A 51,461-nucleotide genomic window follows, 5' to 3' on the forward strand; every position below is an offset into this window, starting at 1 on the left:
CCCTCTAAGAAGGCTCTATTATTCTTCAATTATCTAAAAATCAATTTTATTGTACAAAAACTTTCATATTTAACAAATTCACAGGGGCCACAATGCGGGTCTAAACTTCTAACTGTGTATTGCTACCTAAAATGTATCCTTTCAGTTATCTATCATACATGTACGCTGAGGCAGCGTTACAGTATTCTCATATGTACGGCCGAATAATTTTACTGTAACAACCTTATAATAGAATAAAAGGTGTCATTCTGAAAATGTTGACCCATTTGCTAGAAGTCATATTAGTTCAAATGTTGTAGACTAATCTTTTTTTAGTCTTTGTTGCATTATGAGAAAGTCATAATTTTGAATATCTAACAAAATATCCAGTACCCAATCTAAAGTATTATAAATAATATTTACGCCCGTTCTCTCCTATGAAAAATAAACTATTTTTACGGTATTTTGACAAACCAAACATTGTTGTCTCCCCCTTGGTCAGCTTCCGCCCATACTTTCTACAACCATGGCACTGTTTCGGCAAGTTTTAAGAAGTACCAACTTACTAAGGCAGTGTAGCAGAGTTGCTGCTGTCCCACAACAACACAGAGGATATGCAGACATGGCATTCACCTTTGCATGCCCGTCTGATGTAAGAATTCAACGAAATTGAACACTAAATTTTTAACCTTGAACCGGCTAAAGACAGTAAAGTAAATCATAAATGTCAGTAAATCTGGTTTAATCAATTTTACATACTATTGTCACCTATAAGTACATGTGAGGAAATTGGTAGTCAGAAAATAGCTTTATTTTAAACGCTAGACCATTCGAAATACAAAAAGCGAGTCGACCATACAGTGTTTGACCATTGAGAAACACATTATTTATAAATCCCTTTTGCCAAATTTTGAGTAATCCCTATTTATTCCATTCCGGATAAGTTCTAAAAATACATAACTTTTTCATCCAGTTGAAGCTATCTGGGACCCTGCTTAAACAATTCACCATGCACAATACTTTTTAATGAGGTCTGTTTAAACTACCGTAAATATTTCAAACAAAATATTTTTTTACTTCAATTTTTATTTCGAAAAAAGTGGATTATGCTCTATTAAAGTTTCTTGATGATTGATTTCTAAAGTTTTTATCCCCTCAGCTCTCTACTGAAAAACCTCTGTTTTCGGCCGCTGGACCCAAACAGCAAGTTGTATAAATGACTGTTTTTCCTGGAGTGGACTAAATAGCGATAAGGTGTATTCTGACGTTCTTTTCAAAACTGCCACTTAATCAAACCAAACTGTGGTATGATTGCCAAATTGAGACAACTCTCCACAAGAGACCATATATTAACAACTATAGGTTACTGTACTGCCTTCAACTATGAACAAAGCCCATACCGCATACATGTAGTCGGCTATAAATTAAATAAAGTCTTCCAAATGACTATTGAAAAAAAAATTAAAGTAGAAAACTAATGGCCGAATTTTTTTACAAAATAATCATGATAATGATGAAATACAAATATGTAATACAACAACTAATGACAACCACTGCAGTTTATCCCAAACTCTGTCTTACCAACAAAATGTAAGACAAAAAATCTTTTGGACAGACAAACCACAATAAAGTGCACAGGTAAATTAAATAAAATTTGATAAAAAAAGAGTTTTCATGATCCTAGCTAAAAAATGTAATTATAAGTATTGAGTGCTTCTTTTTGTAACTTCATAGGGTTGTAAAAACATTGTCTGAGTAGATATAGGAAGATGTGGTGTGAGTGCCAATGAGACAACTCTCCATCCAAGTAACAATTTAAAAAGTAAACCATTATAGGTTAAAGTACGGCCTTCAACACGGAGCCTTGGCTCATACCGAACAACAAGCTGTAAAGGGCCCCAAAATTACTAGTGTAAAACCATTCAAACGGGAAAACCAACGGTCTAATCTATATAAACAAAACGAGAAACACGTATATATTACATAAACAAACGACAACTACTGTACATCAGATTCCTGACTTAGGACAGTTGCAAACATTTGCAGCGGGATTAAACGTTTTAATGGATCAAAACCTTCTCCCTTTTTCTGAAACAATAGCATAACATCACAACATCGAAAAACACACGATAAAATATCAATTGGCAGACTTAACTCAATCAAAAAACGTATGATTACACAATGAACAAATAAATTTGATCTGCGATATCTGAATACAACATTACAAATGAGTGCACATTTTTAGAATGACAAAATGTACTTGGGTCAACGCTTTTACACCTTAATCAAGTTACAAACAGAAGCATTCAATTTTTAAATACATTTAATTGTAAGGAATCAAAATTAACAAACATTCAACCTCATTCATGTCATTTGAACACAGTTTAATTTCCCATTCATATGGTTGAGATGATATCCATATATTGCACATGTCAATAAAAAAAAAAACTTAACTACTGTACACATGGATTCATTATTATTCGTTGGATACCAATTTTTGTAAAAGCAGACTTTTGGAGAACCACAAAATTAAGTATCCTGGAAAATAATAGTTTTCTGCTATCCATGAAAATTGGTACCCACAAAAATAAATGAATCCACAGGAATGTTACATTTGTGTAAACTTATGCTGCTGTACATGTGTACAAAGAATCCATATCCCAAACACTTCTTTTTATATAAATCACAATCTGCACACAAAAAAATATTAAATTATATCAGCCTATTTACTTCATTGAAGTGGAATGATAAAATTTACTATATATTAAAAACCACTCACCACCTTAACTAGTTCCGAATTATCAGTTTATGTCATTTATATATAAAATTGGATTAAAATAAAAATTTAAAAACCCAACAAATCCAAAGTATTGATTACATTTATGTGTTTCAGGTGTTCTATGCCAATGCCAATATACAACAAGTAGATGTTCCAGCTACTAATCAAAGTTTTGGAATTCTTGCAAACCATGTACCAACAATAGCAGTGCTACAACCAGGAGTTGTTATTGTCACAGAGGAAAATGGAGAGAAAAAGAAATTCTTTGGTTTGTAAATCTTTAAAATGGCATATATCATCTAACATATAAATTTCACATTTCCAAGTACATTTGTAGTTTGAATATCTTGTATTTGGTTATGTAAGTGAATTCTTACTTTTTGGACAGAGTCCTTGTCACCAATTACAATGTGTGTTAACATTCCTTCTGAATATGAAGGACAGAACTATAGATTCAGTAAGACAAGATTGTCAAAAACTCACATAAATCCAGGTGAGAAGCTTATTGTCTTTAGAGCCTTTAGTTTTTATAACAATTACCTGGTGCACAAGTTTTAATAGATTTTAGAAAAAAATATTACTATTGTTAAGTGTCTTGTTATATTACATGTTTTTTATGTTATATTATCCATGATTAGTTGTTTAAACCTGTTTTTGTTTGTTATATTTACAGTGAGTAGTGGTTCAGTGACTGTAAACCTGTTTTTGTTTGTTATATTTACAGTGAGTAGTGGTTCAGTGACTGTAAACCTGTTTTTGTTTGTTATATTTACAGTGAGTAGTGGTTCAGTGACTGTAAACCTGTTTTTGTTTGTTATATTTACAGTGAGTAGTGGATCAGTGACTGTAAACCTGTTTTTGTTTGTTATATTTACAGTGAGTAGTGGTTCAGTGACTGTAAACATGTTTTTGTTTGTTATATTTACAGTGAGTAGTGGTTCAGTGACTGTAAACCTGTTTTTGTTTGTTATATTTACAGTGAGTAGTGGTTCAGTGACTGTAAACCTGTTTTTGTTTGTTATATTTACAGTGAGTAGTGGTTCAGTGACATTTAGTTGTTTAAACATGTTTTTGTTTGTTATATTTACAGTGAGTAGTGGTTCAGTGACGATTAGTTGTTTAAACATGTTTTTGTTTGTTATATTTACAGTGAGTAGTGGTTCAGTTTTTGTTTGTTATATTTACAGTGAGTAGTGGTTCAGTGACTGTAAACAAAGACTCATCAGTACAGGTTCTAGCTGAGGAAGCTCACCCTATAGACAGATTTGATAGAGATGTGAGTATTCTGTGTTAGATAAGTCTTTTCTTGATTCATTTTCATCTTTGAAATCCCCAAAACCAAAATTAATATTGATTGGTTCGTTTTCTTTTAAAAAAAGATCTAAAATGATAAATGAACTTGTTTTCTCATCTTGTGATGTATATTTTGACCTTTGTCTTTTGTTTGAGATTGTAGGTTGGTACATATATACCTTTTGATATAAATATAATATTTGATGTGGTATGATTGCCAACTAGACAATGTTCCACCAGCGACAACATAACATAGATTTTACGTTTGTCACTGGAAGTAGAAAGGGCTTTTGGAGAACCTCAAAAGATAGATTAATGGGTGAGGTATGAACCATACAAATAGAATTCACATGAACCATACAAATAGAATTCACAAATATTTCAAGAGTTGCTGTAAAACCTATTTGGAGAAGAAAACTAAGGTTCTGAAGAAAACTGTTCATATACCATATACTATTCTAAACACATATACTGAAGGATGCCTTTGGGTGCAGGAATTTCTCGCTGCATTGAAGACCTATTGGTGACCTTCTGCTGTTGTCTGTTCTATGGTCGCATGGTTGTCTCTTCGACACATTTCCCATTTCCACTCTTAATTTTATGTACAGTTTCTTGACTATTTGTTTCTGAAATAATTGTAAAGCACTTAAATGTTTTCAAATGTTGTAATTGAACCTTGTCTATTTTGTAGGCTGTAAGAGATGGATTAAATAAAGCTCAGGCCGATTTAGCAGCAGCATCAACAGAGATGGGTAAAGCTGAAGCACAAGTAGCTATAGACTGTTATGCAGCTGTACAGAAAGCCATGGAATAAGACATTTTAATTCATACTTTATACTGGAGGAGTGCTGTTTATAGATTATTAAATTAATATGACCAAAACTTTTGTCTTGTTTCTCAAAATCTTTATTTTTCAAGGATTGTGAAACAAAACTTTTGTGGTGTAGGTATTTAAGTCACTAGTTTATTACATATTTGATAAATATCTGAATCCTGTCGATATAATTATACCCAAGCATCAACAGAACAAAAATGACTCAGCATTTGCAATACTTGGGTGAAAAAATATCTCCAGTTTATATAATCCAGTTTTAATCGCGCGTCTGGCGTACTAAATTATAATCCTGGTACCTTTGATAACTATTAATACCCACAAGACTTCAGACCAACAAACAAATGCATGTATTAAATGACAAGATAAATTTCTATCCTTTTATTTTCTTTAGATTTTTAGGTTTTATTACAACAATAGGATAACAAATACAACATAGCGACATCATATACATATATCCTGCACCAGACATAATAGCACTAGCAAACATAAACATAGAAACACTTTTGTTCATCTCCTATTACTCCTGAGACGGGGAAAAAATATAATGACATTTTCAAAAGTATTTTGGTTCTTAATTTTTTATTGTTTCACTGTGATTTTGCGTGCAATTGAACTATTGCTGTCATTAGAACAAAGAGGTTACATATTGTCCAGATACATGTACATTTTGTGCTTTCAAGATCCTCATGAATCTTTGCCTGAATTGTAAGAATAAATCAAAATGTGCTTTAATATAATTTTAAGTGCCATAAATAGAAAAATATATAATTTTTTTTTGGCCTTTCCAAATTGAAATAATTAATTAAACTTCAAAATTTTAGGAATGTTAAAAAAAAGGGCACAAATCACCCTTTAAATATTGTTGGGCAAAATCAAGAAATACACAACAAATTTATTTGACATGGACATGTATCACAAGTAAGATTTTAACTGAATGAAAAACATTTGAAGTTCTTCCTGATCAGCAATTTTCTTTATAAACATCATAGGAGATAAAACTTTTTTTTCTGAACTGACATAAGCATTCCTCTTTCCTTCTATACACAGGAGAACAAATACACAAGATTTAATTGTGTTTAATTTAATGCAGTAGGCACCAATTCTACAAAAATAAGCTCCATCTTTGATTTTAAAAACTTATAATAATCAAAAGTGTTAGGCTCAGATCAACAATCTAACTGTAAGCGGTCCAGTCCATCTTCAAATCTCAGTCCTACCGTAACATCATAAAAGTAGTTTTTGTTATCTTGCTTTATTCTGCCTGAATAGACTGAATACACCAAATCAAAGCCTAAAGTGTATATGATGCTCATGTGAAGGTTAATTCATAATTTGAGAAAGACTTGATTTGTAGTTCCTGGGAATACAATTTTCTATTTATCAAAGTTGTACAAATCGAACATGTATTATGTTGTTTGTTTATAGTTGACACATGTTTGGTTAATTATAAGAAGGTTGGTTCAATTGGGATATTGAGTTCATGCACGAGTTAAATCTGGTGGTTTAAAGTAATTCTAGCCATTTAGTCCAGTCAAACTAAGATTTAACCTCAAACTAATTGCAACAGAAAATGTTTTGGCTCTTATCTATAGCATTATGCCCTTTATATACACAGGAAAAAGTCCCATAAAATCTAACTTTAGGAAAACTCAAAATCAGAATTTTTAATTTCCTATGGAAATTAACATTGGAAGGGGAGATAACTCTTGCAAAAAGAGTCTTTTTTGGTTGTTTTTCTTAAAATTTATGTAAAGTATGATACTTTGATGGGGATATAAGTTTGTATTTGACTAAATCATATAAGCTTCTGCTCATGAAATGTACAAAACCAAAGTGTTATGGGTAATTTTATTTTTTTCATGCATTTTTCATGAAAGAAATTGCAAATTTGAAGCTTTGTAACCATTTTGAAAAAAATATTGTGAAAATTTGGTATTGTTTATATCTGTATATGATATTTTTTCAGCAACTTACTTATCTAAAGAAACTTTAAACCATAAAAAGAAGAATACATGCTGTATTATTTTTATTAAATTTGAGATTCTTTACCTTGACATGTTAAAGAATTCAATAAATGGTCAACTAATGAATTACGAAATCTAGATTATAGCTTGATAAAATATATAAAAATACCTTAAAAGTTGTTTAATATACTCTAAAGACCGCTAAAAAATCAAGAATCAATACATTCTGATGGATAGAAGCGGTAAAGTTTTAATTTAGTATCAATTTTTATTGATATTTCTGCCTTTTTTGCAAGAGATATCTCCCTTTTCAATGCAAATCTCCATAGGAATTTTAAATGGTGATTTTTTTAGTCTTCCTCAAGTTAGATTTTATGGGACTTTTTCTGTGTATATTTGGGGTATAATGCTAAAGATTAAAACTTAAAAATCTTCTGTTGCAATTACTTTCGGGTTAGGGTCAAATTTATGCTAGATTGACTGGACTAATTGCAAAGTGTACAGTAGCATTTTGCCAAATAAATAATAATTAATATTCGTTGAGTTTACAAATTAGAATTTAACAAGTATTTAGAAAACAGTGAAAGAGATCAATATGAATTTTGTATATGATGCACTATATCACAGTATAACATTCCTACATGAAGTTTGATGATGTAATTCATGATACTGGTATATGTAGTTACAGAAAAAAGAGCAACCAAATTTTGATGGGATATTTTTGGAGCAGAGGTATCATTAACTGCCATATTGGAATCTTACTTTACCAAACTTAAGATTGGACTTTGATTTGAAGAACGAACATCAACTAGAGACTGGATATCGATACGAGTCCAACATATTCAAAGAATAATAATAGAAATTGACCCTGTGAAAGAATGACCAATAAAAATGATTTACAAAATCAACATATACTTCTAGCAATAAAACAACTTTCATTTGTACTGACCATTACATAGAAAATATTTTTTATTATAAAATGAATACAAACTGGTTGTGTGTATGTGGTAACCGTTTTACCCTCATGGAGGGTAAACTGTCACAGCCATAGTAGTTCTCTGTAAGTTTTATATATATATATCATTATCTAACTTTAAAATATACAAAATATTAACAAATCATAATAAAATATAACTGTATTTTCAACAAATCAAAACATAAATTTAGTTTCAAACATACCTCCGATTAATGTGATACAAACATACAGTTGATAAGAAATGTGTCCATGAAAAAATTACAAATTACTATACAAGGTATTTTGTGGAACATTCTTATTATTTAACAAGAGTTGACATAATACTAGTTATCTCCTCTGCTTTCTTTATAAATTACTGTAGCAGTTAAGGTGGTACCTAACACTACAGGGAGATAACTCTGTAAAATCACCTAAACATTTTAATGACATCGTGTTGTTAAGGGGAATATTAAGCTTCTCAATGATCAATATAGTGTTTGTCTAACTGCTATATAACCAGTGTAATTTTTCTGATAAAACGCTTGGTTCAAATTTTTTGAATTTTTTATATTTTTGTTAAAGGGTCAAAGTTAATACTTTGTCAAAATTTTATGAAAATTAAACGAGCCAAACTAATTTTGGTGAAAGTGTTGGGTACCACCTTAATCAAGGTACAGATACAAAATTTGAATAATTTGGGATGAGACATATAGCAATATTTAAGTCTTGCTCCCTTCAACTATTAATATTGTCACAGGAGAAGAAATCAAACTATGAAAATGATGATGGTCCTTAAATTCATTCATAAATATTAGATTACAATGTATTGACCACCAATACATCAGATTCATCACTAAGAAGAAAAGAAATAAGTTGAAATTGCATTGTGATATAGTTACGTCTACTTTTCAAAGTATAAATAATTTTTCTGATACCTTAACATGTTACCTGAGAAAGTATGAAAACAGCATCATACAAAATGACTTAATGTTTGATGATTATTCTTTGGCTCTTTATTGTTTAATTATTTTGAATCTTTATGAATCTGTCCAGTTCACTAACCTTTGTTATTTAATGCCCTTAGTCCTGAACACGATCACTTTATGCAGTTTTGAAATGAAATAAATTACCAAATAGTTCTTTTTTCATGCTTAAATAGAAATTAATTTTATTCTCACATGACTGGAAGATCATAAAGAATAATGAAAATAACATTCTGTTGAAGAAAAAGACTTGACATTAAGTCAAATTACGATAAAATGGCTTTATTTACCCCTTCAAATGAATGCAAGCTGGTGAGAATAAAACAAATAGTATTTTTGAATTTAGATTTTGAAGTAAATGTATTTGATATATCTGCACATACTGCCCTTAAGCCTTTTTGCCATAAATATATATTCATATCTGCACATATATACCAAGAAAATACGTGTTATATTTGACTAGATATTTAACCTTGTAAACAAAGCGGGATGTAAGTCATTAACACAGAAGGCAATGAGTTTCTGTTGATGTTTGTAGTTAACATTTTTGGCTGTGATATATGTGTACTTTAAAATTTGAGAATGACTCATATTATTTAAAATTGCGATATCACATAAATTTTGTTTATTTCCAACCATTCAAATCGGTAATTTGATACAGTAGCTTTAAAAAAACTGCCAATTAACATTAATATAACTATGATTTTGATAGGTTGCTGAAAAGAATAACAATTTGATCATAAGAAAAATATGTGTAAAGTTTATTAGTTAAAATAGAAGCTGCATCCATAATAAATGTTTAATATGTGTAAAGCATCACTTCTAGGCGCTAAATAGCATTAAAAAAACAGAACTTATCATGGAATGATTAAACACACATATTACAAGACATACAATCGTATTTATACTCATTATTGCTTAAAATGTAACTGAATTGAAGCTTGGCTCCATATTTAACCCTTTACATATTAAAATTGATTAACTTTATAAATTAATCAAAACCTTGTATAAAATCTTGAAACAAAAATTTCATAACAAAGTTCATCTCATTGCTAAATAAATATTTACAAATTTCATTCAATAAAAACTTTTTGGCATTTATTACAATAAATATAGACTGTACAAAATATCACAATAATGATTTTGTCTCTTTATATCAATCTCCTGAAAATATCACAAAGATATAACACACTGGCCTCCTCATAGAAAACATAAGATTTCCATGTTATACCAGCTTAAAGATATATACAAACAGTAACTCTCCAAGTTACATAACTGGTCTTTTACACCAAGTTACCACTTTAATGTATAAAAAGACAGATTTTTTTATGACAGGCTCCAATTATTTCTGATTGTATCCATTTTGTGGTGAAATTAATCTTTAAATCTGTAATTACTATTCGTCATGATAATTTTAATTACTTTAAGTTGAGAATTTTTTGAAGGTTTTTCCTATGTTGAAAAATGTCTCAGAATGAGTATTGTGTTAAAGTTCACATTCTATATTTGATAGTCATATGTATTGTGCTGATCTGACTTTCTATATTTGATAGCATCATATGTATTCAGCATTTCCTGCATTTGCAATAATTAATCTTGCATTTTTCTCAACTTATCATTAATCGCAAAAATATTTACCACAGAAATATGTCTGAATGTTAAATTGAACACTTCTTTCTGAATTGTCAGGACGTAAATCAGTAGCTCATTCATAGCAATTAATTTGTAGTTTTAACATCTATTTATCAAAGACATTGGTGATTTCTTTGGTTAGTTCTATCCTGTATTTCTGAAAACTTTCTCAGCCATTGTTTTCTTTTTACCATTTCTTCTTGGTTTATGTAAATGTTTCGATTAGAAATCTTTTTCCCAAACACTATCCAAGTTTTCTTGTCTCCCAACTCTCCTTGGGTCGTGTATTTCTGCATTTACACCAAGTATTGATTTTGCCTCTTGCAATATCTGAAAAAATAATTTTAATTGCATGTCAAAAAGAGATATCATTTTACTGTGCTTTACCAGTTGATCAGTTAGTTTGAGAAGAAATCTAACTCGTAAATTGTTTTAGCAATTGCTATTGTAATACCACAAAGGTGACAGGATAAGCACTATAAAAAAAATAATTGAAAAATGTTTCAAATATCAGTATTGTGAATATTAAGATTACAACACACAAAACATCTAATAATGTCCTGAATATTAAAGAAAACATGTAGAAAAAAATGTTAATCAAAATATAAATTTGAGATGTCTAATTGTCTATCACCAACAGACTTCTGTTATCGTAATAAAATGGAAAACAACACATATATGTAGATACAGTGTACACAAAATTGCCATGAAAAAGTATGTTAAGTACAGTTATTGTAATACTAATGTGTTCAGATATTTATATCAAAATGTTGACACCATGGAAAAGAGTAGTAAACAACACTTATCTTTATATACCATATAAAATAGAAAATTGAAATGGGGAATGTGTCAAAGAGACAACAACCTGACCAAAAAGGCAGAAAACAGAGGAAGGCCACCAATCTTCAACACAGCAAGAAAATCCTGCACCCAGAGGCAGACTTCAGCTGGTCCTTAACAAAATGTGTACCAGTACTAGTTCAGTATTTTTTAAAGAGAAAAATCGTTTGAAATTCCGTATTACAAAAAATAGATTTAGAATTGTTTTATGACTTTGTGATTGTTTTTCTTCCATGTCGAATTTGTCGATTGCAGACCACGTGATATTAGTTATGTCACACGTGTCAGCTTGTGGTATTCACATCCAAACATATCGCCCAAAGGGCAATTAATTGTTTAACACCTATTAAATATCTCTCAATTGCCTCTATTGTCTGACTTGAAGGGATTACAATTAAAGGTGATATAATTTTTATGATCATAAGCGATAATTAGATGAAAGTTCAAAATTGAGGACATGAATTTTTCGATATTGAAACAAGTAAAATAGCATCTTAAAAATAGTTATAGCACTGCTGAAATTATTATAGCATCACAGGGAGAAAATATAGCGATGCGGTACTGCGACGCTAAAACAGCCTGGGGAGATTACTACACTAATATGAACTAAAAAGCATACAAGACTAACAAGCCAAGAGGCTCCTGACTTTGGACAGGGCACAAAAATGTGGCGGGGTACATACCTGATCCATATCAAACTCATCAAACAATTCCTGTATAAATCTTCTGGCAGTCAATCTAAATGAACACGTTCCTAGAATGTATATAACCTCAGAGAAGAAACATAAGTCTTGAAAAGCTTTTGGCACTTTCTGCTTTAACCTGAAATTCAAAATTACATGATTTAAAAAATACAATGTCATATGATAATTTGACAGTTTCTAAAGGTAAACAAAGTGATAGAAGGATTTAGAATATTCAATCTTATATGTCACTGCTCATGCCTCCCAAATCAGAAGACAATAAACAATATACTACGTAAACTAAACATCCTGTTTATCTTTGTTGAATATGATGCACACAATTACCACATGATAGAGGATGATATCATAAAGCTTATAGATCAAAGGTCAATTTGCAAACTTTGTATGAAGAAAGAATGCTGTATAAAATTAACCATTTGTATCCATCTTTTCAACAACAATCAAACCATTTAAAGGTGATTTCACTACCAAGTCACTCCTGGCAAATTGTTAAGAATCATAATCTTTGCGTTCAATCAGATTATTATTATACTTACGTTAACAGACCTTGTTCTGATGACTTGACGTTGATAAAACTACTCAGACTGACAACAAACTTCTTAACTTCTTTACGTAACATTGTTCTGCCAATAACACTTTCAAAGTCTATCTTCTTTGTAGCTAAAATTATACATTTAGTCTGTCAGGCGTCAAGCATAAAAGTGAATTTAGCTGGTGGAACAACTATAAAATGTTAGGTTACATTCAAAGCAAAAATATTTCCAAGGAACACATTGCCAAGCTAAAACTATCCCATTTTAGTTCAGTGAAATCAGAAATCTGTTTTAAACCAGGCCTTCAAAACAAAATTTGAGCCAGCCGGACTCACCCCCTATGGATTTTACTAACCATCTATGGATCTGTAGGGGGTCAGTAGAGAACCATATAACTTATAATATGGACTTAGGGACAAGAGAATGCAAACTTGAAAAAATATGCCTCCTTTTTATGTTAAGGTAAAAATTCAGATTTATAAATTAAATAAAACAATCAAGTAAAATGTTTTAAAATGAAAAAAACTGTCCAAATATCTAATTAGTATGGTCAAATGACCAGTTTTGTACTAATATCTCCTAAAAATGGTCAAATGACCAGTATTGTCCTAATATTTACTAAACATGGTCAAATGACCAGTTTTGTACTAATATCTCCTAAAAATGGTCAAATGACCAGTATTGTCCAAATATCTACTAAACATGGTCAAATGACCAGTACATGTATTGTCCTTATATCTACTTAGCGTTGTCAAATGACCAGTATTGTCCTAATAACCACTAAACATGGTCAAATGACCAGGATTGTCCCTATATATACTAAACATGGTCAAATGACCAGGATTGTCCCTATATCTACTAAACATGGTCAAATGACCAGGATTGTCCCTATATCTAACAAACATGGTGTAAGACTCACAAGATTCATTGCTTGTCATACTAGTAACACTACCAGGTGTTGCTGATGACGGCTCGTTACAACTGTCCAGCCTCGTTCTCGTTTGTTTGTAGATTGAGGATAAAGATTTTGTTTCTTCTACTTCACCTCTGGCTGCTTCTATTTCTTCCCCTACGGCTGAAATTAATTCAAACAATTGACAATAATCTCACTTTATGTGAGTAATCTTATAGTTGCAGAATTTCAAAATATACAGAATTAATTTTCAATGCAGGAAGAAAATAGACATAAATTTACGGTGAATTACATCTTCAAAAAGGTAATTTTCATGAAAGTTTGATCTCAGAGGTGTATATTAAGAATACTACTGTTTTACATATGATCTGAAAAGTTGTATGAAAAACTTTAAAAGTGCACAAAACTTTCAACTTGGGATGTTTAAACATTTTGGATCCTTATTAATAAACTGAAACTGAAAATGTATAACCTACCATCATCATGTTCTTTGAGAGCATTATAATCGTGTCGTAACTGATTACAAACTATACATATAGCTGTCTCATGTTCATCTGTGTCATATGTTGTTACTGAAGAGTGACGTGATGCACTACCAAAACCTACAATGAAAATATCTTTATAAATATATATCCTGTGACACAAAATTGCTAAAATCAATATGGTTCCTTACAGAGTTCATGCAATTCCTTCAGCAATGTTCAGTGTTTGGTTGTTACCTTTTTACATACCTTTATTGTTGATTCATTAGATTTGAAAATTCTTAAACCATTTTCGCCTAAATTTATCATCTGAAAGCCATTTACCTGTCGGTTATAATTACAAGTTACTGATTTTTCTTTTCTATATAGAATATCATTGTATAATAAAAGTGCTTGCATACAAATGTATGCTTAAATGATTATATCAGAAAAATGAGACATGTCTCTTTAAAATAAATTCATCAAGAAAAACAGCATTAATCAATGAATGATTAAGTTAACTAACCTGAAGACTTTCTGCTTTCTACCCCTGAATGTGATCTTTTATCTTCTCCTTCATGAACCTTAATTATAAATAAGCAAAATTCAATATGAGCAAAGTCATAAAAGTTTTATAAATATCCGAGTGATTAATTATTTTTACTGTAAACACATTGAAATATTCATAATCTATCTATTTTACTTTCAAATTGGGATTTTTTTTTCAATCAAAAATGTGTGTTTTAAAAAAAATTATAGTTCTTTTGAAATGAACAATGATGAAATAAGTCTGAATCCATTATAGTTAAAGTCAAATCTTTTCACGTCTCATGCCATTGAATTTTTTATAGTTCAGCAGACAAAAATGATACGAAAGACAATAAGAAAAATAATCTTACCTCAAATATCATGTTGATATCAACAGGTAATGTGAGACCTAGGAACTCTGCCTTTCCTGTGTGTGGTTTACGTTGTAATAATATAGCCTTAGGTGAAACAGAATATGGACTAGAAGGTCGATCCTGATCTTGAAGTGATACAGTACTAGAATTTCTTGGTATTGTTGCACTGTAAAATAGCATTCACATATATATAACTTAGTAAATTATGAAATAAGTTGGAAACTTCCATTATTTTTACAGCTTTATCATAAGTCAATTAAAAGAGCATAAATGTTTCACCTGTTTCAAGTGTTAACACAAATTTAAATTTTCAACGAATTACAATTTTTTTTAAAGGAAAGTATGCAGACTTTGCCAAAACCACTACATTAGATATCTATGGAAATTTTCCTCAAAACCATGAAAATTGGTACATCACTGATCATAAAGACTGTAGTTTTATTTTTCTGTTTTACTGACAAATTAAGTAAAAGTGCTTATTTCTCAGTAATTTTAAAGACTGTAATGGCTGTTTTCACCAAAGTATATATAATAAGTTACCTTAATCCCTTGAGAGATATAATAAGTTACCTTAATCCCTTGAGAGCTAGATGATCAAAAGACATCTTTGATTCTATGCTAGATTGACGACTAAGTGTACTTGAAGGCATATCCTCCCCATATAACATCCCAATACCTAATTCTGATTCCATATCAGAACTGTATGTTCTTTGCCGCCGTAATGACCTCCACGTTGAATAACCTAATGCATCCTGGGTAGTTGTATACATAACTGCATTTTCAGCAGATAAATTTTCCGACATTCGAGATGAAGGTAAAATGCCATATGCAGGACTAGCTTGTGATTTTCTGAGACTAGGTATACGGTTCAAGTTCAATGATCTCCTTCTGTTGATGGACGGATGAATACTCGACTTTTCTTGAGAGCTTTGTCTCATTATGTTTTCTAAAGATGAAGAACTTGCTATAGGACTTAAGGAAGCTATTTCACTAGACGCACCACAATGAGCTCCTGATTCTAATGAGCCTATTCCACTGGTTGTAGAGTCAGTATTAAAACTGTCTGTTCTACTTTTACTTGTCTTTGAACTATCACTGCTGTTACCTTTTGATTCCTTTAAATAAGTTGGCAAGTTAAAACTTGCTTCTTTAATATGGTCCTTTTTCCTTTCTGGGACCTTGTGGTCATCATCCTCCTCTTCATCTGAACCAATTCTGAAATTGCATTTTTTCACTGAAACAACAGGTTTTTCTGGTTCTACAGATATATGAAAGGTTGTAGGTGGGGAACGATTTATAACCACACTGTCCTGATGATCTAAGTCAATACTAGGTAATTTAATCACAGGTATGACTGATACATTAACGTTAAATGATCCACTATGTCGATGAATATTTTCAGCACTTTTACTGCTACTATTGTTTACATTACTTTGATTAGTACTCTCACTAGGGGGCACTGAGCCGACAGTAGCACTACGGCCTCTCATTACAGAATCAAGTCTTGACCCTTTTAAAATCCCAATAAGTTCTAAATTTGATTTTTCCTTACTTTCTGTGAAAACTTTATCTGGTTCAATTGTCTGTTTTTCAGTAACAAGTTTTGTTTTTTGTTCTGATTGAACTTTTACCATTGAATCTTCCTGAGCATGCCCAGTCGTATGTTTTTTCTCCATAAATCTTTTGTCTGTATCATCACTTGAACTTCGTAGCCTATCTGTTCGGACAGCAACACTTCTAATTGATTGTGGACGTAAAGGTAATGTATTAGCTCGTCTAGAATCATGTGGCAGTGTTCTGACACGATTGTGTATCTTATGAGGAATGTAGGCAGATGAGTCAAAGTTTGAGTTTTTATCACAGCTTTGTTTTGAATCACAACCATTCTTACCTTCCTCTTCAATAAAAAACAGATTCGATGATAAAGCACTTGGGGAATGAATCTTATTAATATCCAAATCTCGTATGCTACCTGCCATGCTATAATTACTTTCACTTTTTACATCCTGCATGTCATGTAACTGATTGAAGTCTAATAGTTCTGTCTTATCCTCGACTACTGGCCACATTTCCTCTCTCGTTCTCCAACACGATTCATACCCTAACTGACTCAACAGTTCAGCACCCTCTCTTGTACTGGCTAATAAACCAAGCACATAAAATGCTGTCCTATAATGTAAATAATTATTTCATGATAATAGTTATATAATTGATAAGACCATGTGAGAACTATTCCATATTCTATTGTATCTGCATGATAATTAATTCTATTAACCTTTCACTGCTTAAAATGCATGAATCTAAGGAAGGCTTTTATTCTAAAGTTTTAAAGTTAATGGAATTTTTGATTTTCTTGTATCTTCATAATAGTAACAAGGTTTTTTTTGGGGGGGTTATTTTCACGAGCTAAGATACATGTATGTTGACTTCTCTCATAATTTTATTCTTTTTTACTAATAATACACTGTCTGTTCATACATAATTTGTTTCAAATAGCAATGTTTGAAATCAATGAGCAATTAAAACTTATTATCATTCATACAAAAGATGCAAATTTAGGCAGATGTCTTTTTATAAACAACAATATTCATATCATAAAAAACTTAAAATACTGAAAATAAAAGGAACACTTTTATTGGTGTTTTTAGTTGATGTGTGTATTCAGATATCAAGTGTTCTATTTCTTTTAATTTTTTGATAGCTTTTGGCATTCTTCCTTTCTTTTCAGACCATTATAAAGTTTACATACGACTGCACACATAAAAGTAAAATATCTAAACCAAGATAAAACTTATCTAATACTTTTTTGAAAGACTCATTTATTGTATAACTAAATATATATTTTGTATAATTTACCCTCTTAAAGAGAAGACCCCACACTCTTCTGCCAGCTTTATAATCTCAGGAAGTAAACATTCCTCCTCTAACCACTGTATACCCCACGTAGAAGTTCCTATGTGACCCTGAAAATAAAATCACCTTGTCTCTCAAATCATATTCAACCTTCAAGTAAATGGCGTATTATATATTTAAAAGAAAAATTCAAAATGGGAAGTCCTTAATCAAATAGCAAAATCAAAAGCTCAAACACATCAAACGAATGGAAAACAACTGTCATATTCCTGACTTAGAACAGACAGCAGATATTTAGCCACACGATATCTAATTAAAAGTTTTATGTCAGTCAAATATCTTTTTTGGTATAAGATGCTGTTTGTCATATCTAATTATCTAGAAATTACATATGAAATGAACATTATGTAAACTGTGACTTACTGTGACTTATTAATGACATAACAAACATGATGACCTGTTTTTGTTTACATCTCTGTCCTTGTTTGATAGTCTCTTTAGCAATCATACCACTTCTCTTTAATTTCATAATACAGTGAATTGATCAGTCTGTGACCAAACTTTATCATACCTCTTTTTTCACAAGAAAATTTTTGTAAGCTATAATTAATTTTCTACTTTTTACATGCATATTTAAAAGATCAAAAAATTGAATTTATATTGTTTTTTTGGGGTTTTTTTTCACACACAATACATTTAACGTAGAAAAACAATATTCAAAGTATACAACATTCTATACTAACCACAACCCATAAAGCAGTCTTAAGTTTGGTCTCATCTTCATCTGTTATTAAATACTGACATTTTACACACTCAAAATACTCTTCAATGTACTCCTGAAAATATACAAGGAATTATCTTAATAACTAGTCCCATATTAAAGAGCTTGATAGTCTTGAATTACCAAAAATAAATTTCCAAAAACGTGATCACATATTTCAACATCAAATAAATGGCTGCACCAGAAACCCCTGGTATCTCAATTGATATCAGTCCATAAGAAAAATGTGCATAGATCCAAAACATAAAACTGAATGAAGTAAAGATCAGAATCACTCACTATTTATCTTAACCCTGCAACATTCTGTAAGTGTCTGTCATAAGTCAGGAGTCTCATTATATTTTTTTCTTTCTCTACACAATTAAGATTTCCAAGGGTCATAATTCTTTTAGAAATTATTGATTGACATCAGTTTTAAAAGTTGTCAGAGACATTGCTGCATTAAACCTAGGTAAAATCTTCCTTATAAATTTCATAACAAAATGTTATACAGATCATCAGATCACTATTTTTAATAATTTGGTGAAGCCTGATTTTAGCATTTGGTAAAACACAGTAGCCCTTTTCACAAAAAATCTTAAGTGTAAAATTTATTGTAAGTCTAAAATATTCGTTAACTATTCAACTTAATAATTTTATCGTAAGATTAATTTTACACTTAAGATTTTTTGGTGAAAAGGGCTACTGGCTTTTTATTATTTTATATTGCTGCAACTAAAAACCAACTTTACCTGTTGTTTCAGAAGTTCAAATCCCTCTTTGTGTTGCACTAACTCTCCATACAAATGTACAGGGAGGAAAGCATCCTTCTTTGGTCTTCTATTAATAAAAAATAAACAGGACATTAGGATAATACTCTTTTACATTACATGTAATACAATTAATTATGTGACCAATTTATTTGACAAAGATATATTTTAAAGGCACAATTACTGTTCTTTAATTTCTGGAAGTTTAATACAAGTACTGAAGTAGCTGCAGGACACCTCCGGGTGTGGGAATTTCTCGCTACATTGAAGACCTGTTGGTGGCCTTCTGCTGTTGTTTTTTATTTGGTCGGGTTGTTGTCTCTGACACATTCCCCATTTCCATTCTCAATTTTACTTATACTGTAACAAACAAAAGTATGAACTAAATTATTGTATATGTACTCAATGGTATAGCAATAGAAATTTAGATAATTTCAACAATACTGTTGTCTTAAATAATAATGTTTTATTTTAAAATTAAATTGAATTTTTCTATTTCTAAATAACTTCTTACGATTGACTAGATCTCCTGGTAAATGAACCTTCATATGTTTTTTCATATGTTGTTAAGGCTTCATTTAACCGTTCCTCTACTATGTTTACATATTTGGCATTATATGTCTGGAAAAAAATATAAATCACCATGAGAATACAAGTTATTTATACTGTTCATATAATAGTATTCAATTTGATGTTAGTGTATTTAGATTATCTAAATGTGTAATACTTTTTGGTGTCTGCAATTTAAATGCATTGTTATTTTTAGTGTTGAATCTAGTTTTAATAGACATTGGTTGTTTCAAATGTTATTTCTGCAGTGTATAAACATTGTTGATTTTGGTTTTAATTCTACAATTAATTGACATTGTTGTTTTTGGTGTTAAATCTAGAATTTATAGACATCATTGTTTTTAGTATCAAACAAGTTTGTAGATATTATTTTCAATATTAATTCTACAATTTATTGACATTGTACTTTTAAGTGTTAATTTCTCAGTTCATAGGTACTATTTTCTTCAGTGTTTGTAAATTCTATTATATCATACCTTTCTCCATTTCTGTAGTTCACTGGAAACATAGTTAGCAGCTAGTAACGTCTTAAAGCCTTTTGGTGTAGATAACAGTCGACATAGTAATAACACTCCCTTATCACCAAGATGTAAACAGGATGGACGTAGCTTTAGTAGTGAATTGAGACATGTCTGGAAAAGGTAATATTTCTACTTGTATTTTTTTTTCATGAAAACTTAATTTGGACATAAATAAATACACAGATATACATTTATGACAAGAGCCTAGGTTTTATGCCCAATGAAAATATTTCACATTATCTCAACAAAATAAAATTAGAACAAACTTATAAAAAATAAATGTAAATATAATCTTTATAGTACAGAGAATATGCAAATATATATGGATACTTGTAAATGTGATTTAATTCTCATTTGAATTATTAAAATAATAAAGAGTTATTTAGATATGCTCATGTATGGCCATTTATTAATTCAATATAGTTTTTTTCACTTAATACATTAACAAAAATATGAAATGTAAACACCAAACTTACATCAACTTCACATGCTTCTTCCAACAGAGTTATAGCAGCCATTGCTGTACTTGTAGACTTGTCATACAGCTGAGTGACTATTAACTCCATTCCCCAAGTACTGAACCCTGGGACACGGGATCTTAGTAATACTCTTAAAAAATTTGTAGTGTATAGTCTTGATGTCTGAAATGAATATTGTTTATCCTATATATCAGCTGTTTTAACAAAATACAATACCTTCATTAAATATCAGACACTTGTCTGACAGTCTCAAATGTTCTTTGAAAAACCACTTCCATTTAAACTTTGTACCACACATATATTTACCATTTTTCATGATCTTTATAAAAGTCGAAACTAAATGCTTACAACTTTTCATTCTTCAAACTCAATAGACAATCTATGAGATTTGGTAAAGATAATAACTCACTTAATAAAAGAAAGATGCCTGACTTTAAATTAACTCACTGAATAATGTAAAAGCCACATATTTTTATATTTTGACTTCGGTGGATAAACCTTGAGGTTTGCTTAAGATATTACCTCAATAGAAGAACTAAGGGCCTTGGCTAACACATGTCTTGTATTGTTATCCCTGCTGTAATTAAGGCTGGATACTGTCAACTTTACATAACTGTCCTGATTCACAGATGAGACAATGTCCATTAAACTGAAATATACACAGATTTCATGTGATTAAAATCATAGGATGTGAAACAGTTACAATAAATTGTCTGTTAAACATCTTCCTAAAAAAATCTGACAAAATGAATAGATGTTTCATGAATCATTGACCAAAACAATTTGTTGTATATAGATATGATAAATGTCCTGTATCAGGCAAGTCATGATATTTTGTTGGCATTCTAGCTCATTTGCTGTCATTTTAAATGGAGCATGCTTAAATTTTACAGATTATTGTTTGCTTAAAACATTGAGGACTTAAAACTTGTCCCAGACTAAAAAAAAGAAGTACTTACTACTGATAAATGCCAGTCTTTTCTAACAATCTATCTCCTTTTACAGAGCAGCTAAATCTGCCAACCATTAAAAAATAATACTGACTACAGGTCTTCTGTATGTTTGATGGACTGAGTACAGATTCTGGAGCTAGATACTGACTTGATATCTGTTATTGGAAATATAAAATTTTAAAAGTTTTCTCTTTGTCTAGCAACTCACTTTAATAGAATAAATATACATCGCAACAAGTCTTTCTCTGAATAATTAAAAATAAGTGTAATAAATATAAAAAAATCATGAATTTGACATGCTTGTTGCTGATTTCTTTGACACTCAAATGTCATAACTCTTTTAATTCAATCTGATACATCTATGTGTTTTACATACAGTATATTCTACTGCTCCTTTTAATTAAAACCAATTTCTATATTATGTCTTATTCTCAGACCTTCAATGGAAGCGAAATGAAAGTGTATTTGCTAAGATAAAGTCCTACCTCTGAGAGACACTGTCCAATATCATTTAGAAAGTCTATAACTTGCTTCTGAGCCTCATCCTGTAACAACATAATAACTGATGTTAGTGAATTATAATTAATGTAATTAAAAGGTTCATACATTTGTTTCATTCTAATATTTGCATCTGTTTTACAATGTTAAAGCTAATGAAAAGGTAAACGCCAATGCATTAAAACATTTATATTTAATTCTAATATATGTTTCAAATTGCTTCAGTATTTAATTAACTCTGAAATAATAAGTCTCCAATGATTTAAATAACTGAGAAATGGTCCGTTACATACTCATTTTCTTTTTTGATGGATGTAAAACACTTTTTTGTATTATGAAAATTAAGTAAAACTTTAAAAATTGAACCATCATGAGATGTCATCATTATCAAAGCGCCTTCATTGATACCATGTGTGTTTTCAAAGAATAGCCCAGACTTCTAACAAAGTAAATACATTATTAAAAGAATTGTAAATTTTCATGATTTTTTCCCCCAGTCAGTTCTAAAAGCATCTAATGTCTACTCACCTGGTCACATGATATAAGGAAATCTATTAATAGACACCCTACATGTGCTATCTTTTTAGATTTTCCATTCTTCATTTCTTGTCTTGAAAATACATGATTTGTTGGTTTGAAGAAGTATACAAGACGTTTGATAAACCTAGAAAATAAATTTTCAAAATAAGGTTATGTTTTTATACAGTTGTACATTGTATCACTATACATGCTTTAGTAACCATGACTTGTCATTATAATGTATAAAGCAGTAAATATGGTGTCAAGCAAATTTTAGAAGATACAATCCAATATCATAAAGAAGTTGGCAAGAAAATTTCTCGTGAGAGAATGCATGATTTTGAAAAAAAAATAAGTTGTTATAAATTACCTTGACTGAATCTGATCATCCACCCTCTTCATCTTATCCTCTGGCCACTATAAAGAAAAAATATTATAACAAATTACTATACATCTGTAATGAAACGCTGCAGCCACAAAGCATATACATCATGCAAGTATTATGTTTAGGTCGATATATTATGACAAAAAATCAAATCAATCGAATAGTTGCTTTCTTTTTTCAGTTTGAAACTTGAGATTTTAGGCTATTTTGTGACCAAATAACTTTGTTTTCTTTTTTTTTAAGCATTAGAAGCTTACGAATGCTTAAATAAGTATCATATATATATTTACATAAAGAATTTCTTAACATTTATTTGACATTGTAAAGAGAAATGATATTCACCACCAACACACAGTTGAACCAGCTTTCAGGAACTTACCTTTAATATAGATGATATAAGATCCCAGTTCCACATGAGATTATTTTTAGTGCCAATTACCATAGAATCTCTCATCGCCTGAGTAATTATATCATCTGATGGAAACTAAAAAAAAGAAAAATATATCTTATTATAACATTGTTGTCTAAAAATGAATGGAAGTACACATCTAGTGCAAGAAATTGGAGATAATTTGTCCTTGATACAAATGGATCTATAAGTGGACCATGGTATCAATAATTTTCAGATATATTATGATTAGGTCTTGAAAAATGAACATACACAAAAAAAATATTATACACCAACATGACATGGAGGTCAAGTCAAATCAATATATATGAAAAATGAACATAAACAAAAATAAATTATACACCAACATGAAACGGAGGTCAAGTCAAATATATAAGAAGAATAAATAAGGATTATCTTTGATGTTCCCTCATTGGTAAACAGAAATGGGACTTTCATTACCTTTGACAAATATAAGTCATACAGCTTGTCTTTTTGTAAGTGGAACTGTTTTTTATGTCCAGCATTTTTCCCACTGCTGTACTGAATTAACTGGTCAAGGTATAAACTACATGGAACTACACCTTTCTTCTTCAGAGAATGAAATCTATCCAGGTAATATACTGCTTTTTGAGCTTGGCTGAAAAGTATGAATTATTATCGTAGAATAATGTCAAAAGATGTGTTGTGAATACCACTGCATCTGATGTCACACAAGGTTTTGGCAGGATTCGTTTTGTTAAGTTTTTATGTTTTGTATGTAGTGTTGTGTAGACTGTTGTTTATACTTATTGTCATTTTAATATTATGTTATGATTCCTCAGTGTCTCTATAACTTATGTGTTTTATTTTCTAATATTCAGTTTCTTTTACACAAGTGAGAAGAAAATACATTTTTTCAATTTCTATTAACCATAAAATACATAGCATAGAATTTTCTATTGATTTTTTTCTTTCCAAATTGTTTGATATCTGGTATTTTTCTGCCTTGTTAAGACTTAGTTAAATTGAACGGTTGACAATTAAGAATTTGGTAATTTATGAATAAAATGTAATCCAAAAATGCACTTTCCACTCTGTAAATGAAATCATCAAATAAGTTGTACTATAGAGTATCATGTATACAGATATCTATGCAGACAGTTATTTGAAACAAAATTAGAGTATTCTGACTGACATAAATAATCACTGTTGAAATACAATTTAAAAAAGAATTGGGTCAATGCTGTGTGCAGACTTACTTTCTTTGGTCAGCCTGTACATCCATTGATGAAGCTATTGACAACAGAGAGGGTAGGCAATGGTTATGGTAGCTACATTCATGGGGTAATAATGTACTTGCCTGAAAATAAAAAAAACAAAACTTTATAAAGATATACAAAACAAGTAAATGTAATCATTTTATCGATTCTTATCAGGAATTTAATATGCCTAATCTACAGTGGGATGTTATTTGAAAGAAGAGATGGTAAAGTAAGGTATTAATTCTTCTCTTACTAAGATTTTAATAAATTCTTATGCTTAGCTGCGTAATTTATATCTTATGTTCTTTTGTTGTCAGTTGATGGCTGGTGTCTTACTTCAAAGCAAAATGGCCTATACTTAATTCATGCATTCAGTTGAAAAATGTGGTTTTTAACAATTTCTTTTTCAAATATTAACTTACTGAATTTTAACTGAATTGACACAATGCAAGAACACGCAGACCATATTCTTGGAATAACTACATGTGCATCTGAAGACTTTTATGTATAAATACTTACCAAATGTAACAGCTCTCCTAACAATATTGTTGCCCTTATAGACAACTTTGTACTACTGCTGATGATAACTTCTACTAAAGCCTAGAATAGATAATTAATTTATCAAGTCATAGCAATCATTTAAACTGTTTTCTATATTAAATAATCTCTCAACAGAATTTGGTAAAGACTTGTCAAAGCTCAAAATTAACTTTGGGGACCCTGAATTAAAAAAAAGCATTATGAAATCATATGAGTGTTTAGAAAGGAGCATGGAAATCATTCAACTAATGTAAACTTGTATAAAAGATTTGTTCTTTTTCCAAGCATGTCTTGGTCGATTACTTGTGTATCATTTCAACATTTTTTCCAAATATTTCCATGTCTTTATAATAGTTTATAATAAATATGTAAAAGTAACATTATTTCTACAAAGATTTCAGCAAACTAACCTCTAGGATGCCAGCTCCAATCCAGGCAAATAATATCAATGCTATATGGTTTTCTACCAAATTAGGTCTGAAAAATAAACACAAATGTTAACATTTATTACATACATTCATGTGATTTTGAAATATGGTGTATATATGATGCAGTACAAATTATCATTCCTTTGTTAGGGCTATTCCATTTAAACATACATCAACCCCCAGGAAGGCACTATGACAATAGGGCAGCCACCCAGAGAAGCATTTTTACAAATTTTGAAGGATTGTCCTCATCAAAACTTTGAAAAGGGCACCCACCACTAGAAGTGGTTTCAAAATGCCTTCCTGGGGGTTGATCTATGTTTAAATGGAATAGCCCTTACCAGACTGTTGTCAGTTTGCATAAATTTAACAGAATATAACAGCAGTTAAAAATAGCTCAACCAGAAATCTGTCATCATTGAAATACCTCTTGACTATATATTTTTAAGATACTGCTTTATAAATTTTGTCTAATCAGCTATAAACTTTCATCATCTTCAAGACCATTACCTTATTTTAGCCATATGAGGCAGTGAAGACTTTCCTTCCTCTGCAACAAATCCTTCTGTAAGCCTCCATGTATACTTCATCACTGATGGATCTAGCAAAACAAATATACATTTTTTTATATATATTCATTACATAATAGCATTAGAAACTTCAAAGAAAAGAAAAAATATGGTCCTCAATTTTTAGACTGTTTGCTCTGAGTGTTCCAAATAAAGGCAAATTCTAACAGTACTTAGCAACTCTGCAAGCATAAAATATAAAATAAAATATAAAAAATATGGTATGATTTCTAAAAAGACGACTCTCTACAAGAGACCAGATGACACAGAAATTAACAACTATAGGTCACTGTTCAGCCTTCAACAATGAATTTGATTTAATTCTTATAAAGAGGTTGTAATGTTTAGAAATTCAGGTAAATATCTAAATATCAAACTAATAATGAGAGAAAATATCAAAGTTACATACCAACACTGAGAAGTGCCTCCGAGAAATCTTCTGTAAATTCTGGTACTTGTAGACGAAATAGATCATATAAAATATCCAATATTCCTTGCTGTAAAAAAATAGTACATAGTAATGCCTTAATTCAAGAATGATATCACATTTTTTCTGATTTATAATAAAAAAAAACCCAACAAAACTCTTACTGTTCATTAATATAACAGATCATTCAACATCTCATAGATTCATGTTATTTATATTATAGACATAAAAAATACAGGTACAAGTAAAACAATTACTAATAATGCCATATTTAAGAATGTACTAAGTTATCAAAAGCAGTAAGATAACATTTTAATAGTTACCACTGACTGATAATAAAAGCAATAATTCTTACATGACCACAAGTGAGGTGTGGAATAAAGTGTAAAAATTGTAAAAAACTGAAAAGTCTTAATCAACTGTTAATCTATTTCATAATACAATGGCATTTTCAGTCAAAATGAATACAATTTGTTATATGTAGATAAGCAAATACAAACCCTAATTTCAGGAAAGGGAAGATATAAAATTCCAACAATAGATTGTAAACCACTCCCATCAGGTCGACAAAATCTCAGTATCCCTATAATATAAATGCATGTTTAATCATTGACAATCTGAATCTGAATTCACAATAAGAACAGCGACACTACTTACACCATAAAATTTGACAGAGAAACATAAAGTATTAATTGTTATTTAATATTTTTGCCTCAGCTGAACATATTGTTTTACAAACGTGTGGTCTATATGGAAAAATATACTCCAATTTGGTTGATTTTCATCCATTAAAGCAATTAGGCATACATAAAATTGAGAATGGAAATGGGGAATGTGTCAAAGAGACAACAACCCGACCTTAGAAAAAACAACAACAGAAGGTCACCAACAGGTCTTCAATGTAACGAAAAATTCCCACACCCACATCTTTGCAAAAATTATTCAAAACTTCTGAACTTTCATAGTTTTGTATAAAAGTGAAATTTTCAGTATTTAATGTTATTTCTGATCCAAACAGCTAAATGCTAATTTTTCAACCATTTCACAAAGAAGAGGGTACTTGTTGTTTAAATAGTGATATAATGATGCAAATATATAGCTGTAGATGGTGAACCTTGCATGGTTTAAGAATTGTTAAGGCAACATTTCAAAACAATAAAGGGAATAAGCACATCAATTGAAAACTATTTCTTTGGTAAATAATATATAACTTATATTTCATAAATAACAGGCTTTTATTTGAACTTGGAATTATTTTTAATTATGGAATTAACATAATTTCTTGTGTTGGAATTTTTTTATAAATTCCATGTTTATTTTGTATTATTATGTTTTGAGCGGAGCATAACACTTTCCCCACAGTGTACTTTGTATAGATAGTGTTGTGCGCGGCACAATACATTCTATTGAAAGTGTGCTATTGTTTTTGTAATAGAAAGTGTTGTGTGCGGCACAAAACATTATGATACAGAATAAACATGGAATTCATTAAAAATTTCTAACACAAGAAATAATACATATTCCATAATTAAAAATAATTCCAAGTTCATATAATAGCCTGTTAAATGTGAAGTTGTCATATGTATGAATCGACCCTTCATTGTCTTTTTTCAATGCTCAGACCATTGTTTAATTTGTTTTACAGTTTTTTAATTACAAATGCTGTATAAGTAACTTTCTGAAATAAAGTTGTAAACATGTGCACTCTTATGTCTTAAAAGATTATTACTAACCTGGCCATGATTTCATTATAGCTATAACAGCCATCTTACTGGAGGCAAATCTATGTTCTTTATCTTCTCTACAAAAAAACAAAAAAACCATGATATTAGGCAGAGCTAAGGGGGTAGGGGTTTCAAAGAATGACCTAATTATCAAATAAACTGTTGGTGTTTTTACTGATTCAGAAAAAACATAATAACAGTGTCATAATGACATCATATATGCTAAATCCATTATCCTTTATTGAAAAAATTAAATTTCCTGTCAATTTGTTATTTTTTCTTTAAATACTGCTGTATTTGAAAGTTTTGAATTTTAAGACAAAATATGCCGACTGAGAATAATTAATAACAATGTAATATTAACTTACCCAGTAGATCCATCACTTGAGTCTGCACTAAATCTATAATGACAGTCAGTGAATGGTGCTAACAATTGCTGGAAAGATACGTAAAACAACCTTATAAACAATGGAATTGTAGACATAATATAAACAATAAAACATAAATGAACTAATGAGGTACAAACAACAACAGCTTAAGATGTTAATTTGAAACTCTCAAAACTTACATTAAAGCTACAGATACTAAAGGGATAATTGCAGTAAAATTTCTTGACAAATGATGTTAATTTAACCCCGCCACATTATTTATGTATGTGCCTGTCCCAAGTCAGGAGCCTGTAATTCAGTGGTTGTCGTTTGTTTATGTGTTACATATTTGTTTTTCGTTCATTTTTTTACATAAATAAGGCTGTTAGTTTTCTCCTGTGAATTGTTTTACATTGTCTTATCGGGGCCTTTTATAGCTGACTGTATGCGGTATGGGCTTTGCTCATTGTTGAAGACCGTACGGTGACCTATAATTGTTAATGTTTGTGTAATTTTGGTCTTTTGTGGATAGTTGTCTCATTGGCAATCATACCACATCTTCTTTTTTATATATTAATGTTAATTTTTGGTGCATGATGATAACATGAACACTTTTATTATAATCGATAAAAAAAATGACTGATTTTGACGATTCATCTTAAATTTTTTCCAAAAATAACAGTAACAATAATTTTTTGAGAACTCTGACAAAGGATCTAATAAGGATATTTTGATGACTCACGTTAAAAATTTAAACAGATTTTGACACTAATGGTAGCTGAAAAATTACCGTTTGAGACAGTAAAGGGCATTTCTACCCTTATACATATTTATTTTTTGAAAGAAAAATAACATTTAGCATCTCTAAATGTGTCCATAGTATTGTTTTATTGGTACGTGGTATCTTTTAAAAAGAGAAATTCTATGATGTGAAAAAAATTTCCTATTATTTTACCTCTAAATCTGTGTTGAATTTAATCAGATGTCTTGTCCTAGGATGATTTAGCAAATATAAAATGGTTGATACAAGTGACTCGTTGATCCTGGGATACTGATGACAGTCTAATGCTGCTCTTATGATTGTCGATATACCTCCACATAACGATAATAACTCAGGGTTCAGAAAAGCTGAAATAACAATGATAAATCTTATGACACAATCAAAGAGCTGATAGCTCTGAAGTGGAAGAAGGTGAATAAAAGGTAACTTGAATTACCATAAAAGCAGCCTCACTTACCCAGGCTGCTTTGTTCCATTATTGTTAAAATGTATTTTTTTTCTTCAAACAAGAAAAGGTCATAAGTACATGGATTTCCCATCCGTACAATCATTTTCTATGTTCAGTTGACTATGAAAATTAGGTAAAATCTTTTAATTTGGCAGTAAAATTAAGAAGATCATATCAAGAGGAACAAATGTTTACTAAGTTTCAAGTTGATTGGATTTCAATTTCATCAAAAACTACCTCGACCATAATCTTTATAACCAGAAGCAGGACGGACGAACAGACTAGAAAACATATTGCCCATAAATGGAGCATAAAAATAATAAGACTTATTACATACCCGCCAACTTTTGAAAGTTCCCATATGGGTTTTTGCTGCACAACAACAATTTTAAAGGTAACAATTTTTAGCGACGTATTTTGCAAGATCTGGATTGTCTAGAAAAAGTGTCATATTTGTATGATGAACTTACATGCCTTTTCCTTAAGTCTGTTTGCATGATTCTAGTTATAAATAAATCAGTAGAAAAAATATACATGAAGCTAGCAGACCAGGGTTTATTTTCCAGATTAAGAATATTAGATGCTTGTTGAAATTTCCAATTTTGAATTATGCACAAAGATGGACCTTTAACAGGTTGGGAACAACACTCCAAATGAGGGTAACCTAACTGGAAGATCATCACAACCCACTGTAAAAAATGAGCACAAAAAAGTCATTTATATTCATATTATTTGATGAAACTTTTCCCCAAGAACTATGCATCTATTAAGTACTGAATGGTCAAAACATCATATTTTTTTATCGACATAAATTTTGTCGTAAATGTAACCAAATGATGTAGAAATTGTGTTTTTTCTTCAAATTTCCATCAAATTGTAATATTTATAGTTCCCTTATTGCCTCTCTATTTGAATAAAATAAAATAATAAGAAGAATCTGTTTCTTGTTTTGTTTTGTTTTTGACAAATGATTGTTCACTGCTTGCAAATGAATCATTATATTTATATATCTTATCTGTATATATTTTTGTTCATGTCTCCATCTCCTTATCATTTGTAAATGTTTAGACAAATAAGAAAGAAATAAGCTCCACATGATATGTATATTTGCAACATCGTAAATTAATTAAAAAAATAACATACACTAACACTAGCTAGTACTGCATGGATTTTAGCATTATGAAAGTCACATTTGTAGAAAGCTTAAAAAGAATTATAAACAGTGTAAAATGTCTTGCTATTTCTTAGCTTAGACAATAAAATCTAATATATACTAACATTTACAAATTTAAATTTCAAGATTTTACTAGAAATTAATCTAACTACTACACCTTTTATTAGTCTAGTTGCACATATTGAATGTTGATTTCTAATCAGTTGTAAACAAATTTATCATATAAACTTCAATTTAATCCTTGAAAGGAGGTCTAGATTGCTAAAATTATTTATAATTTTTTTTTTTTTTATTTGTCCAAAATCATTTAAATTCTTTTAATCAACATCATTTTATGATTATTTGATTAAAATATTAATCATTTATAGTCTTTTTACAATTTACATTTTTAAAAGCAAAATAACTGAAAACAGGATAAAACAAAGGGAAGTAACAAAAAAGTATTTCAATATTCCCAATACACATCGTTTTGATAACACAACGGCAGTTAGCCGGAGGTAAACATCGTTGATTACCAGTATGTTTGACACCCAAGCTGTCAAGTGAAGCCATATAATTATACATCTTCTTTGATGTTCAGGTAAAATTTAACACAGGTGTCAATAACACCCGTACAGTAGTAAGAAATGATCAAATATGGCGTCTGAAAATTTTCATTCATGAAATATTTCATACACGGGAGTTTTTTCTCCTAAACGGGAGGACGGGAGGAGACCCCTGAAAACGGGAGTTTTGTACTCCTGTCGGGAGGTTCACATGTATGTTACGTTATGTTAATTTACATAACAAAGGAAAACCATGAATAAAGACAACACTTTATATATCCTTTTTATTTATATAAAAACAAAATCTTCTTGTCCGCAGGATTGCAAATTTGTAACTTCAAGGGCGAACTTGTAAATAGGGCGAGTTGTCCCGATACCATATTCACGCATGCGTAATACAAATATCTACAGTTACAACATTCTGTTACAAGTAAACAAATAACGTTCATGTGGATGAGATGAAATCTAATAATTAACATAAATAAAAGGGGTATATTTACGATAGTGATTGTTTTACAATCATAATTTACAAATTAAATGATACAGATGCCTAATCATTTGTAAAAATCGGTGTCAGGAATTTGAAATTGTAATACACGAAATGAATGCGGCATACAGAGACTCAATGCCAATGGTCAGCCCCTTAAGTCTTCAGAAGACTTGACGTCTTCTTCCACTAATTATATCCACATAGACAGAATACTAACAACTTTATGAGATTTAAACATGAAGTGTGATAATTAATACTGGTATAAGTTTGACAATGTAATTTTTGTCAACTCATCTTGAGCTAAATATGAAATTTTATTTCTTATTAGAGCCTAGAAATAGAAGAATGTGTCAGAGGAAAGTTAAAAGAGGCATAACTTAGAAACTATAAGTGACTCACTGTTGCAATTTGAACTCTGTAAGCTAGTATTGGCTTTAAGCAATATGTATGAGTGTCATAAAATTTGGATGACGGAAACTAAAGTTAGAGGCAGAAACGAAAATGGGACTGACAGACATTATACATGTTATATTATATTAATTTTTTTCTCTGAAATTCTGTAAAAACTGTAATTTTGCTATCTTTCATTGTCAAGTGCAAGATTTAGATCTATATAACATAAGTGTGAATCACAGTACAGTTTTAAGAAGAAATAACTTTTTTATTACAGTCCTTTTCAGTAGCCCTCAAATGTATCAGATTTCTATTGTGTCCATGCTGGCTGTCAAAGCACAAAATATACGGAACAATCACTATATTATATACATATTGTATTTACCTATTTCACATATCGTAGCTAATGATATTCTGACCATTCTGTCTCTTTCATGGTTGCCATCATTACCAATAGCAACCAATGGATACACTAGAGAGGAAGATAGTTTGTGAGGTGCTACATGTGCTATCTTTCTGATCAATTTAATGGCATGTATTCTTTCTACCTCATTGTCAAGACAAACATCCACTGATCTGAAAATCACATTAACAGTAATGAGTTATAGCATAATTAACTTGTATGTAAAGCATAAATTACATAAATTTGAATAAATTCATGCATGTTAGACAATGATGAAATTAAAACTTTATAGTTTAACTAAAATGAATCTTCTTAATTGTCTTTGAAACACCCTTTCTTGGCTAATGTATCCTCAATACTAAGTCTAAAAGCAGTGGTATCCCAAGATGGAAAGATAAGACATACAATGACATATAAGCTACAAATGCCCAACAATTTTTGTCTTTTGCCTTGTTTTAATAATTTTAATATACCAGAATAAACTAGTCCACCTTGTCTGCATATATAACAAATGAATTATAAGTTCATACATTCAGGAGAAAGAGGTGGAATCAGTGCATTTTTGCGCCTGTCCCAAGTCAGGAGCCTCTGGCCTTTGTTAGTCTTGTATTATTTTTATATAAGTTTCTTGTGTACAATTTGGAAATTAGTATGGCGTTCATTATCACTGAACTAGTATATATTTGTTTAGGGGCCAGCTGAAGGACGCCTCCGGGTGCGGGAATTTCTCGCTACATTGAAGACCTGTTGGTGACCTTCTGCTGTTGTTTTTTATTTTGGTCGGGTTGTTGTCTCTTTGACACATTCCCCATTTCCATTCTCAATTTTATTACAAAAGTTGTTTGACCCTGCTACATGGCCATACATCCAAGTTCCAGTTGTTTAGTGAGTTTGGCATTGATTGCTGACTTTAGATAATCTATGTACATGTACATGTCATTCACATCTTTCCTAAACGTTTTAGTTTTACTATTGTTGAAATCTTCATGTTAAAATGATAAATGTTTAGATGTCTCATTTTTTATTGTGCTGTTTGGTTAATGTGGCATCAATGTATACCCTATATCTCTTTGTTCATTAATAAATCATGATTAACATACCTGACAATCAAATAATCTATCTGTAATGCATACACCAAGTCTATAGCTTCACCATCTTGTATAAAGTACCGTAAAACTCTTAAGGTGGCTGCTCTAACTTCTTTTGCTTCATGAAACAAACTTATTCTCAAACTGAAATATCATCATCAAGAATTATCAATCAAAAGCCATGGATTCAAGACAAAAATACCTTAATCAGAAACTATTAAAACAATAGTAAATTTACTTTCTCCATTCAGTTTAAACAAAATAACTGAGGTCTCAGAATTACTACAAATCTCTGTTTCATATCATCGAGACATAACTTAGGAATGTTATCAGTATCAATATATACAAGATACCAATGAAAAATTAATTCTGAGGCAGACCAAAAATAAAGATAGGTGTAGTACAGAATTTTAATATAAGTTTAATCTCTTAGAAGTTAATTCATTTGTATAAATTTACATTGTGTCATAGATCATATTTATTTGTTCTTTGTATGTTTGCTTGTTTTTGTTTATATGTCATTTGATAGAGTTCAGCCATTTCAATTGATATTTTTGTGTGTCTTTCTATGTTGTGATGTTTCACTATCGTTTCAGGTTAAGGTTGGTGCCTGTTTAAATGTTTAAACCCGCTGCATTTGTTTGCACCAATCAGTCAGTTCTTTTAAAAACAGGAGTTCGCAATGTGGTGTAAATTTGGAAAAATATTCTCTGTATTATTTTAATTTGTTTATTGAAAATATTTTATCAAATATCAATTTATTATCATATATATATGGTTGATAAAAACTAAAGAAAACTGCTTCTTAACATTTGGTTAATGATGATACCATATGGTTACCATGTACAGCTAAATACTTACCAGCTTAAAATATCTCTCTTTGAAAATCCAGTAATTTTCTCCTGCTTATATTTCTGTAGGAACTTTACAAAAGCATTTAAGTAACCCAGTTTTCTTGATTTAGAAGTCTGTATTTGTGCAATAGTATTCACTAGTATTTCCTTCAAATTATCTGTTGGGCCTAAAATAAAATAAGATTTATTCAACTACCAATACTCATTAATAGAATAAACAAATGCTTTCTTCAAGTTATTTGCAGGTTTTTGAAACACAATCACAAGCATGACATGTAGATTATTAATGTCATCAGTCTACATATATAGGAATAAAAAACACTACATTTGTACATTTGTAATTCTTGGGTAAATTAGATGCAGAATCATAGCTAGGGTACATTTGAAATCAAAATAAATTTGTCCTTGGAAGTCTACAATTGTTCAGTGTTTTAATTTACAGACTTAATTTGAATGATCAATAATCTTCCAAGGGCCTTCGAGGCCAAGTGGACTAATATGTTTAACCCCGCCACATTCTGTATGTATGTGCCTGTCCCAAGTTCAGAGCCTGTAATTCAGTGGTTGTCGGTTTGTTTATGTGTTACATATTTGTTTTTTGTTAATTTTTTGTTCATAAATAAGGCCATTAGTTTTTTCTTTAGAATTGTTTTACATTTTAATTTCAGGGCCTTTCTTAGTTGACTATAGGGTATGGGCTTTGCTCCTTGTTAAAGGCTGTACAGTGACCTATAGTTGTTAATTTTTGTGTCTGTTGGTCTCTTGTGGAGAGTTGTCACATTGGCAATCATACCACATCTTCTTTTTTATAAGTAGTTCATCTTCTGTATCAATAGCATTTCAACACTGAGGTTGTGACTTCAACTCCAATCTTAATTGACCAGGATTGCTAGCTTCATGGCAATTGGCTTAAACCGAAAGTAATAACTTGCCAATAACGCTGTAAGTTGCATTAAAAAACAAAAATAAATGTGTTATCTATTTCAGATTTTGACTTTTTCATGTAATGAGTTTAGATATCTAGTAAGTGATGTTTTCTAGTGTCAATAGTTCAAATTGTATTGTCAACCTGGTACATGTATGTTAATTAGGAAACATATTGTTTTACATGCTAAACATGTGTATATGTATATATTTTCCAATTTGTATTTCTGATTTATGTTCGAAGTTCGAACTAACATCAAAGTCCCTTAATACAAACAAATTGATTGATGCAAATTACCTTAGGAAACTCCCTTGGATACTGTGACTTCATTTTTTTTATTCATTGGATACCAATTTTTCGTGGGTTACATGGGTATAGATGAACCACAAATTCAAATGTTAAGCAAATAACATATTTTCAATAGGCTTTTATATACAAAGATTGGCAAAACCATGAAATCAAATACCCATGAAAATGCAAGTTTTCAGCAATCCACCAAAATTGATACCCACGAAAATAAATTAATCCACATATATGCAAAAAAAAAAAAGAAAACCAACCAATTTAAATATATTCTGAACTGTACATCAAAGTAACAAAATGATTAAAATTATTTTATTTTCTGAATTTGTTTACTTCTGTTCAAATTTTAACATATCTAGTGAAATTTATGTTATTTTCTTTGAGGAGACTTTAGAACAAACTTAATTAAAACATGATTTGAACTAACTAAGTACTGAGTCATTAATAGTTACAAATGTTAGAGGAATGATTCTGAAAAGTTAAGTCTCCTGGGACAAATAATTGAAAAACATCATAGAAAATTTGTGCCGAAGACTTGAGTAAAGAAGGGTTGTTATATTTTATCGAATTGATATATAAGATCATGATGATATACCATCTTAAGGTGTTTATATAACACAACTTATTTGCTATGCCCATGATGCCTATGTCTGTAGCGACATTTTGGATTTAAATGAATGTAACCTATGTATCACTGGTAAATATATTTTGTATAATTCAGTCAGGGATTACCTAGATTTGGTTTTGAAGTTTGGTTGTACCTGTAGAAAACTTTATCATAAATTAGGCTGTAACAGGCAATAGTTTTCTCAATTGAATTGTTTTATTTGTGATTTTTGGGCCTTTAGAAGCTGACTATGCAGAATTGGCTTTGGTCATTGTTGAAGGCTGTATAGTGACCTACATTTAGTTATTTTCTGAGTCATTTTTTCTTTTGGTAGGATTTGTGTTATTTGCAATCATACCAAATCTTCTTTTTTGTATATCTTCCTATACAAAACTCCTGGCTAACAGAAAATAAAATAAATAATGACGAGCAATATCAATTGACCCATTGCTGATGACACTGAAATAATAGGCATTCAAGGTACAAAACAGTGTATTTATTGGCATTTAGATAACACAAGACCATTACATTGTACCTAATTATTCAAAATTAAACAATGACCTGTGAGTTTTTTTTTCCAGAAAATACAGTAAAATGCAAGAGTTGATACCAGATGTGAACTGCAATCGTCTTAAAAACATTGTAGCTATGGAATGGTATAACATATGATTTTTTATGAATCATGAGCATGATAAGACTTGCATGTATATATGTACTATGTCTTAAGTCTATTACAATACACCTTATCGCTATTTATGGGTCTCAATGGGGTCTAAGTGTGACGAAGGATTGCCAATTTTTACTATTGTGAGCACTGTGAAAACCGGAATGAAGTAGCGGGACACAAGAAATAACAAAAAAATGAGAATTACTTACGTACATAGTGTAAGCGTAATACGGGAATCTAACAAAAAAAGTTAGCAGGATCCGGGGTCAGAATCCCCTATTAAGACCACTCTTTATATTTGTCTACCATTACACAATACCGGAGATCAGACAGGTTCCCGTAAAATTCTGACATCATGTACAATACATAATATGTGACACCACAAAGGAAAAGTGATTGTTGTATTATTTTAATACTTCAAGCGGGAAAGATTCTCAGGTCAGCCCGGTTTAGCGATAACGTGTATCAAAGTCTACACAAGCTTCCGAATTTCATTAATGAATGCACTGCCAAAGTTTACCTGCGGTCATTTTGGGGAAACTTTGTCAAATGACATGTGGGGTAAAGATATTTGCTTTTATATGTCAATTTTTCCAGGGGAAAATGCACCAAATGGTAGGTCATGGATACTGTAAATTGTAAATTATAGGCCTGCTATGTCATGTATGTAGACAGGTCTGACAGGCAGATCTGCACAATTCAAATACACAGTAAATCAAATCTTATAAAATGACAGTAGTTGTGCAAAATTTTTCAACTGTGAGAGTATTTGTTTCCCCATAGCAAGTTGTTTTTGTTGTAATTATAAAGTTGACATTTCATAAATAACAAACCTTTGGTAAAGTCCAATCGAAAAACTTCATCGCCACTGTCATTTCGAGCTGAAATGAAAGAAAAAATACATAGTTACAAAGTTAAGGATATAATTGAAATATGTAATGTAGATAGGATTTCATGAAAGATTTACATACATTTAAAACGCCCTGTTTTGTGTGACCGTATGCCCTGGCGAGCCCCAACGGCCGCCATATTTTTACTTCCTATTTTTACGGCTTGTCGTAATATTATTCGATAGCAAGATACAAGGCAACTAGATTGTAAAATAATCTTTGTTTTCTTCAGATTCTTATACCAATTTGAACATAATTTATTTATTGAAGTAAATCAAAACTACTTTGTTTACATATTGTCTAATTTACGACAAGCAAAGTTACTTTGACCATGGCCGACACAGGTGCCCCTAAAATTTCACAACCCGAATTTACAAAGATTGCTGACAAATTATTAGGGTCGGAAGGTCCAGTGTTTGATAAGAATGGAAATTTTTACATGGTTGCTCCTGAGGTTGAAAAAGATGGTGCGTTTGCAGGACAGATTCTAAAAGTTGATCTTTCAACTTGTAAAGTATGTTGTAGAAGGGTTATCATTGAAACATGTACCTGAAAACCCCCAGATAAATGGTGTAATGATTTTTTTAGGGGTCAACCCGATATGCCAACATGGTAACACTCAGATTCGTAATACTCAACTAGTATGACGCCCTAATAGACAACTTTCGAGTTCGATTCATTTCTGTCAAAAACTCTGGTTTTAGTGAACGTCGTTTGTGCGTTTAGGGGCGTCGTCACTTCCATTCCTATGTTGAGCGAGTGGTTGGAAAACTATAATTCTATATTGTATGAATTATTCTGCAAATTGAATTCTCATAATTGACAATCAGCATTGCTGTCATTAGGGAATTGACATTCAGTACCTACAGAACAACCATTATTCCTAGTTTATCCTGCACGATGACAATCACTAAGACGCCTGATGAACGTAAGTAGTGCAGGGATACAGGCGACCCCCTCTATCTGCATGATCTGGTAAATGACGTCATGATTTTGACTAAAATTGACCCTTTGAACACTGACTTTGGATGTTGTTTGGTTAATCTAATTGACATGATTGAAAATCATATTGTGTGAACAGAAAGCAGTACAATTTCTCTGGGCAAAGTTTTATCGAATAGAAAATCATACCATGTAAACACACCTTTCGTCATTATAAGCACAATGTTATCATAGTTATTTAAATCATTTTTTTTTCAGGCAACAGTCATCTGTGAACCGGTAGTTGATGGTAATGGTGGAATACCAGCTGGTTGTCAGTGTGATAAAGATAATGTTATATGGATTGCTGACATGAGGTTGGGGATTCTAACCATGGACCAATCTGGTCAGTTTAAACAGGTACAAAGTCTATTTTCCATTTGAATTGTGCAGACTAGATTATTCAATGCAGATAATTTTTTGCGATATTGAATCTTAAAAAGGGAGGAAAGATACCAGAGGGACAGTCAAACTCATAGATGGAAAATAAACTGACAATGCCATCATGCATGCATGGCTTAAAATAAAAAGACAAACAGACAAATAATAGTATAGAAGTAATACTAAAGACTAAGCAACATGAACCCCAACAAAAACTGGGGGTGATTTAAGGTGCTCCGTAAGTGTAAGCAGATCTTGCTCCACATGTGGCACACCTAAACTGCTGTGAACATTGTTAAAATCTAGAAGGTAAAATATGTTTGCCCTGATATTTTCTTAAAACTTAAAGGCTAATTATAACAATACATGAGTAAATAAATGATATTTCCTGTCTTCCAGTTTTGTACAGCAGACAGAGATGGAAATGTTATGCAGGGTTGTAATGACTGTAGTTTTGATTATGATGGTAATTTATGGGTAACAGCACCAGCAGGGGAGATATCTCCACACCCTTTTAGAAGATCCACTGAGGTAAAATTTACTTGTATTTTTCAAATAAACAAGATTTACAGTTTGAATACACTTGAATTCAGTAGATTAAAAGTACAATATTTTTATCATGTTTATTATATAAAAAAGGGGACAAAGGAAAAAACCTTTAATACATAATTTTACTATTTCCCAAAATTAGAGCACAACATTATAATATACTTTATTACAAATCCATGCAGAGAGCACGATGATAAAGTAAAGAGCTAGATAATCTTATATACTGTGGATTCATTATTATTCTTTGGATACCAAATTTCGTGGATTTCGTGGGCACAGTCAAACCACGAAATTAAGTATTCAACGAATGATAATATTTCTATAGGTTTGTATGCAGACTTCAGCAAAACCACGAAATCAAATATCCACGAATATGCAAGTGTTTCTTAATCCACGAAAATTGGTACCCACGAAAAAAAATGAATCCACAGTATTTTAAAAAAATAGATAAAGAAATAGAATTGAGAATGGTAATAGGGAATGTTTTATAGAGACAATAACCCAACAAAGACCAGAAAACAACAGAAGGGCACTGATTTATAAACATAAACAACTCATCTAATCATTTCATATGATCTTTATTCACAAATGCTGGATTTATATTTGCTGAAAAGCATCTTATCTGTATTTGACTTATCTATAAATAGTATCAGCAGTTTTAAATAGTGAAACTGCTAATATAAAAAAGAAGATGTGGTATGATTGCCAATTAGAAAACTATTCACAAAAGACCAAAATGACCCAGAGCAAGCATTGTGTTTCAAAAATTGAAATTTATCTGTCTTTAGAGAAGAAATATTGAATGACACTTGATGCAGTGGTATATAGATCAGTATTGTTACAGTTCACAAATTGTTAAATGTATTTGTAATATTGTTTACTATAGGATCGGTTTGGATCAGTCTATTGTGTGACTAATAAGAAAGAAGTGATTAAGGTCGATACAGGGTACAAGTTCTCTAATGGTATAGCTGTACAACATAAACCCGATGGAAAACCATGGAAGGTGATAGTAGCGGAGACATTTACCAAATCACTGTGGGCATATGATATCCTGGGTCCCGGTCAAGTAGGACAGAAGACATTATGGGGAAAGTTACCAGGTAGGGAAACATAAAGATTTATAAGGTTTTCTGTGATATTGGTTATTTGTTATTCAGGGTAAATTGTTACAGAATTTATTTTATTACTCAGCTGACAAAAGGCTTATTTAAATGGTAGCTAACATTAGGTATGATTATTACAAGAACAAAAAAAAAGAAGACAATTTACATATGTTACTGTTTAAGGTGACATCTTTTCAAAAGCAATACATTTGATAAAGATGATATGTTAAAGAGAACAACCTGACCAAAAAGCCAAAAAGAAAAAAAACACAGAGATTTAATCAAAATTTACTTTTTTCATTGTTTTAGCTCTTTCCATTCCTGATGCCGATTTTGTCTATTCAGTTTATTGTTAATTGCAATGACAAAAATTAATTACTGTATAGCTAAAAAATGTGTAATTTGATCAAAATTTAAATATAGTATAAATGTTCTGTCTTTTTGAAGGAGATTTAGAAGGTGGCCCTGATGGCATGGACTTTGATGCAGCAGGTAACTTAATTGTAGCCCACTGGGGCTCAAGCCATCTAGAAGTATTCGGTCCAGATGGTGGAAGCCCTCATACAAGAATCAAATGTCCTTTCTCTAAGCCAAGTAATGTTCATTTCCAACCAGGAACCAGCACGGTATATGTAACAGAGCACGAGTTCCATGGATTATGGAAATTCCAGTGGGAACACTCAGGAAAACCTCAGTATTGTGATGTTTAATAGTTGGACTAGAGTTTTAACTAAAGCTATGCAGTAGGAATCTGTTTACAATCAAACATATCTTATTTTTATAATCGAAAAATGTTTTGATAATCATATTGAAAATTGTTATTTATAGTGATTTAAGATATTTGTGCAGTATATATTTTATTTTTACAAATCAATCTATTCATGTAGATTTAATATTTCATATATTTATATTTTATATATTTTGAAAATTTATATATAGATGCTAGTCACAGAATTCATTAGATGAAAACATTCGATATAATATTAATTTTCCTGCCCTGGAAACATGTATTCACAATTATATATACAAAACTGTGTTTCCAAGAAAGCATTTTAATTGCTTTATCCATTGAAAAGTATTTGTAGTGAAGTCAATCACATACTATTTAAATATGATTGAACAGATGAAAAACAAATAAATCTGTTATCCTGGTTTTGGAGGAGTTTGTTATTGAATTTGTTGAACAAGTACAAATGCACTTAAACAAAAAGGCAGCATTTTATATAAACTTTCACAAATGGGTATTGCTTATTCCTGTATATGTGGTTTTTTTCTATATTTATTCTTGTTTATCAATTTTGTGCCATAATTGTTATCTAGAAATCAAGAATTTCAGAAATTTGCTACTTGCAATGACTAATAAAGTCGTCTGCTTTTGCTCAAAATATTTCATGTTAGTCAAAACATTTATTTTCAGTAGATAAAAAATTTACACTTTTTAATGAATATTTGGTAATTATTTTCATGAAAACAATGAAAAATGCAGAATTTATGCAGTTTTCCATCGTTATTTCCATTCACCGCAGTAATTTTATTGGTGCTCTTTAATATATTTTTAGTTGTGCAATATTAAAAAAACAACTAGTAAATCAATATTTAAGCATTTAAAGAAAAACTAACTTTATAGATTGGAAGCTTATTACATTTACCAAATATGATCATCTTTTTTTTTTCTATTTAAGGGAACTATTTCTGCTTTTGGAAAGAAGTTACTTCGAATGATAGGTTGTGTAAAGGGTATTGGTGTTCAGCAGTTTTATAGATTATATTTTGATAACAACCGCTTTTGTTCAGTTTTTGTTTTGTCCTGCCTCAAACAAATCTCAGAGGCAAGACTTAAGCATGCTGTTTTCTGTGGCAGCTTGACAATTTGTTAAAGTTTGGGATTAGGATTGGACCAATAATGTTAAAACAATTATAATCAGTTTTATAAGCAAATTTTTTTTAGCAAAAGATATAATATATGCGTGTATTTAAGATTTTGCAAAAGATTTAAAGTACATAATATTTTTCAACAGTAATAATAGTAATTTGATTAGCTCCACTCTTGAAAACTTTTACATGGTTATCCCGCATATTATATTAAAGTTGAGTGCCCAAAAAAATATTTTTTATAACATGTTTTTGTCTAGTCTTGGGTTAGTTGGGTTTTATATATATGGTTTTACATTTAATCATGACTTTAGCACTATTAAGATGGTGTATTGTTAAAATTTTAGTCAGGTATGTGATTTTTTTTCTGACAACAGAATTATTGTTATTGTTATTAACGTTAATTTAGATTTTTCAATAATGAATAAATGATTAACTTTGTGTTTGTTGTCTTGTGAAATCTTTGTCTCCAGATTGAATTGTGAGTATTTTTTTATTACTTTTCCTATATCCATTTATGTCCAATCATTTATTTCTTCATATTCATTACTTGATTGATTTTTCAAAATACAGGGAATGAAATAATATTCATGCTGATTCTTTGGAATGTGGCCTTAAAGTATTTTTCTCAGCAATTTGTCTTAAAAGAACAAAATTAATATATTTATGAATAATGATACTTTCATTAAGTTTATAATTTGATAAGACATGGGCCTGATAATGGAGACCTAAGTTTATGTTTCATTAATTATAGGGATTGATAACCAAAACCAATTACCTTTGACATTTTGATATTTTACAAACTATTTATGCACCATATCAGATAACCTTTCTGTATTGCTCAATGATCAATAAAACTTATATAGGAATGTTAGTAGGTCAGTAATCTAGCAAATCTAGGTTTCACTAATCTTCTTTTTGACTCTTCACTGACTTTTATGATTATTCATTTCCTGAGATATTACTCAGTTGGGTTCACCTGATCAGACCAGATGTAATTGTCAAAGAAATAGAAATTACTATCCAGGCCAGGGTCTGGAAAAATAAGAACGTGTATCCATGGTTTACCAGCAGGAACTGATAAATGAAATTCTGTTCTCTATTTAAATAAAAAGCTTCATGGTGAATTTTGGAATGTATCAGTTTAAAAATGAAAAAAAATGATTTTAATGGTCTGATAGCTACTATTAGCTACTGATTACAAAAAATTCAATTTATGACAAAAAGGCCAATAAAATTTCCAATGATGATAAATTCTTAAATTCAATTTGACAAAAAATCAGACTTTTAATCCAGTCATAAGGATTTGAAATCAGTCAAAATTGACAAATATGACCTTTTCCTGACCCTTGGTGTTACTGATTATAATTAATTTTATTAAGGTAACTCCTGTCCTCAGTTGTCCTATAATATATAAGGACCTGGCGTAAATTGTCATGGATTTCTACCAAACTTGGACAGAAGCTTGTTTATGATCATAAGATAGTATCCAAAAATAAATTAAAACAGGCTATTATTTGAACTTGGAATTTTTTTTGAACTGTGGAATTTGCTTGATTTCTTGTTATTGTTACCGCAAGAAATTATGCAAATTCCATAATTAAAAATTATTCCAAGTTCAAATAATAGCCTGTTTTATGTAAAAAAAATATTCTTTTTTTCCCTATTTAACAAAACTGTTGTATTGCTGGGTCTTCCAAGTGCTCCACGAAAACTCTTTCTAAATTATTAACATCTATTTTATCAGCAATCAAATAAGGGTTTCAAAGTTATTGTGAAACTGCCTATTCTAGAGGTGGCCTGAATCAGATGTGGATACTTGAGACTCCCAAAGATCTTTTAGAGTACATACAATCTAACTCTCTTTTATCTTGTAATACTATTAAAACATGTGACTTTTTTACACCTTACGCAAGTATTCCACATTCCAAACTAACAGACAAATTGCTTGTCTAAGGGAGGAATAACTCCTACTTTGTAAAAGATCACTCAGATTCAAACAAAAAATTCTTTGAAACTGACATTACCAAGATGCTTGATTTCTTGATTGACAACATATTTGTTACGTTCGGAGAACATGTTTTTCCAACAAACTGTCGGCATTCCAATGGGAACAAATTGTCCCCTCTTGCCGACTTGTTTTTTTTTTATTGTTATGAGGCTGACTTCATTCAGGAACTTTTTAGGAAGAAAGATGAAAAATTAGCGATATCCTTTGATATAAAAAAGAAGTTGTGGTATGATTGCCAATGAGACAACTATCACTAAAGACCAAATGACACACATTAACAACTATAGGTCACCTTCAACAATGAGCAAAGCCCATACCACATAATCAGCTCTAAAAGGCTCCGATAAGACAATGTAAACAATTCAAACAAGAAAACTAACGGCCTTATTTATGTAAAAAAATTAACAAAAAACAAATATGTAACACATACACAAACGACAACCACTGAATTTACAGGTTCCTGACTTGGGACAGGCACATACATAAATAATATGGCGGGGTTAAACATGTTAGCGGGATCTCAACCCTCCTCCTAACCTGGGACAGTGGTATAACAGTACAACATAAGAACGTCTATAAAAATCCCTTGAAAAAGGCTTAACTCATCAGATGGACAAAAAATACAAGTGGACGTGGCCGGGTACTTATACATCCCAACACAAAACACAAAGAACAGATCTGAGAGTACTCACAGTTATCTGACAGCTAGTTCAAAGCTACCAACAACTAATAAAAAAAATCATGCATCTAAGACTAAACTATCAATCCGTACACATCCATTATCATGTGGATTTAGTATAAAGACGTCAAAAACAGCCAGAGACAACATGAACTTGTGCAATGCCATGTTACAGATATCGACATATTGTAGATCCATGAATATGTATATGTATATAACATACTAGTAATATTTAGTTAGCTTTTAATTTACTGATAAAATCAATATTTATACCAATAAACACAATATTCAATGATCTTATTACAGTGTTGAGAAGGTAACCTTTTAGAATAAGTTTATTTAAGGGAGCGACAAGTTTACATGGATCATTTCTAAATTTCCGGGCACGGTTAACAACATTTCCGTAAAAATGAGGATGTGCTACCCCGTTTGAAATTACGGTTTTCTACAAGTACAACCAAACTTTAATACCAAATCTTTATATCTATGGAAAAATTTAGTAAAGGTTATAACTTATAAGTAATTTATGGGAACGATATCCCTGGTTTAACCCTACTTTCCGCTATATAGATGATGTTCTTTCACTAAATGATTCAAAATTTAGTGACTATGTGGAACGCATCTATCCCATCGAACTAGTTATAAAGGATACTACAGATACAATTAAGTCGGCCTCATTTCCCGACTTACATCTAGAAATTGACAATGAGGGTCGGTTGAAAACAAAACTTTACGACAACAGAGATGATTTCAGCTTTCCAATTGTGAAATTTCCATTTCTAAGTAGCAACATTCCAGCAGCAGCTGCATACGGGGTATGTATCTCCCAATTGATACGATATTCCCGTGCTTGCATTTCCTATCATGGTTTTCTTGATATAGGGTTGCTGCTCACAAGGAAGCCATTAAACCAAGAGTTCCAAATGGTGAAGTTGAAAATATGCCTTCGTAAATTTTACGGACGCCATCACGAGTTGGTTGACCGTTAATGAATAACCATTTCACAAATGATATCGGATATGTTCCGTACGTCGTAACTGCAATCCCCTTCCCTTTCATGAATGTGACCTACCGAATAAGACTATTTACCGGATTTGTTATTACATAAGCAACACGACGGGTGCCACATATGGAGCAGGATCTGCAATCTTCATGTTCGTCAGATTCATGTCCCAATCCAAGGTTAAGCGTTTATTGATGTTACCCTGTAGCTTAGATGCTATATGCAGAAGGTCGATTATATATTTGGGTTATGCAATGATTGTAAGGCGTACATGTTTCTCTTGCAAGTTTAAGCTAACCTTGACAATTTTTTCAAGTTTCTTTAGATAAAGAAATTGTTTGTGTTTGAGTTCGTTTCTCAGATGCTATAATCTATGTCAACTAAATTTTGTATATGGAATGTTCGTTAGTTGTCTGGTAGGTAGACTTCATCTTCATCCATTAGTCTCCATTAGCATTAGGTCAATTGTAATGTATATATATATATATTATATTATATATAAACGAGTCTAAATTGAAAACTACGTTCAAACCTATGATTGCGTTGGATAAAAACCGCAATTTTTATACGTGTGCATGTCAAACAAATTTCGTTGTAGAAGGGTCTAAAAACAGCACAAACAACATTTTCCAAAAGACCAAAAAAGTGAAAAAGTATATTTCAACAAAACGCATTTGACTAACAGGTCGAACAACTGATGTTCTTTAACCCTGCTGACTGCCATTGACGATTGCCAAATAAAATTGATCACAAGATGTAACAAAATGGATCTGAATATTAATTTAATACGTCACAGAAAAAAAAATTTGTAAACTTGTGGCTACGATGTTGTGCCACAAACATTCGGTGTCAATATTTCTTTAGTACACCAGATCTAGATTTCGACAATATATGTCTCTTCAGTGATGTTAGGGATCGAAACGGTATTTGGAAGGCCATATAATTTACTCTCAATTTAAGATTGACTCTTGAATTTTAAGAGACAATATAGGATGAACGGATCATATAAACCGGAGAGAATATATATGTATGATTGAGTGTTGGGTCGGTTTGTCTGACCTTGACCTCATTTCAGGGATCAATGTAAGCGTTTTCAATGATTAATATACACAAAAAGGTGTGGTATGATCGATAATGCAACAACTCTCAATCCAAGACACAATGTATAAGTAAACCATTACAGGTCAAAGTACGGCCATCGAATTCAACAATGAATGCCTCCCATCGAACAGAAAGCTATAAAGGATCACAAAATGGTTAGAGTACAACATTCAAAAAGGAAAACTAATAGTCTAATATGTATATAAAAACTTGTTTCTACACTGAGATTACTAATAAGTGTTATAGAAGTCTCAGTTCTAAGGTGCAATCATTTGTATTCCTGTTGTGTGATGTTATTAATGACACCTTCAATATCATTGCCATTGAAAAGAAACTTAGCATTTCAGTTGAATAGATTTCTCGCTTCGGCCATTAATTGGACATATTGATAAATTGTATGGTATATTAGGACCGAAACCAGACGGCTAAACAAAAAGGATGTCAAAACAAGAAAAACAGTGATGGGTGAGGATGAAAAATCTTGAATACAAAATATCATAAGAAACATAAAAATAATAACGTATTAGTCTTGCAATGTATAAATCGGTGAAGAACTAGAGATAGGTTTGCTTATAAAGTTGATAATGAGTTTTCATACAGTTGAAGAAGTGATTCAATAGAAATAACACTTTATAAATTGCGGGCGTCAGAAGTGCTTTTTCTGGATTTACCTCCATCAGAAAGAAACCATAAAAAAATAAATCTGTAGTTGAAGGATGCATAAATACCCGGTACGTAGAATCGTTAATGGCTATATGACCAAAAGGAACCAAAAAAAGATTGGTCATACGTAACCATCTAAATAAAGGCAACAGTAGTATACCGCTATTCATAAATCGATTGAGAAAAAAAACCAAATCCGGGTAACAAACTAAAAATGAGAGAAACACATCAAATATAAAAGGAGAACTACGACACAACAGGTCGAGTTTGAATGTTATGTCTCTTTTAATAAATTCTTAATGGCAGTTGTTTTCAGTTCGTTTGATGTGTTTAAGTTTTTGATTTTGCCATTTGATGATGCACTTTCCGATTTGAATTTCCTTGGAGTTCGGTATTATTTTTATTAAACTTTTTTCTTCAATTTTCAACTCGGCATTACTTTAGCATTTGCTTATTGAAGTGATAATGTTTAAGAAAGTTAGAAATCAAAGAAATCACTGGCAAAACACTAATACAAATATAATTCTGCAGGAAATGGTAACTTGAAATTCTGCAGAAACGCATATAAAATAAAAGGATCGTGTCCTGCTTTAATTGTTATAAAATTTCAGTTTTTGTCTCAACACCACTTATAAACAAATCATTTGATTTCACTGCGATATGTTTTCTTTCTCTATGTCACCACTTTGGTTAGAATATTGTCTCAAATCATTACAATTAAGTCCAAAAGTAAATCCTTTCCACAGAAAGAAACTATTTGATAGAGTAAAGCCTACTTTGGAATCAGATTCAATGAAAAATAATTCATCATAGCTGTGTAACTGTCTACTACAGGCACGTGACTACAAGTAAAATATAAATCATCCATTTTGCTCTTTATTTCGAGATATTTTTCTGGCGAAATAAAAAAAAAACACTTCTTAAAATAAGAGGAAGAGAAGTTGGTAAATTTGAAAATGATATGGTCGTGTCATAAATCAGTTCGTATTATTGTATCTTGATTCATCGAATGCAATTGTAAAAGTAAGTGTAAGAAGTTAAGATAAAAGATGAAATGATGAAGATTAATTATAGATATTGCAGAAAAAAGATTTACATACTTCAAAGACGAAATACTTAGAATTTACGTAATAACTAACTTTTGTGAAAACAATACTTATTTGAAATATGTAGCTTCCTTGTCTAAGTAATAATAGAACTACGTTTGAAAACGATTCAATTCAGAAATAACATCATACGTATATTCATATTCCAAACGTGATTGTTCCACCTGGTCCATTAATTATATAACATCATTTTGTTGCACTTCTATGGAGTAAATTGTATCAAAGGAATTAATGTAAATTTTGTTTTCTGAATTAGGAAAATTAACAACAAAATGTGGTACACACTGAATAGACCACGTAGTAGGATATAAAAGTGAGAGGGTTAGCGCTATAAAACCAGGTTTAATCCACCATTTTCTACATTTGAAAATGCCTGTACCAAGTCAGGAATATGACAGTTCTTGTCCATTCGTTTTTTATGCATTTTGTTATTTGATTTTGCCATGTGATTATGGACTTTCCGAATTGATATTTCTCTAAGTTTAGTATTTTTGTTATTTTATTTTTTTATATATCTAAAATTGTGCACCATATTTGATTTATTTTGAATAGACAAAAACAAATATTAAAGTTATTCTTTGTAAATTTTATATTGAAGATCCAACAATTTTGGTTTTATATGAACCTATTTCCGACCTTTAATGAGGTAACTATACCTGTATTAAAATCAGTTAAAAAGAACCTATACAGTTTAAATGCATATATATTTGTTCATCAATGAACAAAATTTAAAGACAACTTTTATAACTCATAAATAAATCAAATAAAGGAAAATAACACAATATGAGCTTAGATACAATATAAGAGATATGTTAAAACGTGACAACTCATCCTGCTTCATGACTTGTGCTCTGGATAAATCAACAATATAAACATATTCAAACAAAATACAATTTAAAAGGAAATGCGGCACCCATCTACCATAATAAAAAAAAAGACAGGTAGACAAAAATCAGTCCACAAATGAAGTTATGGTACTACGAATCTGGAGAACATCATGTGTATCAACGTTCACTTGAAAATAAAGTTTAACGCAGGTGAGGGAAGGGTTATTCTTTTTTAATGCAGTTTCATAACACAAATATAAGCATATATATAAAATTATATATATAATTCAAAGACATTTTATCTACATTGTGCAATTCCCCCCACAGTGAACCTGAAAATTTACGTCAAAATAAAGATGACCGAAAAAAAAATGAAATTGTTGGTTCCCGAGTAATCACATTATACACGAAAACATTTAAACAAAACATTCAACAATATGACGAAATAGCTTCTCTACAAATACACTTGTAAGTAACACAGATGTATCATAACTACAAAGATACTTAACAAATCATAAAATTTCTTCAAGTGATTTTTTGTCAATTAACTTTTAGTTATCCTGTATAACATTTAGTATACAGTTGTATAGTTTGGGATAATTTATTTCCATTTAGATCATTTGATCCGGAGTCATTAGCCAACATGCCTTCATTGCATTTGACTTGTGTTGCAAAGTTTACATTTTACAGCTTAAACATAGTTTAACAAAGATATCGACCTCTAGGGTAAATTTAAAAAAAAAAGTGGAAAGTCCTTAAAACATGACTAAATCAAATGTTTAACTTTCCTGTAAATCTATTCTATAACCTAACAAACATGTTTGACATGGAAACTGACAAAATTT

General features: G+C 30.7%; 3 protein-coding genes across 3 annotated transcripts; 2 read left to right on the plus strand and 1 right to left on the minus strand.

Annotated features, from left to right (window-relative positions):
* The first annotated feature begins 441 nt into the window (after nucleotides 1-441).
* Nucleotides 442-4,933, plus strand: LOC134694063 (ATP synthase subunit delta, mitochondrial-like). Its single transcript, XM_063555060.1, has 4 exons — nucleotides 442-631; nucleotides 2,873-3,026; nucleotides 3,946-4,034; nucleotides 4,743-4,933. Exons 1-4 carry the CDS (start codon nucleotides 506-508, stop codon nucleotides 4,863-4,865), a joined length of 492 nt encoding a protein of 163 aa, XP_063411130.1. The 5' UTR covers nucleotides 442-505; the 3' UTR covers nucleotides 4,866-4,933.
* Nucleotides 4,934-5,249: 316 nt separating this feature from the next.
* On the minus strand, nucleotides 5,250-38,509 carry LOC134694072 (rapamycin-insensitive companion of mTOR-like). The gene is made up of 35 exons (XM_063555070.1): nucleotides 38,419-38,509; nucleotides 38,281-38,328; nucleotides 34,953-35,112; nucleotides 34,104-34,235; nucleotides 32,986-33,176; nucleotides 29,725-29,897; nucleotides 28,770-28,837; nucleotides 28,411-28,478; nucleotides 27,178-27,260; nucleotides 26,660-26,747; nucleotides 26,192-26,282; nucleotides 25,664-25,730; nucleotides 25,233-25,313; nucleotides 24,711-24,811; nucleotides 23,932-24,109; nucleotides 23,461-23,565; nucleotides 23,067-23,113; nucleotides 22,706-22,841; nucleotides 22,165-22,224; nucleotides 21,686-21,834; nucleotides 21,249-21,375; nucleotides 20,724-20,888; nucleotides 20,203-20,358; nucleotides 19,671-19,777; nucleotides 19,139-19,226; nucleotides 18,370-18,462; nucleotides 17,630-17,736; nucleotides 15,344-16,942; nucleotides 14,771-14,939; nucleotides 14,398-14,455; nucleotides 13,887-14,012; nucleotides 13,417-13,572; nucleotides 12,501-12,624; nucleotides 11,944-12,082; nucleotides 5,250-10,750 (listed from the first exon to the last, which is right to left on the minus strand). The coding sequence occupies exons 1-35, from the start codon at nucleotides 38,474-38,476 to the stop codon at nucleotides 10,643-10,645; spliced, it is 5,406 nt and encodes a 1,801-aa protein (XP_063411140.1). The 5' UTR covers nucleotides 38,477-38,509; the 3' UTR covers nucleotides 5,250-10,642.
* A 120-nt stretch (nucleotides 38,510-38,629) lies between these two features.
* On the plus strand, nucleotides 38,630-43,614 carry LOC134694080 (diisopropyl-fluorophosphatase-like). Its single transcript, XM_063555077.1, has 5 exons — nucleotides 38,630-38,851; nucleotides 39,538-39,678; nucleotides 40,099-40,230; nucleotides 41,135-41,351; nucleotides 41,802-43,614. The coding sequence occupies exons 1-5, from the start codon at nucleotides 38,669-38,671 to the stop codon at nucleotides 42,062-42,064; spliced, it is 936 nt and encodes a 311-aa protein (XP_063411147.1). The 5' UTR covers nucleotides 38,630-38,668; the 3' UTR covers nucleotides 42,065-43,614.
* The last annotated feature ends 7,847 nt before the right edge of the window (nucleotides 43,615-51,461 follow it).

The sequence above is a fragment of the Mytilus trossulus genome, chromosome 1 (genome assembly GCF_036588685.1).
Source record: "Mytilus trossulus isolate FHL-02 chromosome 1, PNRI_Mtr1.1.1.hap1, whole genome shotgun sequence".
Lineage (NCBI taxonomy): Eukaryota > Metazoa > Mollusca > Bivalvia > Mytilida > Mytilidae > Mytilus > Mytilus trossulus.

Excerpts from the sequence above, each read along its gene's own strand:
- LOC134694063 (XM_063555060.1), top strand. The coding sequence starts at position 506 with ATGGCACTGTTTCGGCAAGTTTTAAGAAGTACCAACTTACTAAGGCAG. Across the intron at positions 632-2,872 it reads CCTTTGCATGCCCGTCTGAT|GTGTTCTATGCCAATGCCAA; the intron begins GTAAGAATTCAA and ends TATGTGTTTCAG. Across the intron at positions 3,027-3,945 it reads AGAGAAAAAGAAATTCTTTG|TGAGTAGTGGTTCAGTGACT; the intron begins GTTTGTAAATCT and ends TTATATTTACAG.
- LOC134694072 (XM_063555070.1), bottom strand. The coding sequence starts at position 38,476 with ATGGCGGCCGTTGGGGCTCGCCAGGGCATACGGTCACACAAAACAGGG. Across the intron at positions 14,456-14,770 it reads ATATCAACATGATATTTGAG|GTTCATGAAGGAGAAGATAA; the intron begins GTAAGATTATTT and ends TTTATAATTAAG. Across the intron at positions 10,751-11,943 it reads ATGAGTTTGATATGGATCAG|ATATTGCAAGAGGCAAAATC; the intron begins GTATGTACCCCG and ends TTATTTTTTCAG.
- LOC134694080 (XM_063555077.1), top strand. The coding sequence starts at position 38,669 with ATGGCCGACACAGGTGCCCCTAAAATTTCACAACCCGAATTTACAAAG. Across the intron at positions 40,231-41,134 it reads CTTTTAGAAGATCCACTGAG|GATCGGTTTGGATCAGTCTA; the intron begins GTAAAATTTACT and ends TGTTTACTATAG. Across the intron at positions 41,352-41,801 it reads ATTATGGGGAAAGTTACCAG|GAGATTTAGAAGGTGGCCCT; the intron begins GTAGGGAAACAT and ends GTCTTTTTGAAG.